This window comes from Lissotriton helveticus, chromosome 2_1, assembly GCF_964261635.1.
Source record: "Lissotriton helveticus chromosome 2_1, aLisHel1.1, whole genome shotgun sequence".
Classification (NCBI taxonomy): Eukaryota; Metazoa; Chordata; class Amphibia; order Caudata; family Salamandridae; genus Lissotriton; species Lissotriton helveticus.
The window spans coordinates 1,325,380,697-1,325,452,785 of NC_136059.1; positions in this window are offsets into that span (position 1 = coordinate 1,325,380,697).

Genomic DNA, 72,089 nt, shown 5'->3' on the forward strand with positions numbered 1-72,089 from the left:
GGGGCCTCCCTCCTGAGCAACTTGTCTGGTAGAGGTGAGGCTAAACTATCCAACTTTTGTGGCAATCTAGAGTGTGACCTGCCACCAGAAAACAGATGGAACAGGAACACTGGTGATATTGAATTTAATTCATTATTTAATACGTTTTTTCCAAATATATAGGTTTTTTTCACTTTTTTCACGAAACTGTGCAGCAGCATTGCAATAATACCTGGTCCTGAAGAAAGCCGCTGATACTCAAATGAGATCAACAGGCTGAAACATGTTGACCCATCACTAACAGTGGTTTAAATCCATACCACTGTGCTGTTACATTTTTAATCCTGCCAGCTAGCACACAGCAATAAAGTTTATTTGTGTTCTATCTAGGTAGTTTTACGATCACACCCGTCCTTCAATACAGCGCTGCACACCTCACTCAACCCCTACAGCACACATATGGGATCGTCATCCTAATCCTAATTATCTTGAAAACATCTCTGAGCTCCTTCTTTAAAATCCCAGAAGTAGTAGCTCCCAGTGTTGACTAGGTCTCCACTGGTAAGGAGGCCCCATATGATGAAGCATGTCACCCTCGGGTGAGTGAGGGGTCTTATCCTTAAGGGATGCCTTTCCCCTGTGCCATTACACATAATGGGAGTTGAATGTGTTAAATAAGCTTCTCCTTCATACCGCGTCACATTTATGCATATACTTATAAGTAGGTACCAATGCACAGTCTTAAATTCAAAATGAAAATTCTGTTCCCTTCATCTGAGAAGTGAACTCCATCTCCTCTGTAGATATCTTGCATGTAGTAACGCAAGTTATTGTTGTACATGGAGCCCATTCCATGGTCTCTCATGTAAGCTGAAACAGATTTGTTTACATGCTTCCTCGACTTCTCAATTTGTGGACAAAATTGGTTCGACCACCTCCATTTCTGTCTTTGGCATATATTTGAATATACCAAGGCAGTTTGAGGAAAAAGTGCCATTAATTGCTCAAAGGTGTCCTTTAAAAGCATTTCCAGACCTACCCCAGTCAAAGTGCCCAAGTCATTACCTCCACAGTGCAAAATTAACAGGTCAGGTTTAGGCAAATGCATAAAGGTTTTCACCAATGGTATCAATTGGTGACATTTTAATCCTCTGTTGCCAATCCACTTAATTTCCACATTTTGTAAATTGAGGTTAGTTAAATTTCTGTTATCAGCATACCTCTGAGCCCAGTAGATGTAACTATGTCCAACAATCCAGACAGAAAACATGGTGAGAGAAGGTTCTGCTGCAGTCAGATGAAGTGTGGCAATGAAATGGCAGTTGAAAAAATAAGAGTTTAAAATGAAAAAAACTGTGGAGTTTCTGTGTTAAGGAAGCAGTAGCAGTGATTGGTGGATTTTGATTGCTGAAAACAGAAAGTTAGGGTGCATGGATGAGTTCTTTGAAAGATATAATTTGAATGGTCAAGAAAAAATCATTTTCTGAAAGATTGCACTGGATATGCAGGTACACTGAGAGTTCAGAGTTCAATTGAAACATTGTTGTGTGAACTTGCAAACATCAGAGGTCTTTCAGGAGGTGGTTGCTATGCAAAAAAAGGCAGAAAGGGCAGAGGGGGGAAGGGTGTTGATTTGAAAAAAGTGAGGGAAGAGTTTTGATTGGGTGACATGAGAGATATGTGTGATGAATTACAGCTTTTCTGTGCTTTTTATGGCTGCAGACTCTGGAGTGCATACCTTTTGCTCTGCTAAAGACAAATTGGTGTGTTTCTGAGACTGTTGTGAAACTCATAAAGTATTTGCTAAGGTGAGAAAAGATTCATTTAATTTAGATAGAGAATAGTATGGTTTCGGGAGAAAGTTATGAAGAAAGTTGTGTATTTAAAATGTTGCTTTGTGTCAAGTGTTTTACAAATAGATTTTGTTTCTTTGTGTTACATAGCCATGTTAAAAGTGACGCAAAAATAGTGCAAGGGTCTTACAAAAATGCTTTCATGTGTCTTAGGGTATTTTAACTCACTTCCCCATGAATGTATGATTATAATTTGTTTACAAGATGTGTTTAAAAAGTTTTTTGAAATCAATTAGGTTTCTTGATATGTACTGCTAGAGTTTCATAGGTTGCTTGGGGCATATTTTCAAGGCTTTTGAGTTCCTTTGATGTAATTTTTCCCATTTTAATTTAAGACCTTTCCCCGTGGTGCAAGCTCCTTGTAAATATGCCCCCATTTGTGCTTGGCAAATTTAGATTTTAATTCTTTGACTAACATAGCCATGTTAAAAGTGACCCAAAAATGTTGCAAGGGCCTTAAAAAAAACGCTTTCATGTGTCTTAGGCCATTTTAAGTCATTTCCCCTTGAATGTAGGTATATAATTGATTTAGATGATGTGTTTAAAAACGATTTATGAAAACAATTAGGTTTCTTGATATGTACTGCTAGAGCTTCATAGGTTGCTTGGGGCATATTTATAAGGCCTTTGAGTGTCTCTGATGTTATTTTTCCCATTTTAATTTAAGACCTTTACCTGTGGTGCAAGGTCCTTGTAAATACGCCCCCATCTGTGCTTGGCAAATTTAGATCTTGATTATTTGACTTACATAGCCATGTTAAAAGTGATCTAAAAATGGAGCAAGGGTTTAAAAAAACTGCTTTCATGTGTCTTAGGGCATTTTAAGTCACTTCCCGATGAATGTAGGTATATAATTGATTTAGATGATGTGTTTTAAAACGTTTTTTGACATCAATTAGGTTTCTGGATATGTAGTGCTAGAGTTTCATAGGTTGCTTGGGGCATATTTATAAGGCATTTGAGTCTCTCTGATGTTATTTTTCCCATTTTAATTGAAGACCTTTCCCCGTGGTGCAAGGTCCTTGTAAATATGCCCCCATCTGTGCTTGGCAAATTTAGATTTTAATTCTTTGACTAACATAGCCATGTTAAAAGCGACCCAAAAATGGTGCAAGGGCCTTAAAAAAACGCTTTCATGTGTCTTAGGCCATTTTAAGTCATTTCCCCTTGAATGTAGGTATATAATTGATTTAGATGATGTGTTTAAAAACGATTTTTGAAATCAATTAGGTTTCTTGATATGTAGTGCTACAGTTTCATAGGTTGCTTGGGGTATATTTAAAAGGCATTTGAGTCCCTTTGATGTTATTTTTCCCATTTTAATTAAAGACATTTCCTCGTGGTGGAAGGTCCTTGTAAATACACCCCCATGTGTGCTTGGCAAATTTAGATTTAGATTATTTGACTTACATAGCCATGTTCCATACAGTTCTCACCTTCTGCGTAGTCTTTGATATGCTAGACTCCATCTGCACTATGAGATACCTAAGCAAAGGAAACACAGGTGATGTGATTGTGAAATGAGGAAAAGAAACTCCACATTTTTCAATTACATCACCTGTGTTTCCTAAGTTTATGAATGACATTGTGCAGATGAGGTTTAGGTCTGTCCACGGACACAGAAGAGGTCTGGCCTTTGTTCAAGAGTGAAGTGGATATGACTTACTTCATTGGTAGGCCTTCACATATATTATCTCCTCTGTACTCTTCAACAAGCGCAAATTTCATCTGCAACCCTGAGTAGGCCTCACCTTAAACAAACCTCTGGATAGGCCACACCTTATTGTCATCCTGAATCAATCATTTAAAATGTTAGGGAGAGATTTATGATAGGTGTATGCCTCTTTTGCGTCTCTGTGCGTCATTTTTGTGACGCAGCGGCGGTGCAAAAGATTTGCTATGTGGCGACATATTTACAACTTGATGCATCTAGGCAGATGTGTCATGCTGTAAAGTCCCGTGCCACATGAAACCGATGCAGCAGTGATGGAGAAGATGCACCATGTTGCAAGACAGGCCTCACTTCATCTCCAACAAGATAAGAAGCTGAATCTTCTGTAAATGTCAAAATTGTTGTATACACTGCTGAACTTCTGTGTACTCTTTGATATGCTAGACTCCATCTGCACTATGAGATACCTAAGCAAAGGAAACACAGGTGATGTGATTCTGAAATGAGGAAAAGAAACTCCAAATTTTTCAATGACATCACCTGTGTTTTCTAAGTTTACGAATGACATTGTGCAGATGAGGTTTAGGCCTGTCCACAGACACAGAAGAGGTCTGGCCTTTGTTCAAGAGTGAAGTGGACATGACTTACTTCATTGGTAGGCCTTCACATGTATTATCTCCTCTGTACTCTTCAACAAGCATAAATTTCATCTGCAACCCTGAGTAGGCCTCACCTCAAACAAACCTCTGGATAGGCGACACCTTATCGTCATCCTGAATCAATCATTTAAAATGTTAGGGACAGATTTATGATAGGTGTGTGCCTCTTTTGCGCCGCTGTGCGTCACTTTTGTGACGCAGCGGCGGTGCAAAAGATTTGCTATGTTGTGACATATTTACAACTTGATGCATCTAGGCAGATGTGTCATGCTGTAAAGTCCCGTGCCACATGAAACCGATGCAGCAGTGATGCAAAAGATGCACCATGTTGCAAGACAGGCCTCACTTCATCTCCAACAAGATAAGAAGCTGAATTTTCTGTAAATGTCAAAATTGTTGTATACACTGCTGAACTTCTGTGTACTCTTTGATATGCTAGACTCCATCTGCACTATGAGATACCTAAGCAAAGGAAACACAGGTGATGTGATTGTGAAATGAGGAAAAGAAACTCCACATTTTTCAATTACATCACCTGTGTTTCCTAAGTTTACGAATGACATTGTGCAGATGAGGTTTAGGTCTGTCCACGGACACAGAAGAGGTCTGGCCTTTGTTCAAGAGTGAAGTGGATATGACTCACTTCATTGGTAGGCCTGCACATGTATTATCTCCTCTGTATTCTTCAACAACCCTAAATTTCATCTGCAACCCTGAGTAGGCCTCACCTTAAACAAACCTCTGGATAGGCTACACCTTATCGTCATCCTGAATCAATCATTTAAAATGTTAGGGACAGATTTATGATAGGTGTGTGCCTCTTTTGTGCCGCTGTGCGTCATTTTTGTGACGCAGCGGCGGTGCAAAAGATTTGCTATGTGGCGACATATTTACAACTTGATGCATCTAGGCAGATGTGTCATGCTGTAAAGTCCCGTGCCACATGAAACCGATGCAGCAGTGATGGAAAAGATGCACCATGTTGCAAGACAGGCCTCACTTCATCTCCAACAAGATAAGAAGCTGAATCTTCTGTAAATGTCAAAATTGTTGTATACACTGCTGAACTTCTGTGTACTCTTTGATATGCTAGACTCCATCTGCACTATGAGATACCTAAGCAAAGGAAACATAGGTGATGTGATTGTGAAATGAGGAAAAGAAACTCCACATTTTTCAATTACATCACCTGTGTTTCCTAAGTTTACGAATGACATTGTGCAGATGAGGTTTAGGTCTGTCCACGGACACAGAAGAGGTCTGGCCTTTGTTCAAGAGTGAAGTGGATATGACTTACTTCATTGGTAGGTCTTCACATATATTATCTCCTCTGTACTCTTCAACAAGCGTACATTTCATCTGCAACCCTGAGTAGGCCTCACCTTAAACAAACCTCTGGATAGGCCACACCTTATTGTCATCCTGAATCAATCATTTAAAATGTTAGGGACAGATTTATGATAGGTGTGTGCCTCTTTTGCGTCTCTGTGCGTCATTTTTGTGACGCAGCGGCGGTGCAAAAGATTTGCTATGTGGCGACATATTTACAACTTGATGCATCTAGGCAGATGTGTCATGCTGTAAAGTCCCGTGCCACATGAAACCGATGCAGCAGTGATGAAAAAGATGCACCATGTTGCAAGACAGGCCTCACTTCATCTCCAACAAGATAAGAAGCTGAATCTTCTGTAAATGTCAAAATTGTTGTATACACTGCTGAACTTCTGTGTACTCTTTGATATGCTAGACTCCATCTGCACTATGAGATACCTAAGCAAAGGAAACACAGGTGATGTGATTGTGAAATGAGGAAAAGAAACTCCACATTTTTCAATTACATCACCTGTGTTTTCTAAGTTTACGAATGACATTGTGCAGATGAGGTTTAGGCCTGTCCACGGACACAGAAGAGGTCTGGCCTTTGTTCAAGAGTGAAGTGGACATGACTTACTTCATTGGTAGGCCTTCACATGTATTATCTCCTCTGTACTCTTCAACAAGCATAAATTTCATCTGCAACCCTGAGTAGGCCTCACCTCAAACAAACCTCTGGATAGGCGACACCTTATCGTCATCCTGAATCAATCATTTGAAATGTTAGAGACAGATTTATGATAGGTGTGTGCCTCTTTTGCGCCGCTGTGCGTCACTTTTGTGACGCAGCGGCGGTGCAAAAGATTTGCTATGTTGTGACATATTTACAACTTGATGCATCTAGGCAGATGTGTCATGCTGTAAAGTCCCGTGCCACATGAAACCGATGCAGCAGTGATGCAAAAGATGCACCATGTTGCAAGACAGGCCTCACTTCATCTCCAACAAGATAAGAAGCTGAATTTTCTGTAAATGTCAAAATTGTTGTATACACTGCTGAACTTCTGTGTACTCTTTGATATGCTAGACTCCATCTGCACTATGAGATACCTAAGCAAAGGAAACACAGGTGATGTGATTGTGAAATGAGGAAAAGAAACTCCACATTTTTCAATTACATCACCTGTGTTTCCTAAGTTTACGAATGACATTGTACAGATGAGGTTTAGGTCTGTCCACGGACACAGAAGAGGTCTGGCCTTTGTTCAAGAGTGAAGTGGATATGACTCACTTCATTGGTAAGCCTGCACATGTATTATCTCCTCTGTATTCTTCAACAACCCTAAATTTCATCTGCAACCCTGAGTAGGCCTCACCTCAAACAAACCTCTGGATAGGCTACACCTTATCGTCATCCTGAATCAATCATTTAAAATGTTAGGGACAGATTTATGATAGGTGTGTGCCTCTTTTGTGCCGCTGTGCGTCACTTTTGTGATGCAGCGGCGGTGCAAAACATTTGCTATGTTGTGACATATTTACAACTTGATGCATCTAGGCAGATGTGTTATGCTGTAAAGTCCTGTGCCACATGAAACCTGCGTCAGGTTTCATATAGGTGTTTTGTTGCAGGGTGGGCATTCATTTGCATGAAAGCCCTGTAAAACTAACACAGTGAAATTTAGAAGATTTCACTGAGTCAGCTTTATAGCATTGCTGAATCAAATCCTTATGCCTGTTTGAAATAGCCTAAGGAGTGATGCACCATGCAATGTGTGGCTTCCTCCTGTGCATTGCAGTAGACATGTCGTGCTTATGACGTGATTCCTGCAATGTGCTGCTTTTGCGGCACAGATGCGTGACGCATCTGTGCTGTTTTTACTCAATGGTGCTCCACATTGTAAATGCGGCACACCATGGGTGGCAGAGCAGCGGTGCACGTTAACTGGTGCATCCCTGGGGATGTGCCAGTTAACATAAATCTGCCCCTTTACATTTAAGTATGTGCAGGGGACACAGAGTCGGTGAGGCTTATCCAAAGTTAAGAAGAGATGAGTCCTGTTCACTGAAAACTTGGACATAGGCCTCACTTCCTCAGCATCGCTGGACATGGCTAAATAATAGCTGCAAAATGTTACTCTTGTTAAACAATTTTACTATTATAGTCTCTGAGATTTTTGTCTTACTCTGCAACATCTCATTGTTGTTCTCTTTTTTTAAAGATAACGACAACATCAAGCATGAGTGATAATGAGCAATCAGTTGATCTCGATCTTATCATTGAACTTGTCATTGAAACGTCAGTGGAAGTAGATCCCTTAGATGATTTAAATCCTGAGGATGATGAGGATGCCGATTTGTCAGAATTGTATGACATAGGGTGGGAAGCTGACCTGCTTGAGCCTATGGAACTATAAACATTTATTTTTAAAATTTAACGGAAATAAAAAGTAAAAATGTAAACCGTTTTATTTAAAATTAAACACAACTTCAAAAACAGGTTATGTGTAGTGTCTTTAATAAAATAGTATAATATGCTCATAAAATTAGATCAGATTCACATATAAAACAGCACAGGTAAAATGTAGAAGCATTCAATTTCTTTGCTACTATTTGTGAATACTAAATTTGCCTATGCACTAAAAATTATTCTAAGTGAAAATGACAAGTAGTGTGTTAAGTTTTTGACGACTGTTATTGATTTACTGTTTGGTAATAGTGGTTAATAACATTTTTTATTATATTTTACCACAGATTCAACTGCAGATCATTTCAAAAGTAGAGAATGCCGTCTAAGGATAGAATCAGAAATGCTACAAAACGTCAAAGACAGCAGGTTCATCAATTATTGCAGCAGTCCTCTACAATAAAAAATCGGCAAGTCACCAAGAAAGCACCGGGTAAGACAACGAAATCATTCATAAGAAACATTTGTAGAAAAAAAAGTATTACTACAGAAAATGTTTCAGTCCAGAAAAAGAGAAGCAATTTAAACGGAAAGGAAAGGCCAATCAAAAATGTTACTGCTAGAGCAAGAGATAACTCTGTGCATGATAGTAGAAGGAAACAACAGTTTAGGGACATTCGTAAACGAATGTTCCGCAACAGGATAATTGGCAATTTGTTAAAAAATATTAAGAAAGGTCAACAGAAAGTGGTTTTTTATAAGAGAAAAAAAAAAGTTGAGAAAGTTATTGATTAGGCATTTGAAATTAAACGAAAGTTATTTATTTTGATAATCAATATAATTAGGAAGCTAAACAAGGCAATTTATGATTTCAAAAGAAATAGTAGATGGAAGAGAATAGTTAATCGTAGTAATTTTTGTGAAGTTTTTTCCGGAGAATGGATGCATAGTTCAAGCTGTGAGGCATTTTTTAATGAGGAGAGTTATTTCCAGGATAATGATTTGGTGCATGCAGTTGACACCAGTGGTCGAGCTTATGAGGTGAAAGATGGTTGTCCAGTTGAAAAAGAAAAACTTGTGACAACAGAGACAGAAGAGGTGTTAGGTAATGAGGTTTTAGGAAGACGTCCTAAGGGTCCTGTGTACACCTGGAAGTGTAGTAGTATTTGCAGTGTACGACAGGATTCCATCAATTTGCTTTGTGATTTTGTACGGACATTTAATAAGAAAAGTTTGAAGCAGAAAATGATGTTGTTGCAAGAATTAGATCCTTGCAAAGTGAGAGAAGTGACAGGTTTGCATGGTCATTCACTGGCTTGTCTTTCCAGGAGAGTATGCCAGAGTGTTTTTCATCATTTCAGGATGCTAGCAGTGCATCATAATAAAGTGAGGAAATTAGTTAGAATGTTGTATTATGCTAAGAGTCCAGCAATTATGCTTAAACAATTATGCGCTGCTCTTTTGCATGGTTCTGAAATAGATGTGAAGAATATTTGTGAAGAAATTGAGTTTTGTTACTTTGGAAGTAAAGAGGAGAATGTTGAAATTGACCCAGAAGAAGAGGGTAATATGGAAGATAGTGTACAGGTTTCCAGTACAGATAATTTTCAGAAGGAAATTGCCACGTTTCAGGTGAAATCAAGTGAGAGGCCTAATTTCACTTGTGTGTGTTGTCGACGCACTTATTATAAGAATCAGACTAAGTTAGTGGATTTATATGCCAAAAGTGAAAGGGAAAATAAGAGTGAATGGAAGGATTTTGCAACATACTTGATGGTAGAAAATTGTTTTGATTTGGGATCAGATCAACGTGTGTGTACTTATTGTTGTAACAAATTAAATCAAAACCAGATGCCTGCTAGAGCGGTTCGTAATAATCTGTAATTGGTTGAGATTCCTTCTGAATTGAAGGATTTAAATACTTATGAATCTATTTTGATTCAAAGTATCCATCCCTTTCAGGCTATTGTAAGAATGGAGCCAAAGACAGGGAAATTGCCTCCATCAGATTTACAGAGAGGATTAAAGGGAAGAGTTGTTTATTTGCCTCTAGATTTGAAGAAAAACATTAATACAATTGGAGTAGAAAAAGTGGAAGAGGAACCTCTGGTTATCTTAGTTAATGGGGTTCCGACAAAGAGTAAGAAAATATGGCAAGATTTAGTGGATGTTAGGAAAGTCAAAAAGGCAACATTGTATTTGAAAATAAATAATAAGTACTATAAGAATGTATATGTTGCAGAAGAGGAAGTAAGTGAAGAAGAGGATAGCAATTTGTGTGCTGGTTAAATTGAGAAAGTAGAACCCTCTAAAAGTGAAGAAATATATGAACATTATAGTGTTCATCCTTTGTATTCCAAGGAAGTCATGGGGAATGCTATTGAGTTGTTTCAAATGAAACAAGCCAAAGGGAGTCCCATTAGTGTTTGGGAGGAAAGTTTGGAAGCTCGGTGTTTCCCACAGCTATTTCCAACAGGTCAAGGAGGAAGATATGATGAGCGACCTCATCAAATTCCTGCTTCTGAATACCGGACTTTACGATTGTATGCAGAAGATGCTAGGTTTCGACAATGCATTCCCTATTTGTTTCATCTCCTGTTTGAAAGCGATCTGTCTGGACTGTCATATGCAGTGAACCACATCTTGAAAAGTGGTATACAGATGCAAAACATCTCTGCAAGTGACTTTATGGATAAAGTCAATGTGCAAGACAGTATTTTGGATTGTCACCTGATTAATCTCATGGCGTGCCAGCGTGGTACTAATGAGTACTGGTACCGTCGTCATGGTGATTTAAAATGTATGCTGAGGAACTTAGGAACTCCCACATGGTTCCTCACTCTGAGCTGTGCCGAGTATGGCTGGGAAGACTTACTTGAATTTCGACGAGAGGCAAATGGAAACATTGAAAATATCGAATTCAAGACACCCGGAGAACTGTGCTCTTTGGATCCAGTGAATGTATGCAGGTACTTTAATCATAGATTTGAAGCTATGATGTCTTTCATCATGAATAAGAAGAATCCACCTCTTGGAGAGGTGTTGGATTTCTTCTGGAGAAAGGAGTACCAAGCAAGAGGTGCTCCTCATATACATATGCTGCTGTGGATCAAGGATGCACCTAAATTTGGAACAGATCCAGAAGACTTAGTGATGAGTTTCATACAACAGTATTCTACGTGTGCTGTTCCAAACGCAAAGGAGAAGAAAAGCCTAAGAGAACAAGTTCTACGTTTCCAAAGCCATCGTTGTGGAAAGTACTGTCGTCGTAAATTCAGAAACAAGGACAAGTTCTACACCAAATGTCGTTTCGGCTTTCCACGACCGGTGATTTCTAAAGGAAGAGTAAACAGTTTGATGTCTTCGCTGCGACATAATGTGATGAAGAAATCACCTAAAAACACATACAATTTGAAAAGGAACGAAGAGTCCAAGTACATCAACGACTACAACCCAGTGATTTTGTCCATGTGGAATGCTAACATGGATATACAGTTTGTGGCTGATAACTGTATGGCTGTGGCTCGGTATGTGACATCTTACATCACCAAAAAAGAAAAGACAGAATTGAAGGATATGTGGGAGGACATTTCCCATGAAAAGAGCCTCAGCAAGAAGTTGTACAGTTTCAGTCTGAAGATGTTGTTACATCGAGAAATCGGAGCTTACGAATGTTCTGACCGGTTGTCTTCAGCAAGTCTCTATGCCAAATCCAGGAGTATCGTTTGGGCGAGTCTTGGTCTTGCTGCAACGCGTAATCGAGTTCTGAAACCTGTGCGGGAAATTGAGTATTTGGCGGAAAAGGAGCCGAACAGTACCGATATTTTGAAGACCAACATGTTGGATACATATTATCCAAATCGAAGCAGTCACCTCGAGAATGTTTGTCTGTATGAGGTTCTACAAAATTACATATTCAAGAGGAACATCAAAGAAGATATTGATAAAGGAGTGTATGCTGTAATTGGAAGTGAGGGATGTCTGGTCAAGCAAAGAAAATGCCACTTGGTAAACCATCGAAAATTGAGTGGCGAATCTCCTGAAAAAAAGGAGTTTTTCTATTTAGTACTTTTGCAACTTTTTAAGCCTTGGCGTGCAGAAGAGGAACTGGTTGGAGATTTCCTCTGTTATGAAGACTCTTTCACTGCCGCCAAGGAGACCATAGAATGTCCTGTTTTTCCCAAATATCTAGAAATGTTGAACGCGGAAATCGAGCAGGAAGCAACGATTGCAGCTGAGATTGCCAGAGACAGTTCTCAGGACAGTCAGAGTTCTGTTTCATTGAGTCAGGATCCACTAGGAGGACCTGTTATCGAAAATGAAGCTGCCACTGCCATGAATGAAGTGGAAAGAGCCATGGCACATGCTCAGGAGGATGCGGTTAACTTAGCAGACTTGGAAAGACAACTCAACGTTGAGCAGAGGAAAATGTATGACGAGGTTACCAACCAAATTGATCATGGATTAAGTCATGAGAAGAAAGAGTGCTCATGTACGTCGTTGAAGCCTGTCCGACTGTACGTGAGTGGAGAAGCGGGAACTGGAAAAGGTTTCCTCATTAAAGCAATTTCATGTTATTTGCAGAAAAGGACTGAGTCATCGCTGTCTTGTGTTGTCACCGCTCCAACTGGACTGGCAGCACATAACATTAAAGGTATTACTTTGCATCGTCTACTGATGCTGCCAGTGGAGCATGATAACAAATTACAATACCACAAGTTATCTGGAGATGCTTGTTGTGAAGTTTCAAGAGTCTTGAGGAAAATGACTTCTTATCATTGACGAAGTAAGCATGGTTTCCAATGTCATGCTTGCCTTTGTGCATTTGAGAATGCAAGAAGTTCTTAAAACAGAGTATGATGTGTTATTTGGTGGCAAACACATCATTGTTTTCGGAGATCTTCTGCAGCTGACACCAGTGAAAGGACAACCTGTGTTCAAAATGCTCACGCATGAAGATACCAGGAAGTGCCTAGGGAGCATTGGCAACGTCAATATATGGTTAAACTTCAATTATGCTGAACTGCATGAAAATATGCGTCAGGCGAAGGATGAAGATTACAAGAATATTCTACAAGATGTTAGAATTTGAAAAGTGACCGAGCATGGGAAAGAAGCTTTACATGCACGATTACTGTCAAATTTATATCCAGAACAAGACGTTGTGCCTGAGAATATTTTTCAGAAAATTACTGAGAAGAAATCTGGAATATGTTTGATGCCAACTCTTGCAGAATGTGCCATCTTCAACAACAAAATGTTGCATTTAGAAAACCAAGAGATTGTGAAACTGGAAGCTATTGACAGAGTAGAGCATATGGGATCAACAATTATTTTGTCTGAGAATTTGAAAACAAAATTGGATTCATTAGAGAAGACTATATCTAAAACTGCAGGTTTTGAAAAGACTCTGAATGTGTGCTTAAATTGCCGTATAATTTTAAGAAGGAATTTACATGTTGAAAGAGGTCTGGTAAATGGATCAATGGGTAATGTTGTTGATTTTGTGAAATACAGAAATAGAGATGGAATTGAATTTTTAAAAATTAAATTTGATGTCATTGAGGAAGTACAGCTAATTGGTCGTTGTTCTGCTAGATTTTTGCTTGTAAAAGACTTATATGTTCGCCGTAAGCAGTATCCTGTTTGCTTGGCATATGCGGTGACAATCCATAAATCGCAAGGTTTAAGTGCATTGGTGAATATTGACAGTTCTGTGTTCAAGGAGGGTATGGCATATGTGGCATTGTCATGAGTTAGAACTTTATCGGGATTGTACTTGATTGAGTGTGATGTCACAAACATTTGTGCGGATCTAGATTGTGTTAAGGAATACAATAGGTTAAGAAGAGAGTATGCGCCACATTTGCCTCAATATCCTTTGTTTGAGAAACGTGTGGTAGGCCGGAAACGAAGAAATGTGACCAATACTAGGGAGGTTGTAGCAAAAAGTCGAAAAGTCGATGAACCTGAAATTATAAGCAGAAAGAAAAAGGATTCTGTTGAAGATGTTGTTGCTTTTCAATTTGAAAACAGTTCTGGTGTCAACTGCTATGCTAATGTAGTGGTTAATGTTTTGTTTTCTCTAGAAAATGTAAAAGAAGAGATTGTGGTCAATTCAGATCAAAGATTTTGCAGTTTGTTAAATTCTGTGTTAGAGAAATGTAGCACTGATAGAACAAAAATAGAAAGTGTGTCTGAAATTCGAAATCTGTTAGACAGATGTTCAGGTCAAACACAATTCTCTCAAAATATTCAGCAAGATTGTCAGGAGTTTTTAATGTATATGCTTGATGTATTGCATGCTGAAGGTGTAGATGTAGATCACCTGTTTGGGCTTTCTTATCAATGGCAGCATGACTGCGAGAACTGTAGGGTATCAAGTACTACTAGTGTAGACTCAGAAAGATTTATATATTTAACTTTGCCAGACAGTAAATCAGTGTCCTTTAATAAGCTAGTAAAAGCAGCTGATCACAACATGGAGTGTAGCCAATGTAAATCTGAAATGATGTGAACATTATTTATACGAACATATGGCCAGTATGTCATTTTAATGTTCCAACGATGTAGGCCTGATGGAACAAAATTGACAACTTTAATTAAAAATGTTGTGGCTTCGCAGTTGTCAATATCAGGAAGGACTTTTGTAACTGCAGCAATTATATATCATGACGGTCCTTCAATAACATCAGGACATTACACAGCTTATTTAAAGTCTAGAAATGGCTGGTCATTCTGCAACGATTCTGTTTTAACTTTCAAAAAAAATTGCCTTTTGACCTTAAAAATTTTTACCTGGTGTTTTTAAAACCAAAATTTTAGAGAAGGAATCTCGGGATTTGCTCTGAGGAATTTCATGAGGTTCTAATGGCTCCTACACGATTTGGCCTTGAGGATAAGTGTAGTACAGAGTCAAAAGTTATTTTTGAGTTTTAAATAGTTCCTGGAAAAAAAGAAGATTTTCTTACAGAAAGTGGTGGGCACAGATTAGTTGAAGGACAACAGAGTATTTCCCAAAGCAAACGGTGTTCTTACCATAACACTTGACGTCATGGAAAAATAACTGCACTTTGAATGAGTTCAGAAAAACTGTTTCTTTTTATAAGCTAATTCAAGCAGCCAATCAAAACATGGAGTAGAGGTAATGTAAGTCTGCAATGCTGTCTAGATTATTTGTCCAAACTTTTGATTATAATGTCATTTTAAAAATCCAACTATATAAACCTGATGAAAGTAAGTCTTCAACTTTAATTACAAATGTTGTGGCTACACAGTCGTTGATTTTAGGAAGAACATTTGTAACTGCAGCTATTATATGGCATGATGGTCATTTGACAAGATCCGCTTATTACACAGCTTATTGAAAATGTAAAAAAAATTGCTGTTTCGGAAAATATTCCCATTTGACTACGATACAATGTTGCCTTTTTACTTAAAAATATTCTTACTTTCTGTTTTTAGAAAAGAGAATTTAGGGTAGGTAACTGGCGTATAATGATTCTAGAGGTTGATATAATTTTATCTACTGTTTTATATTGCTTTGTGATTAAAAGTGATGTAGAGAATTAAATAATTGTAGTAGTCATAGAGGTAGTGTAAGTCTGCTTCATAGTAAGCAGTATCAGTGTCATAGGAAATGTAGAACATGAGTGAGCAAGAAGGGTAAGATATTACTAGTCCAGGATTGTGAAAGTGATCTTGAACGTTTTCTTTCTGAAAGTTGCGGAAATACAAAATGACGGGATTTGCTTACAAGAATTCCAAGAGTTATAAATGGCTCTTACATGATTTGGCCTTGCGGAAACGTGTGGTAGAGAGCGAGAAGTCATTTATTGTATGTAACATATTTTTCAAAACGATGGAGGTTTTCTTTCAGAAAGTGGCGGCTGAAAATAAAAACAGCACAACAGAGTGTAAGCTGTTCATAGGACATCCTTCGACGTCATGGAAAGTAAGTTACTTTTGAGGAGTTCTTATTTCTGATTGGTTATGTTATATGGGTTTTTTAAACACAATCATTTTGATTGTGTTTTTTTTTCCCCGCTGTTATATGATGAATACCTTCAAGTCACTGTTTTTAGTGAAATTTGATACATTCTGAGAACAGCAAAAATAAACCATTTAACATGTATAATTAATTCTGTACTTTTTGTATTTATGATGTACATTTAGAACTGTGTAGGAGTTATGGAGAAGCTGAGGCTTCTGTAAGTGTCAAAGTTGTTGCATACAGTGCTCACATTCTACGTAGTCTTTCATATGATAGACTACATTTCCACAATGAGATACCTAAGCAAAGGAAACACAGGTGATGTGATTTTGGAATGAGCAAAAAAAATTGCACGTTTTTCAATTACATTACCTGTGTTTCCTAACATTACACATCACATTGTGTAGATGAGGTTTAGGCCTGTTACAGGAGACAGAGGAGGTCTGACATTTGTTCAAGAGTGCAGTGGACATGACTCACTTCGTTGGTAGGCCTGCACATGTATTATCTCCTCTGTATTCTTCAACAACCCTAAATTTCATCTGCAACCCTGAGTAGGACTTACCTGAAACAAATCTGTGGATAGGTTACACCTTATCAGCATCTAGAAACAATCATTTAAAATGTTAAGGGCAGTTTTATGAAGGCTGTGTGCCTCTTTTGCGCCGCTGTTCCGTCACTTTTGTGTAAAAGATGCACCATGTTGCAAGATAGGCCTCAGTTCATTTCCAGCAAGATACCGTCAGTTTAAAATGTATATAATTAGGACTGTGTAGGGGGCATGGAGAAGCTGAGGCTTCAGTAAGTGTCAAAGTTGTTGCATGCAGTGCGTACTCTTTCATATGCTGGACTACATCTGCACAATGAGATACCTAACCAAAGGAAACACAAGTGATGTGATTGTGAAATGAGCAAAAGAAATTGCATGTTTTTCAAATACATTACCTGTGTTTCCTAACATTACGAATCACATTGTGCAGATGAAGTTTAGGCCTGTCCAGGGAAACAGAGGAGTTCTGAACTTTATTGGTAGGCCTGCACATGTATTATCTCCTCTGTACTCTTCAACAAGCCTAAATTTCATCTGCAACCCTGAGTAGGCCTCACCTGAAACCAACGTCTGGATAGGACACACCTTATTGCCATCCTGAAACAATCATTTAAAATGTTAGGAACAGTTTTATGATGATTGTGCACCTCTTTTGCGCTGCCATTGCATCACTTTTGTGAGACAACAGCAGTGCAAAAGATGCACCATGTTCCAAGATAGGCCTCACTTCATCTGCATTAAGATACTGTTAGTTTAAAATGTATATCTTTAGGACTGTGTAGGGGGCCTGGAGAAGCAGAGGCTTCTGTAAGTGTCAAAGTTGTTAAAAAACTGTTTGTCCTTCAATCTTTTCCCTTGTCTTTTCTAATTTTTAAATACATGTTTTAATATTTTTCTAATGTTTGTTCTCTCTTTCACAGATTGAAAGTATAAAAATAACAAGTGACTGAGTTAACGACAATTATAAGGTAAATGTTTTGTACTCTTTTCATTACATTTCTATCACATTTAACTACTATTAGTTCCACTGCTTCATTTCTTTAACCCTCACTTTCCTGCCTTTGCTACTTCCCTCATTCCTTTCTCTATTACTTACTTACTCTACTCCTTCCACTCCTTTTCTCAGTCCCTCTCTTCTCATAGTTCCTCACTCTTGTTCACTCACTCCGTCTCTATAACTCTCACTGTCTCTGACTGATCACTCTTTCACTACTTGTTCATTATGCTTTCTCTGTGTAGTTGAAGCACACTAAGGGGCATATTATAAACACAGCCAATAAAATTATTGCTGTTGTTATCGGCAGAAAACTGCTGCAAAAGCGGTTTTAGCGGCAGTTTTCTGCCGCAAAAGCGGCTTTAGCGACACATTTCTGCCGATAAAAGCTGCAAAACTTTTATTGCCTATGTTGATAATATGCCCCTATGTTATTTACATTTCTTTGCTGTTTCAATTATTCCTTTTCTGTTACTTCTTCTTTTCTGCTTTCTGGTTTTTCTCTCTGTTATTCCACATGTTTTAATCTTATTTTGAACATTCACTCATATTCTCTAAGAAACTCTTCTTTGTTATTCTTCTACTCTCCTTTTTTTCTTTCACTTCCTTATCTATTTTGTTTTTCACAATTATACCCTCTTTCATCTTTTCTTCGGTAAATAGATCTATTAAACAGTATCTCTGGTTTAGTCCCTATAGCTGTCTTTCTTTTAACATTACTCTCTGTTTACTTCCCTTATACTTACTCTTCTTTTTATTTTTTTTATTTTTTTGGTTCGCTCCCGGTTCGCGTACCGGGGAGCGAACCGGGAAGCGAACCAAAAGAAATAGAGGTTGCCAGAGTGCTAAACATTCTAGCAATTTTTTTATAAAGGGGAGGTAGTTCTGAAAATAACTTTTTTTTATGTTTTTGTTGTTTTATATTTTATTTTTATTTTTCTGAACATTTTTTGGGTTTTTTGTGTTTTTTGAACAATTTTATGTTTTTTTTGTTTTTTTTGGGGGGAAACAACAAAAAACAGGCATCAGAAAGGGCTCAACAGGAGCAAAAAAAAAATTATTTTTGGGGGCGTTTTGAGCACTTGTGGTTTTCATATGCTCTGTTTATCAAATTAATACTCATATTGGCACATGAGAGTAGGTTACCACAATAAATACACACTATCTTCATGTGCACAAAATTTTCTTGAATGTTTGGCACTGTTTCCCGTGCCTCTGGCCCCGACAGAGTTACCTGTGCCGATGTCCTGGCCACAGGAGTTGGTGGGTTGTCTTGGAGGTCACGCATCTCTGCCCTGCTGTAATTTAGTGGATGCCACCTCTCCATATGACGATGCATAGTATAGTTGCCGTAACTATACTTCTTATCTGTGCCTCTAGATAAATCTTCTTTGCATATGAGGCATGTCACATAGCGAGCATTCACTTTTTTTTGTCCTTGAGGAAAAGAAAAAAACTGCCAAATAAAACTATTTTTGCGGTGAGATATCCGGGGCTCCTCACGTAAAAACTGTCTTGACTGTACTTCCTCTTCCTCTTCTTGGTCCTCTTCCTCCTCGGTGTTGGGAAGGAACTGTGGAGGTGGTCCTCTCTTTCTTGGTGGTGGTGGTGGGGGTGCACCAGCTGCAGCTACTACTGAAGCCATTTTCTACTCAGCAAAATAAGTCTTCCTTTCACAAAGTTGAAAGTCAGAGTGAGAAAAAAGGTGGGGGCTTTCATCATTTTGGAAAAAAAAATAGTTCTAAACCAATGAAAAGTGTTATTTTTAGGTCACATGACCTAGCCTTACATCATTAGGAAACCAAAACTGAAATGAACCAATGAAAAGTTTTATTAACAAGTCACATGACCTGTTACGCTTATGTTACGCGCTGCGGGCCGCGCCCCGGATCGCTTCCGGGGAGCTGCGCTTCGCGCCTCGGTTCGCGCTCCGGAGAACTTCCGGGTGCGCTAACGCGGCGCGTCATAAGACGCATTACGCGGCAACGCGATACGTCGCGCTTACGCGACGCGCCCCGGATCGCTTCCGGGGAGCTGCACTTCGCGCCTCGGTACACGTACCGGAGCACTTCCGGGTGCGCTAACGCGGCGCGTCATAAGACGCATTACGCGGCAACGCGATACGTCGCGCTTACGCGACGCGCCCCGGATCGCTTCCGGGGAGCTGCGCTTCGCGCCTCGGTTCGCGTACTGGAGCACTTCCGGGTGCGCTAACGCGGCGCGTCATAAGACGCATTACGCGACAACGCGATACGTCGCGCTTCCGCAACGCGTCACGATGTTGATTTCTAACGCGGCAGTTGCGCAAACGGAACGTTTACCGGTTCGCGTACCGAGTCGCGGCACCAAATTGAGCTAACGGGAAACTACCCGGTTCGCGAACCGGGAGCGAACCAAAACATAATAATTTAAAAAAAAATTATTAATAAACATATAAAATATATTTTTTGATTTAAAGAAGAATACATTTTACAGCTATAGATATTAGCTTTTAAAAAACCAATGAAATTCACTGAAAAAACCATAGGTTATAGACCATATATAGTTAGGAATTAGCATTTACAAAACCTTGAAAATTCACTGAAAAAACCATGGGTTATAGACCATATATAGTTAGGAATTAGCATTTACAAAACCTTATTTTACTCACAGAAAACCATTGAAATTCCATATATAGTTAGTTGTACTAACTATATATCGCGCACCCGCAATCCACTGCTGATCATGTCACATATTACATCATTCATGACATGGTCAGTGACATCACTGATGACATCACTGATGACATCTCAAATGACATAACTGATGACATCACTGATGACATCTCAAATGACATCACTGATGACATCACTGATGACAACATCCAGTGACTGTGTGTTTCTGTAAAGTTTAAATATGTCTTACATATTGAAGAATGAGTGGATGTATAAGTGTCTTGATGAAGGATTTAGTAGGTGCATGACTGACTGTGTGAGTGAGTGATTAAATGTGTGTCACTGAGTGCATGGGTTAGTGACTAAACTGTCTTAATTTGTGCATCATTATGTCTGTTGTTCTGTAAACTGCTGCATGTGTTGATCAGTAGCTATATGAGTAACTATATGGGTTATTGATTGGTTGCCCAAGTATTTGTATGGGAGACTGAGTGTGTGTGTGGGTAGCTGGGAGGTGTATGACTCTGTGCATAGATGTGTGAGCAGTTGATTCACTAGATGTATGGGTTCAAAAGTGCATGTGGAAACAGCTGTATGGGCGGTTGACTGTGTGCATGAGTGCATTGGTGAGTGAATGAATATCTCAGTGCTACATGTCAAAGTAAGTACATATGTAAAACACAGTACATGTGAGAGTTGGCATATATAAATAACTGTGCATAAGAGCCAGTGAATGTGTGAGTGGCTGTATGGATCATTGTGAACTTGTATCAGGGATTGTAAAAGAGAGTAAATATGTGTTAGTATATGTTTGAATAAGTAAGGTGTCTATAACTGTATAGTTGAGGAAATGGAGGTGTGATTGATTCTTTGCATGACTGACTAGGTGTGTGAGTAACTCCATGGATGAGTGACAGTCTGTGAGTGTCTGTTTACACTGAGTGTATCTAAGGTTATATTAGAGTCTGAAGAGGTTCATCGTATTATCACATGAATGATGTCATCAGTGATGTGATCAGTAATGTCAAATGAGATGTCATCAGTGATGTCATCAGTGATGTCATTTGAGGTGTCATCAGTGATGTCATCAGTGATGTCATTTGAGATGTCATCAGTGATGTCATCAGTGATGTCACTGACCATGTCATGAATGATGTAATATGTGACATGATCAGCAGTGGATTGCGGGTGCGCGATATATAGTTAGTACAACTAACTATATATGGAATTTCAATGGTTTTGTGTGAGTAAAATAAGGTTTTGTAAATGCTAATTCCTAACTATATATGGTCTATAACCCATGTTTTTTTCAGTGAATTTTCAAGGTTTTGTAAATGCTAATTCCTAACTATATATGGTCTATAACCTATGGTTTTTTTCAGTGAATATATATATATACACACACATAGTTTCCATAGGAAATCGGCAACATTCAATTTGGAATAAATTTGGCGCCGGTTGACGAATCTTCGCGAAACTTAACAAAGAAGATGGGGCACTCCGCTCCGCTCCTTCCCTGAAAGTTTCAGGGTGATTCGTGAAGCGGGGGCAGGGAAAAAAGGGGGTCCCAAAACGTGTTTTCCCCATGCAATTTTCCATAGGGACATTCAGACACGGCTACAGCTCGAACTGCTGAACAGAATTACATCAAATTTGGCAAAAGGGTAGAGTTTGGTTCGCAGATCACGCTATAAATCCTAGATATATCTATAGACAAAGTACAGTTCGCGTACAGTACGCATACCCTCCCGAGCACAAGCTTTTTGGCTGACAACACTCCAAACCAGGAAGTGTTGACAGCCATCTTGTGCCTCAGTACAACCAAGGCACAAGAAAACAGAAAAAGTAACCCAAAAAACGCAAAAAGGGGGCAGGGTAGAACTATCCTGACCCCCTAGGCCTGCTTAGGGGGTCCCACAAGGACCCCCAAGGCCCCTAAATTATTATTATTTTTTTAAATCGCGGGATATGCGTAGGGTACCCTGCTTATACAAAGGAAAACCAAAGCGCGGCTCCCGCGCTTTTATGTAAATTAGCCCCCAGGGGGGCCAAATCCCGGAGGCTTGATGCAAATAAACTGTGGGGGGCCCAATCCCCCCCACACTGCTGCCAACTGTTGGGACCGCCATCCCCAGGGCAAAGTACGTATTATAGCGGGGGGCACACGGCCCCCTGCAGACCCAGGGACCGCCACCCCCTGGGACTTAATTGTATAATGATGGGGGGCCTCTAAGCCTCTAAGGCCCCCCGAGCCCCGGAGACCGCCATCCTCTGGAGCTTTTGTATGAAGTATGCGGGGGGGGGCTCACGTCCCCCCCGCAGCCCCGGGTACCGCCACCCCCCGGGGCTTCTTTTTAAAATATGTATTTTTTAATACCTGTGTGGCTCTAATATTTAAAATAGGGGGTCCATGACAGACCCTCCAGTCCCGGGGACCACCGTCCCTGGGGGCTTTTAACTGTTGGGAGGGGGGCCGTGTGGCCCCCCTCCTGGAGCCTTATGGTGGCCCTGGGGACCGCCACCACCCAGGGCCGGCTCCTGCAGTGTCCCGGGGTGCCTACCCTGGGACACCTCTCTGAAACCCAGCCCCCTGGCCCAGAGTGGAGGTTCCTTGTGGGCTAGTTGGCCCCCAGGGACCGCCAGTATTCAAGGGGATTTAGTTCCCCCTCTGGAAACTCACCAGGGGGCTGTGTTGCAGAGAGGCGTAATGAGGCCACTCCCCTTTTTACACCTCCCTGCAACGCAGCCCCCTGGCGCATACTGGAGGTTCCTGGTGGGCTAGTTGCCCCCCCCAGGGACCCCCAGTATGCAAGGGGACTTAATCCCCCAATTTATAACATGCTACGGGGCGCGTTTGCACAGTGGTGAAGGTATGGGGGGCTTGAGCTGATATGTGTGCAAACATGGCCTGTGGCACGTTTTAAGTTGGAGAATTGATTCCTCTTCAATCCAAAGGCCCCCTAGGGGCCAATTAGCCCAACAGGTACCTCTAGTAAGTGCCACGGAGCTGCGTTGCAGAGTGTTGTAAAACGGGGACGTGGCCTCTGAACACCTCTCAGCAACGCAGCTCTCTGGTGCATACTGGAGGTACCTGGTGGGCCCACAGGGGACCTCAGGATTGAAGAGGAAATAATTCCCGAACTTAAAACGCGCCACAGGGCGTGTTTGCACACATGTCACCTCAGGCCCCGCCCCCTTTATTCACTATTGAGCTAAATATTCCTCTAAAATCGGCCCAGCTACGAATTCCGATTTACTCACCTGTTATCACGAGAGACGTCAATGCTGCATCTTTGAGCCCAGTATGGACCCTGAAAGGTAAATCTAAGTGTACTTACCAGTAACTTGTATGTCCTTCCATAGGAATCTATTGTGTGGTTTTCACCAGAAAAGTTTCGAAGTGTTTTTTTTTTAAACGTACATATATTCCTCTAAAATCAGCCGAACTACGAATTCTGATTTACTCACCTGTTATCAGGAGAGACCTCAGTGCTGCATCTTTCAGCTCACTACTGATCCTTGAAAAGTAATTCTAATCATACTTACAGTAACTTGAATTTCCTTCCATAGGCTAACATTGACTGATATCACTTGGAAATTCTTCTAAGTGTGGAGTTTTGGAACTTTAAAAAAATTCCTCTAAAATCAGAAGAAGTATGAATTCCGATATACTCACCTGTTATCAGGAGATTCCTCAGTGCTGCATCTTTCAGCCCAGTACTGATCCTGAAAAGTAATTTTAACCGTACTTACCAGTAACTTGAATTTCCTTCCATAGGATATCATTGCCTGCTATATAAAATATATATAAATTAAAAAAATGTATATATATTAAAATTTCAATATTTAAAAAAAATTCAATTCATATTAACAATATGTAATGTAATTTAAAAAATAAAATATCTAAAACTAAAAACAATGTAGTAAATCAGTATAAAACAATATAACAATTAATAAATTTAAAAATTATCATTTACAAAATCATAGGTTTCAGCCACGTTATAGTTAGGAATTCGCATTTAAAAAACCTTAGAAATTCCCTGAAAAAAAACATAGGTTTCAGCCACGTTATAGTTAGGAATTAGCATCTAAAAAACCTTAGAAATTCACTGAAAAACCATAGGTTTCACACATGTTATAGTTAGCTGGACATTTCACTCATACAAAACCATTGAAATTCCCCCGTTATAGTTAGTTCAGCTAACTGCGCGCCCGCAATGCACTGCTGATGACGTCACATATTACATCACTCATGACATGGTCAGTGACATCACTCATGACATCACTGATGACATCTCAAATGACATCACTCATGACATCACTGAGGCCGTCACTGATGACATCATCCAGTGAATGTGTGTCTTTCTGAAAAAAAAATTTTTTTTATATAAGTATATCTAAAGGTCGATGGAAGAATAAATGGGTAAATATGTGTCTAAATGGATGTTACAAAACTCCAAAACGTGCTGGGTGCACGACTCCAAGCAAAAACAATGTAATATTTTTTAAATATAAATCTAGCTTATATGTTTGGATTTTGGGTGGCTCTAAAAAGAGCCCTTGTGTTTAGTGGGAGATTTTGGTACCTACAAGTAAGTACCTATGCAGAGTCTAAAGTTGTTGGGAAAGACTCTGTTACACTCATCTGTGAAATGTACACCATCTCTCTTATAGATGCCATGCATATTAAAATGAAGATTGTTGTTGTAAATGACCCTGCCCTGTAATCTCTGATATAAGCAGAAACAGCTTTATTGACATGTTTCCTAGCTTTCTCAATTTGTGGACAAAATTGTTTGGACCAGTTCCATTTCTGTCTTTGGCATATGTTAGAGTAGACAAAGGCAGTTTGGGGGAAAAGTAACATAAATTCTGCAAAGGTGTCCTTTATTAGCATTTCCAGACCTACCCCAGTCAAAGTGCCTAGGTTATTGCCACCACAGTGCACAATCTTGAGGTCAGGGTGTTGGAGATGCAAAAAGGATTTAACCAACGGCATCAATTGGTGCCACTTTAATCCTCTCTGTCCAATCCATGTAATGTCTACATTTGGCAAAGCTAAATCTTTGTCAATACCTCTGCTTTCAGCATACCTTTTGCACCAGAAAATATAGCTGTGTCCCACAATGCACACTCTAAGCATCTTGAAGGGAAGTCTGGATGTACTCAGAAGATGTCTGTAGGTGAAGTAGGCAATTTGTAAAATAAGATGTTTCTAAAATGGTGGACAAGATGCAGTTTTAAAAAAGAAGAGAAAGGGTTGGCTGATTCAGAACATTATACACTGAAAACTAGGGTGCATGTTTCTGTGTTTAAAAAGCATGTTTCTTAATGGTAAGTAAAAACTGTTTGAAAGGTACATTAGATAGGATAAGCTGATATTTTGAAACATCAAGCTAACTTGCTGTTAGAATTTGCAACATTGTGTGCTGAACTTGTGACCTGTGTGTTCAGTTGAGTGTTCCATGAACTGTTACTATGGTAACAGGCATTAAGCAGAATGGGGGTAGGGTTGAAAGTTAGGTCAATTGGAATGGGTTGAAATGTGTAACCAATAGAAATGTCTGTTAGCTTTTGAATTAATGTGGGAAGCAATGTGATTTGATATTTACATATATTTATTTACATATATATGTGTGCAGAACGAGAGGGAAAGTTTGACATTCTTTGGTTTTGCTAAGAGCAGTGCACTACAGACATTGTGTGCATCAGAAAATCTGGTGTGTCATTCAGATACTTCATAATCTACAAATCAATTTGAAAGGAGAGTTATTAATTTATGAGGTGTTGTATGTGGTGCCTTTGTTTTTAATCATAAAATGTTATTCTAAAAATTTGGAGTTAGTGATATATTTTCGAATGAAGAAATATTTCTTACAGTTTTTTGTAATGTGTTCAGATTTTCTTTAAAATATAGTTTGTATATTAGTATGTGTCTTTTGCAATAGGGATTGCTCCTTATGACTGATTGCTTTAATGTGCGCATATGTACATTGGTATTATAGTGCATAACTTTAGGTGTTGATTTGAAATTGGAAATGTATATGTTGAGTTAAGGTATTAGTGATGAGAGTAGTTTTTATAAGCGTCTACAGAGGTATAGTTTAAAAATATGACACAATTTTCACAGGGCATAGTCTTGCTTGTCTGGAATCACACTGTGAGTCTGTGTCCACTTCTACAACCATTCTGACAGAAGCATGTGCCTATTTACTCTCTCTGCTGACACATAACTGCTTAAAAAGTTATCCTGATGTCAACTATTTCAGTATCAGAACCCAGTCACTTTATGCAGTTGTAGAATGATTCAGGCATTCAGACAAACAGTGCTATAGTCAAATGTTTAAAATGTATGCAGTCGCCTAACCCCTTCCAGGCTACTGAGTCTCTCCTGCTAAACTCCAGGGAATAGTCTTGCCTGTATAGAATCACACTGTGTGTCTGTGTCCAGTTCTTAAATCATCCTGACAGAAGCATGTGCTTATTTAATTTCTCTTGACACATAAGTGATTATAAACGTATCTTGCTGTCAACTACTAGGAGTGTGAGAACCCAGTCACTCTGTATGTATTATGAGAATGAATTAGGCTTTCCAGTCCGTGCTTTTCAGGTTGTGCCGGTCAGCCAGCCACCCATTTTGCGCTAGGAGCTAAGAGTGAGGAGAACGCGAAGAGAACGCCGCTCCGTTACCTCTGCCCCCACAGCAGCTGACAGCCAGGAGAGGGAGAGAGCAGGGGAGAGGTGGGCCACGGGCGCGCTGCGGCTGGAGCAGGAGAGCTGCGTGTCGGGTTCTGGGAGTGATCAGCTGCAGTACCGCGAGTAGCAAGCGGTCCTGCAGAACATTTCTGCCCTCCTTGGTGCACGGCTGGGAGGGAGTCGGGAAGTGGGTGCCGCAAGTGAAGAGCGGTCCCACAGGCATCCCCCCCATTTGGTGCGCAGAAGCCACACTTCACACTACCCTTTTAGTACATGGTGCCACGGCGTTTGTGAGTCCCCTGCCAGTTCTATCATTGCAGCTAACGGGCTGCGGGGAGAGACAGAGTGTGGAGGGGTGTGGTGGAGTGCAGCCCAGAGAGAGCAGCTGCGAGCGCTGTGAGAGGAGGCAAGCAGCTGCCGCTGCCACAAGCAAGGTACAAAGTGAGGCCCAGTGAGCCTTTCTGCCCCCTTCGTAGTGTCAGGTGGCTATGCTCTGTAGCAGTTAGGTGGGAAAGTGTGTTCCCTAGCGATTCCTCAGGCAGAGACAGTGAGACAGTGAGAACCACCAAGAAGCTCCAGCAGAGACTGTGCATTGAGGACACTGAGGTCATTGGGAAACTCAGAGGTGAGCAGAGAGGTGAGCAGGAGGTGAGCAGAGACTCTAACTCAGGCAAACCAAGGCTCGGAGATTAACTCTATTAATTGCAGCCTACCTCACTTTTCCATTTAACTGCCACCCAAAAACCAATTTAAAATTTAAAAGACCTTAATTTAGTTTTTAGTTCTTTGTGCTGGATACCGGGTACTGTCAGGAACAATAAATTACCACAGAGTACCAAAGAGTACCATGAGATCAGGCCGGGTCTGAGGTGCAATGGTCCAAGTTACTTGAGGGCTCAAGGGATGAACCATCACCAAAAATCAGGCCTACAACACAGAAGGACGCTTCCCTAATTGAAATAAGTGTAAGACAGCGCAGACACAAATAATTCAGGGACACAAAAATGTGGGCAGCCTTCAACTTTGGAAACAACTTACAAACCAAATAAACAAAAAAACTGGCAATCTTTATTCCAACCAAAAATCTATACAAAATTCAGCTTCTTAAAAAACGCAAGGGACGCTCTCTTTTTAAAAGTGAAAGAAGTACAGGGTCTTCAACCACCACTTTTGCCAGAACAGTCAGCACAGTCAATACAACTGATACAACTAAGACAATTTTCTGGCGCACATAGAATTAAAGATGAAAGGGGAAGTCCTAACGCGACTAATACGCCCTTTACGACATCTATCAGTCCATCATAAGTAAATTCAACTACACAACGTACGCAACGTAAGCAAATTCAGACGGCATGTGATATTAATACTACCGGTAAGGAACAGATAATTGATACTGATTTAATCCAAGTACACAGATCCATGGATGCACTAGGAACTTTGGGAGAAGACATAGAGCATACAGAGTATATAGAGGAAAAACAATCAAACCTCAATGACACAGTTGGTGCCAGAGGACCGTTGCAAAATAATAACGGTATGCAAAACAATAACGGTATTTGTAATTGTGGCACAACTGATACACCAACGATCAGCGATGTGGGAAACCCTGAGGCAAAACTGAACCCAATTAATAACAAATCCGACCAGAAAATGGTAAAGGAGGTATGGAGAGGAACAGAAATCTCTCAGGTAGCTTCTACGCCACTTCCTCATCGGAATGAACAAGCAACAGTTCAAAACCAAATGGTAAAAGTAGTGGGGGTAAAAGAAAAGGAGGGGAAGCCAGCAACTGACTCAGTAGAAATGACAGAAATCTCTTCATACCTGGGAAAGGAAGAGTGGGAACATCTCATGGCCGCCTATTCCCAAGATAAATGTAGGAGTGAAGCCACTGGGAACACTTTGAGTGGGACACCTGAAAGTAACCAAAATCAACATTTGGGAAGAGAGTGCAATTGTGACCAAGATGTGAGGAAAAATTCAGGAAGTCAGAAAGGTCCACAAAAATATATAAACCAGAAAAGTGCTTGGTCTAGCTTGTTAAAAACAATGCAACTCTTGGTAGAGGCCCTTCATTACCAATCCAACAAATTGGAAACCCAACTGACGCTATTAGACACCTTGGCTGTCTTTGTGGTTGCCATTGATGGGAAGTTGGGTTCATTAAACACATTTCTACAAAATAAATACAATCACTCGCAAGGTGTGAACCTAACCTGTGGACGCGGGCCCATAATTGAAAAATTGGCCTCCCTTACAATTATGCTGAACAACCTATGTAACCAATGCAAAAAGTCCACGCAGGGCTCAGATAAAGAATCTCCTGAGAAACCCATGGTAAATGAAACATGTGATTTAACAAACACAAAAAACATAGCACCAACTACAGCTATAAAAAAGGGAGGCATTAGGACAAAGGAAGCCCAGGCTTACATGACTAGAGAACGAGACACCATAGAAACAAAATCACCAGACGGCCAGACGCCTGGAGCCTCACTGGAAGATAAAGTAGACAAATTAATGAACGCATAAACAAAGGCAAACAAAAAAACGGAAACGCCAAAATCAAAAAAAAAAACTTAAATCTTGAAGGATTCAAGCGTCTTTTTGGGATGTCATCGCAACCAGCACAATGTGAACTCGAGTTCGGAAATGACATGAGCATAGCAGGGACCCCTGATCGAAATGCAGAAAGCGCAAAAACAACAAAGCAGTCTGTCAACAAAGTGAAGGAAGTGACTGAGAAAGCTCATACCTCGGTGGACGCTAAGAATGAGGAAGTAGAAGCCGCGCACCAGGTAGGGGCCAACTTGACTTCCCAACTAACAGTAAAAAGAAAAGCACAATCTAAGCTTGAGCAGAACCAACCAAAAAAGAATGATACTACAATCTGTTCGATTACCAATAAAACAATAATTGGTGAAGGCACTTTGGTATCAAAGCCTGAGAACGAAACGGTTCAATGGATACTGCCTAAGATGCCAATAAAAACAACAAAAAGTGATCTTGCAGAGCCAATCAACAGAGAACAGGACTCCATTGAACAAGTGACATCATCCATACATAGAAAGAAGAATCAAAGAGATGATACATATGTACCCATAAAGGAATTGGGAAACACGCTAGGTGATTCTGGGCAAGCAGAGGATGGACAAATGCTAAACTTAAGAGGAGGAGATCAAACAATGTGTTGTAAAAAAAGAGTGGAAGAAGAATTGTCTACAAATCAGGAACCACTGACAGAAACAAAAGGTCATGAATTTATTCAAACGAGCAAATCCAACAAAAAGATCTGCAGCCCAGGTGTCTCAGGAAGCCTAACAAACACAATATGGCTGAACCCAGATTATATATCAAAAGGCAGGCATGACATATTGAACAGAGACAATATCTTACGGCTGCTATCTCACATTCCCTCTCTAGAAGATGTGAAAACAGCAGATCTGGTTTCAATCAAATTCATAGCCAAGGAGGGATCAAGCCGTGAAAAAACTAAAGCAACATAGTCAACATCATCAATTGCATACAAAATACTAGTAGAGGCTCAAACATTTAAAAACTGGGGGATAACAATAACTTCATAAATAAAACCAAGATATCCGAAATTGTTAATCCCTGCAGACATAGAAGGATCACAGGATTGTGTAATCAGGCACGGAGCATCGGTACTTAGAGGTGCGGTGGGATCAAGTGGAGCAAGAAACATGAAGGACGGAACATCATCTCCAACAGGATTAAGCGATCTAAGATGGATCGCTAGAACAATAAACACCCATGCAAATTGACACACAAACAAATTAAGATCGATTGAGGATAACCCCTTAAGAATATGTTCATGGAATGTTACTGGTCTGGCCTCTAAAATGACGGACCCAGAATTCATCAGCTATATAAGGGCCTTTGACATTTTGGTACTGCAAGAAACATGGCAAGCAGACCTACCGCACCTTCACAGATTTTTGCCTTTCTTTATATGTGCAACAAGGAGGGCGAAATACGGTCATCTTCAAGGTGGTTTAGTAACCTACGTTTTAGTCACTAGTGCCCATGTGATCAAAGAAATCGGACCAACTTCCCTCGGTTCAATGGCAGTAAACTTTAATTTCTCGCTATCAGAAACAGGCACGGGTGGAACTAACCTCATCTTGATCAATGCCTACGTCCACCCAAAAAGGAAATCAAAGGCAGCTAAAGAACTATGTAAGTTCATGGAGGAGTGCATATGGGAAACAGCATCAACAGATTTGATAATTACCAGGGATTTTTATCTCAATCTTATGGGAAACTCGTCGGATGACGAGAACCTAATTCAAAACTCAGCCTGGGACCTACCATTCCAAGGGAAGTCAAACACATTGAAACAGACAAAACTAGACAAACAGATATTACAGGACCTTGAACTTTTTAATATTTGAGCATTAAACGGAAGATTCACTGGAGATAAACCCCCGGCAACCACTTTTCATTCAACTAGAACTAATTCAACACTGGATTATACCTTCATTTCATTATCCTAATTTCAACGAATGAGCTAATTTCATACAGAGGAAAAAGCTGATAGGGATCATTAGGGGTGGGCGGAAGTCATGTAAGGGACTTACGCGGAGAGGCATAGAAATTGAACCGATCTCCGTGCCTATCCGCATATTTCCTTTACGCGACAGCAGCCCGCCTCCTGCCTCACGCCCGCCTCACACCCGCCTCACGCCTGCCTCCCGCCCGCAATATTAAATGACATTAAAAAGCCTAAAATAAGATTTAAATAAAACTTAAGTTATCGAGGGGTCATCCTTGTCCATCTAGCCTTCTGGCTGAGCATGTGCATGCCTGGCGAGGAATGCGCAGGCTCCCGCGCATGCGCAGTTCCAAGAAGAAGGCTAGAAGGACAAGGATGACCGCGCGATAAGGTACGTTTTATTTAATTCTTATTTTAGGCTAATGTCCTTAATATTGCGGGCGGGAGGCGGTCGGCCAACTTCCATTACGCCCCCGAGTGTGTGGAGATTTGCCTCGCTTCTCCGCCTACATTGCGAAAAGCGGAAGGGGCAAATCTTCACATATTCCGTGGGCGTAACAGAGATGCCCGCCCACCCCTAGTGATCATTGTCCCCAAGAAATTGTTCTCAACATCACAAAACCTAATTATGACTTATCCTCTGTGTCTAAAGAATCAGTACACACAATCAACTATAAAAGGATTAAATACTCAGTAGCAACCAATGGAAGCACGTTAGAAAAGGCCAGACAGCTTTTCCATACTAGAGTCGGCTCTAGCGAAATTGAGAAATGAGAGTATTTTACTGCAACTATGGCAGCCTACTCTACAAGACCCAAGCAACAGGTACAACTGGGCTGCAGCAGGATGAAAAACTTCACACAAGAACATAAAGAGAAGATCAAGTAGATAAAAAGATCAATCTATCAAACGATGAGACAACTACGGTATAATCCCATTGATATTGTAAAACAGGATCTGCTATGGAAATGGATAGTATTGTTGAAGAAAACAAACTGGGAAGGTAATAGATTTGTGGAGAAAAATATGTGGGCAAAACTATATGCGGATTGTAAATGGAATGATGATGCAAGTTTTTGGAAAACCATGAATCAGTTTTTAAGACCTATGCATGAAACAATTTTCTCTAATATCACAGAAGAAAATTGGGCAAGCCACCTCATAAGTTATTTTAATGAGGAAAAAGATTCTTATTTGGAGACAGAAATTGTTTATGTGCTAAAAAGTTTTGCCAACAGAAAACCACTGTCATCGCATAGGAAGATAGGTAATTGAGAAAGTCATGCACCAACCGCAAATAAATTGGAGTGTCCGGTTTACAAAAAAATATCAGGTGCCCAATCAAAAAGGAAAGAAAAGAGGGGGCATCCGGCCCGAACAGAATTCTGCCCATCCTTTATAAACAAGAGGAAAAAGAATGGGCTGCAGCACTTGAGCCATTATTCTTGTAAGTAAGGCACTTCAATATATTGCCCAGCTCTTGGAAGGGTTCAATCATCTCTCCCATATTTAAATCTGGGGAAAAGTCTCTTCTCCAAAATTAGCGACTTGTTGCCCTTATGACCAATGATGCAAAATATTTCGCAGGAACACTTTTGGAAGAACTGCAGGATTGGGCCACAGAGAAATCCCTAATTACGGTTAACCAGACCGGTTTTGCTAAATCGGTGGGAACAACCTCTAACATCTTAACAATGGGCATGCTAATAGATAAGGCTGAAACAACAAAAATGCCGATTCACTTTTGTTTTATAGATTATAAGGCTGCCTTTGATCATATAAACCGGAATATGTTATGGTCCAAATTAAAGAGATGGGGGATGCCAAGACCACTGCTAGACCTGCTGATCAACCTGAATACGGAGACGTGGAATCAGATAAAGTTGCGAGACGGTTCACTTCTGTCAAGGAGTATAGAAACCAATAAGGGTCTTAAACAGGGCTGTGTCCTAGCTCCCACACTATTTAACTTGTTCTTAGGGGATTTAATCCCTATCCTAAATAGCTGTAACTCCCATGTAGCAAAATTAGGAAGGCTATTATTACCTTGTCTCCTCTATGCAGACGATATAGTCCTAATCAGCCACACAAAAGTTAGGCTACAACATCTTGTGAATGCAACACAGGGATATTTGGAGGCAAATGACCTGACAATAAATCTAGCAAAAACACAGACAATGACAATCAGTAAAAAACGGAACAAGTCATATACCTGGTTCTGGAATAGCACTTGTATTGAGAATACATCAGTATACAAATATCTAGGTGTAAAAATGTATAACAGTGGCCAGCTTACTGTACAGAAAAACGGCATTAGAAGTAAAGGTGGTGCCTCAGCAATCGCTCTGAAAACACTAAATAGTAAACTTACTGGCCCATCTCTCCTAACTCTGACACAAGAAATATGAGCAAAACTGTTGCCTACAATAACTTAACTGAGAGGCAGAGATGCCAAGATTCTCGACAATACAGTCACAGCTGCGTATAGGATTATTTTTAGCCTGCTCAACAAACTACACCGGCCCAAATCAGGCTTGAGTTTGGCATCCAGAAATAGCTCATGGAAAGACGGGGGCATATATAGCAGTTTGGGACAAAAAGTGAGAAACCAAAGAAGGAACCTTAAATGACCATTTATGGAAGGAACTAGAACAACATCCAGCCTCACCAACTGCGTAGTATCTTAGAAGGAGCATGTCGAATCTTGGGTTACAACAGTTTAGGGACACCCCGACAAGCCATACCACGCTGAAAAGATTGATCAGGATAACAATTAAGGGGCATATTTACAATAAGTGGCGCATCCCTGCATATCAGCAGGGATGCGCCACTTATTGTGCGCCATGCCTCCCCCACAATGGATGCGCCGCATTTACAATGCGGCGCACCATGAGGCAAAAACGGCACAGATGCGTCACGCATCTGTGCTGTAAAAGTGGAGCATTGCTGGAGTTGCGTCGCAAGTACGACGCAGCTTCAGCAAGGCTCTAGGGTGCCCTATCCTTCAAATGCTGCGTCAATCCTTACGCCTGCTTCAAGCAGGCACAGGGTTTTGACGCAGCATTGGCATAAAAGTGACTGAGTGAGATCTTGTAGATTTCACTCAGCCACTTTTAGGAGGCGTTCCTGCGCAGGAACGCCCCCCCCCCTGCGCAGGAACGCCTCCTTATGGCGCAGGGCTTTACAATGTGACGCATCTCCCAGATGCGTCAAGTTGTTAATATCCCGCACCATGGTGCATCTTTTGCGCCGCCGCTGTGTCACAAAAGTGACGCAACGGCGGTGCAAAAGAGGTGCAAGGGGCTTGTAAATCTGCCCCTAAGCGTCTCTCATGGATTGAAGATAAGGCATCACTAGCAAAAGATCACACTACTGGATGATCCTGAACTCCCATACCACACAGGCACCGTAGAGATACCTCGACTTGGGATACTCAAAAATAACCAAAATAAAAAATTTTAAGTATAGGCTGGGTCTGTTATCCTGTATCCGGCACCTCCCACACTGGTTAAAGGAAAAGGCGGGGTCTCTCTGTCGTTTCTGTGGTTTGGCGCCGGAGGATATGCCGCATTTGCTGTGCTCCTGTGACAAACTGATGGAAGAACGAAAGCACCTGCTAAATTTCCATTTTAACCAACGAGGAATTAGTTCACGAAGACAGGCTGTTCTTGCCTGCCTCGCACCCCAGGATCCTCAGTTGAACTGTAGATTTGTGAGGTTCATGATGGCAGTGGAAAAGAAAATGCTAAAAGCTGACTCTTAATTGTCTTTTAGACATTAATTGTATCTCGTGAACCTCACTTGATCTGCAGGCTTGTGAAGTTCGGGAAGGCAGATGTTTAAGAAAATATTAAGACGTGCTCTTGATTGTCTTTTAGATAATTTTCGTATTTCATGATCCCAGGTAGAACAGCAGTCTAATAAAATTGATGAAGGCAGAGGAAAAGAATTTGCCAAAATATGTTCTTAACTGTTTTTTAGATAATTTTGCTAAAAAATCTTTATTTATTTATTGTTATTTAAAATATGAGATCCTATGACTTTACTTAGGAAGGAAAAACTCGTGAGTGGTGATATATTGTTTCTTTTTCTTTGTACATAGAAGTAACTTAAAATTTTCTGATATATTGTTTTATTTTAAAGTGTGTATTGCAATGGTTTTAATTAACTATGCAAATAAAAACGATTCCCTTTCAGACAAGCAGTGTTACAGTCAAATGTGCACATTGTATGCGGTCTCTTAATCTTTTGCAGACTACTGAATCAGTCTTGGAAAAGTCCAGGGAATAGTCATGGTTCTCTGGAAACACACTGTCAGTCTGTGTGTACTCCTACAATCTAATGTCTCTGCTAAACCCAAGCACTTATAAACTTATCCGGCTGTTAACTAGTAGCAGCCTGGGAACCCAATCCTTGTCTATGATCTTGAAAAATGAGTAAGGTATTCACACAAGCAATGGTACACTTTGCTGTGAACTACTAGTACTCTAGGTACTCATTTACTGTGTATGCATTTGTAAAAAACGTATTCATTGTAATAATTATTTAATTAGTACCTGTGTACTTCAGTAAAATCATTGTGATTATAAAAGGAAGTGTTTAAATGGTGTTTATGTACAATGTGTTTGTTTAATAATAGGAAAGTATATTTTATAGATCTATTAAAATATTTTTTTTTCTTTTTTTTTTTTTAAAGAACCTTTATTGTTGTAACACAAAAATACAAACATAGGCCTACAACCAATCCGGCCGGCCGCTATTCAAATCAGGAAAAGAGTAATATAGTATAAAGTACACAGCGGTCCGGAGTTCGAAGGCTGATTAGCATCCAGGATATGACATACATTTAAAGTACCATACAATAATAAGGATCTGAGACGGTTCATTTTGCAATAACAAAAATAAATTGAAAGTCAATGTCGCACAGTCATACACTCCCCCAGCGCAGCTACCTAAAAGCAAAATGTTACGCCAGCGGTGTACATATAGTGAGAATGATGGGGGAGGGGTATAAGGGTAAGGATAGATGCGAGAAATACATAGCAATCATGGCAAACTAGCCCCACCCCTCAGGCGAAAGACACTATGGGAGACATGGAAGACGACGACATCGAAAAAGAAAGGGCAAAGGGCCATAGAGACAAAGAAAGAACAAAATAACAAACCCATCCCCCAACCCCCAACCCTGCACCCCTGCAGAAGGCTACGGCCTACCCCCCCCAGCAGCGTGCCTGTCGCCCATATAAGAGACCCGAAATACAGAGAAGAAAAAGAGAGAAAAAGAAAGAGAAAAAATGCAGGAGAAGGGCCCTTGATCTAGTCTTCCGGCCCCTCCCACCCCCGCACGCAAAAATCGTCTAAATAGCAACGGTAAAAGAAGTACAAATAACAGCATCCACGTATAACGCAATCAATTACAGTCCCGCGAAGCGTCCCTTAAATCACCATTAACCATCCATGAGTCCCTCCATGTCCCAAGCAAATTCACCCCTGGCCTCTTCTGTCAATAGTACCAACGTCGAACCATTCCTCAGACAGGACACAAAGTTATTAAAATAATTTTATATATATTTATTTTTTACAGATATTGTTTATCATCATTAAAATAAAGGGGTTGCTTTAGACGGAGCTTACCTTTTAGACGCCTGACGCCTGGATCTCCTGACTTGCCGCTTTTCCTTGCTGGGAATCCTGTTCACTGCCACTCTGCCCAGTTGCCGTTCCCCTCTGCCGCTGGCACCGCAGGTCACCAGGCGCAGCCGCAGAGCGGGGGGAACTGAGCACAGAAGACCACATCATCCAGGAGTCCTTATCTTGGCCACGCCCCCAAACGCGCCCGGAGGCGTTTGAAAAAGGCGTCCTATCTCCCGCCTCGCGGGACGCGCCGGGCTGAGCCCGGGCAGAGGGCGGACCGTCCTAGGCCGTCACAGGCCGAAGGAGGCCGGGCTGGGCCCACTCCCCTCGAGGTTCATCTAAGCGGAGTAAAGGTACCGTCTTCATATTTGTAGTCGTCGTTTGTCGTTAATCCTCCTCACTGTGCTGGTGCGCTGTCCATAGCCCTGCTCATTACTCCCCTATATATTCCGCAAGTGGACGTTAATCACTAGCTATGTCTAGACCAACACTGAGCAAAAGATCTGTGACAAAACGTAATGGTACTTTGGACGATTTTATTTCAAGAGCGGAGGCAATTGTAGAACGTGAGATCGATCTTGTACAGAGAAGATTTTCCTTGGACCCTTCTAAATTGCCGACCTATGTAACTCATATGGACACGTCAACATTGGAACATCCATTATCACAAACGGTCCAAATTATGCAAAATTCAAATAACAAGAGCCCTTCTGTCGATTCCTTTTCGACCATAAATCAGGTTACAGACAACTTAGCGTCAAGCCCGGGCATTTCGAGCAGATTGCGGACTGCTAAGGCCCAAGGGGTTAGGGGTCAAATGCGACAACCCGACCAGGGAGAAGAAGATCAGCCAGAAAAAAAAACCTGTTATCAAAGGGGGGGTCACACGTAAGGAAACAGTAACTTTAGGGCCCATATCTAGGTCCATGGGTACACAAACCGAAGGCATCTACGTTAATGAATTTGCAAGGGACATAGGAGTATTAGACGGCCTTGAACAGTCAATGACAGTCTTCTTAAAAGCAGCCTTATCTTCAATTCATATACAAATAGAAGAGTCATTGAACAGCAAACTTCGGGAGTTGAATGCTGAAAACGTTTTACTTAATACCGCTGTTATCCACTTGGGGAAGAGTATAGATGAAGGGAAAACATTAGTAGCAAAAGGTCAAGAGCTGATTGCTACACTAAAAGCTCCAATAATAAAGATTGGGGGGCACATTGATGTACTAGCACCGGTGGGTAACACAAAGGATACAGGTGGGACTAATTTAGATAGACCATGCCCTAATGCTACCAAGGAGTCGGTTGGTCTGTCTCCATCTAAGAGGAGGATTCCACCAACTCCAGTTATAGGTAAGGATATACATGGTGCCCAGCACAAATTAGGTGGTGATATACAATACAGCCCCAAAGGGACAGATCTGGTCCCCAATACGGACGTATTGGACCTCCCTCCCGCCTCATGCCCCTATGTCATAGTGTTGACAGGTGTGCCGGTACTACAAAGAAGCCAACTAGAATCGTGGGGTAGTTTAAAAAATAAAACTTTCGAATGGCTAGTCAAACATAAAAATTTCAATCAGAGGGGAGCCTACGATATCATAATGGTACAAAGGGTAGGTTGGGTGGGAGTCTCACCGAAAGACATCTCTGGGGACTGTATAGTCATCAACTTTAGACACCCTCATCTGGTCCGATCCCTGTTAAGATCCCATGAAGAAACTTCCACAACCCAAACAAACATTCATGCTCTTCCATTGGGTTATTTCTACAAAACTCATCACATCAAAACTGTAGCCTTTTCCAATAACATAGGTTCGATTGCTCTGTCCAATAGGTTCCAAGAGCTATCCCAGTTGGAAGCAGTGGATTGACTGCATCCATTATACACCCAGGGAAATCAGGCAAGGGTGGCATCTAAAACAGATGTAGGCAACAAATTCACCATATGTGTAAATAACGGAAGAAGTGATTGGGATAACATCTATGTCAAAGATGTAGCCATTCTAACTGAAATGAGCCCAGGTATTATTAACAACCCATAGTATCTACTGACCCAATTGACACTTATTTAAACATCATGTCATGGAATATAGCTGGTTTGAGGAAGAACACAATACACCCGGGGTGGAACAAATACATTGAGAAATTTGACAAATGTTTATTGCAGGAGACGTGGGCTATTTAGAATGTACACCGTGTGGGCTACAAAAGTTTTTTTATTGCAGCCACCCCTTCACCCAGAGGCAGGCCATCCGGAGGTTTAGTTATCTGGACTAAAATTACCATCTATGGAACAGTGCAGCAGCTAGAGACGCACTCTCTCAACATTCTTGGCATTAAAATAGTGACTAATGATGGCAGGGCCCTGCATGTATACAACGTCTATAGCCGACCTTGCCCGGCATCAAAAGAATCGTTAGTATTTGCCCAATTGGAACAGGTTATCAGTAGGAACAGTATAGGTACAGGTGCAATATTAGGAGGTGATTTTAATTGTGAATATGAGCCAATAAAGGGACTGAAACATATTTACGAGGAGGAAGACATGGTAAACGAGATACCCGAAATATCCGCTTTAAAATCGGTCCCATGCACATCTCTTGCACTCCAAATAATGATTCTAATGATGATCATTGGGTTAAGATCACGTAGTGGCCGTCTCCCTTCTGATAAAATGATGGCTCCTACCTTTTACAGGAATAATTCCCATAGCAAGCTAGATTATATAGTTTTGTCCCTCGACCTTTGGAAATATGCAATTGACTGCAAGGTAGAGCTAAGATGGGAAAGTGACCACCGGCCAATCGAACTACTATTAAAAGGTACGATAATACCTAGTATTGCAGATTCTACTAGTTCCCACCCTGCAAGAACTGATAATGTAATTGTTTCCAATAATCGTCGGGGAGTTAAATGGGCACAGATTTTGGACAATAGAACTAATTTAGCAAACATTTACAACTTATTAGCTTCAACTTTTCCCCCCTTATACATACCGAAGCTCCAATAGATGGGGATTTGTTCCTGGAATTACATAAGGGATTTTTCAGTGCAATAGTACCCATGCTAACAAAGACAGTTAAAGTATATTCAGCAACTGGAAGTAGGAGGCCCATGCGGAAACCATGGTATAATAAAGCTTGCCGGAGGGCTAAATCTGAACTAATAAACGTAATCAAAACTAAGGATAATAGCTCAAAGGTAAGGGAAGCGCGACAAAGTTACAAGAAAGCTCTAGTGAATGCCAAATCGGCCTGGGATGATAATCTGGTTAGACATGCTAACGGCAGCAAGGAACAAAGGGGTATATTATCAAGGGGTTTTATCTCCGCTTTTTTGGCTTTAAAAGCCAAGAAAGCGGAGATAAAATTATCTCCCTATTACCAAGCTGTCGCTAACACCAGTTAGCGACAGCTAATAGGAGATAGCGACCATCATGGGCCCCACTTTGCATGTCAGTGATATTTATCACTAATGATATGCAAAGTGGGCGTGCCAAGATGTTAGCGACTGGAAACAGTCGCTAACATCGCTATCTCCTATTACCAACTTTTGGAGATATTTGCGCTAAGGGCGAATATCTCCAAAAGCTAACACCTGCCCTGAGCAGTTCTTAGCCATGTTATCCAATGGGAGGTGGATAACATGGCTAAGAGCATTTGCTCGATAATGCATGAATATCGCTGACTTTTCAGCGATATTCATGCATTGCGGGCGTTTTTTATCGCATTTGCGATAAACCTTGCTAATAGCAAGGTTTATCTGCGATAAAAATCGCCGATGTGCGGCGATAATTTTTGTCTCTAAACAAGTTAGAGAAAAAAATAATCGCTAGTTGTTGATAATATACCCCAAAGATTCTTTGTTATTTTGGAAATTAGTGGCTAACAAAAATCACAAAGAAAAGGGTACCGGAGAAGTATATCTGGATGAAAAGACATGGAGTGACCACTTCACTTCCCTATACGCAGCCCCGGATTCTGAGGTCGAGTGGGACTGCCACTCAGTGTCTAACCAGGAAGAGAGTATCCTGGAGTTTAACCTAGAGGAAACAATTTTAGCAATAAATATGGTGAAAAAAAGTAAAGCCCCCGGTCTAGACTCCATTCCAGGAGACTTGTATAAACATGACCCGAGTACCTGGGGGCCGTATCTTAACCACTTGTTTAATTTTATATCTGCGGGAGCTGAAATACCTGTTTCATGGAGGGGGGCAGTAATTATCTGTATCTACAAAAAGGGGGATAGGAGAGACCCAGCTAATTACCGCCCTATCAGTTTGATAGATATACTGCAAAACATGTATGCCAGGCACCTTTTAAATAGAATCAATCTATGGATCGAAGAAGGGAATGTACTTTCCAAATTCCAAGCGGGATTCAGAACCGAAATCAGCACAATAGATCAAGTGTTCAGGTTTTGCTGTTTAACCTGGAAACACATTAGTCTAAAGGGTACAGAGCGGGAATATCGTCGTAAAAATATCGACTAACATTAATATCGTCACAGAAATATCGACAAGAAGAAATATCGATGACAAAAATATAGTTTGACAAGAATATCGACAGACAGGTAAGTAATATCGTTAACATTAATATAGTTGTAATAAATATCGTTTACAAAAACATCGTTTACAAAAATATCGTTTTTTAAATAATAATAAGTAATTAAGTGTTTTTAATGAGTATTGGTTGTCAAAGTAGTATTTTTTGTAGTATTTTATTAGTTAATACCGTATTTTATGTTGAATTTAGTGTTAATAGTTCCGTAGCGGGTTGTGGGTTTATAGGGGAGTAGGGTGGGAAGTAATTTAAATATAATAAAATAATTGATTAATGTGTTAATTGAATATAAATAGTGTAATAAATAATAGTTAATTAATTTCAATTAGTTAATTGATTAATAATTATGTAAATTAATTATGTTAATTGTTTAATTAATTTTAGGTGTGTGTAGTTGAATTTTTAAGTGAAAAAGTAGTGAATTAATTACATTTTAATTGAATAAATATTTAATTAATGATTAATTAAATAAAAATAAAGATTTGTTAATTTTTAAACATTGTAAATATAATAAAATAATTGATTAATGAATGTGTTAATTGAATATAAATAGTGTAATAAATAATAGTTAATTAATTTCAATTTGTTAATTGATTAATAATTATGTAAATTAGTTATGTTAATTGTTTAATTAATTTTAGGTGTGTGTAGTTGAATTTTTAAGTGAAAAAGTAGTGAATTAATTACATTTTAATTGAATAATTATTTAATTAATGATTAATTAAATAAAAATAAAGATTTGTTAATTTTTAAACATTGTAAATACATTTAGTAATCTTAACCCCTACACTATCCAACGCTTTCCCTACTGTTGCACCCTCTGGAGTGGGAATAGTAATTTTGACCCCTACGCTATCCAACGCTTTCCCTACTGTTGCACCCTCTGGAGTGGGAATAGTAATTTAAACCCCTACGCTATCCAACGCTTTCCCTACTGTTGCACCCTCTGGAGGGTATACAACCTTTACAACGCAACTTTTACCACGACCTACCATTACCACGCATTTTTTACAACGCAGGATCCATTACAACGCATACCATTACCACGCATGTATTTACAACGCAGGTACTTTTACAACGCATACCATTACAACGTAAGTATTGGTAAGTATATTATTTTATTAAAAATATTATTTGGTTTTTTTTGTAAAGGGGTATTTTTTGGGTTCAGGGTCAGTTTTGGGTTTTTGGGTAAAGGGGTATTTTTAGGGTTCAGGGTCAGTTTTCAGTTTTTGGGTAAAGGGGTATTTTTAGGGTTTAGGGTCAGTTTTCAGTTTTTGGGTAAAGGGGTATTTTTAGGGTTCAGGGTCAGTTTTCAGTTTTTGGGTAAAGGGGTATTTTTAGGGTTTAGGGTCAGTTTTCAGTTTTTGGGTAAAGGGGTATTTTTAGGGTTCAGGGTCAGTTTTCAGTTTTTGGGTAAAGGGGTATTTTTAGGGTTCAGGGTCAGTTTTCAGTTTTTGGGTAAAGGGGTATTTTTAGGGTTTAGGGTCAGTTTTCAGTTTTTGGGTAAAGGGGTATTTTTAGGGTTCAGGGTCAGTTTTCAGTTTTTGGGTAAAGGGGTATTTTTAGGGTTCAGGGTCAGTTTTCAGTTTTTGGGTAAAGGGGTATTTTTAGGGTTCAGGGTCAGTTTTTAGTTTTTGGGTAAAGGGGTATTTTTAGGGTTCAGGGTCAGTTTTGGGTTTTTGGGTAAAAGGGGTATTTTTTGGGTTCAGGGTCAGTTTTGGGTTTTTGGGAAAAGGGTACAGTGTAAAAATTAAATATAATTAAATTTAAATTACATTAAATTAAATTGATTAAATTAAATTAAATTAATTAAATTAAATTAAATTAAATTAAATTAAATTAAATTAAATTAATTAAATTAAATTACATTAAATTACATTATATTAATTTTAATTAAATTAAATATTAAAAAATATTATATACTTACCAATACTTACGTTGTAATTGTATGCGTTGTAAAGGTATATGCGTTGTAAATACATGCGTGGTAATGGTATGCGTTGTCATGGATCCTGCGTTGTAAAAAATGCGTGGTAATGGTAGGCGTGGTAAAAGTATGCGTTGTAACGTCATACATCCCCTCTGGAGTGGAAATAGTAATTTAAACCCCTACGCTACCCAACGCTTTCCCTACTGTTGCACCCTCTGGAGTGGGAATAGTAATTTAAACCCCTACGCTATCCAACGCTTTCCCTACTGTTGCACCCTCTGGAGTGGGAATAGTAATTTTTACCCCTTCACTATCAAATGTTTTAATTAATAATATATTTTATATTTTAATTATATGTATGTATTATTGTTGTTATGTAAAGTAATGTGTTAAATATATGTATATGTACACATTTATTAAGTTTATAATGAAAAAGTGTATTTAATTTGTTTTCAATAGTCAAAAAATAAAAGTAATGTAATTTATTTTGTTAATAGTACTTATATTTATTTAATATTGAATGTAATTTTAATTAATTTAAACATTCGATATTTTTTACAACGATATTTATTACAACGATATTTTTGAGTCGATATTTATGTACTTACCTGTTTAGGTATAGGGTGTCGATATTTTTGTAAACGATATTTTTCCAACGATATTTTTGTCAACGATATTTTTGTAATCGATATTTCAACACCCTACCAGTCTAAAGAAGGGCCATTTGTATGTGGCATTTATTGACTTAAGAGCTGCTTTTGACCTCATCCCCAGGCATCTGCTGTGGAAAGCACTTGAGAAACAGGGACTACCCGCTAATATCATAAGATTACATCGTGATAACTTCGCTAGGGTAAGGTGGGGCCCTGGGGGTGAATTAACGAGTCCCATCCCCATAAAAAGAGGAGAGCGCCAGGGCTGCGTCCTGGCGCCTACCCTCTTTTCCTTGTTTGTTAATGATGTTCCCATTTATTTAAGTAAATGCAGAAATGATTTACCTAAACTGGGGGGAGAGGTGGTGTCGTCCCTATTGTTTGCAGACGACACCATTCTAATATCTCAAACTGCAAATGGTTTACAGCGTCTTCTCAACTCCTTTGCCTCTTATTGTAGTGACAAACGATTAGAGATAAATGCTAGTAAGACTAAATATATGGCCATAAACCCCCACAGCTCTTTCAGAGGAAATCTGGTCCTAGGCAACCAAAAACTGGAATATGTTCAAAACTTCAACTATTTGGGAGTCTCACGCGATTCTAAAATGCAGTGGAAAACCCAAATTGAAAAAAGCAAGCTACTTCTAATTCAGAACAGTCACCCCATACTAAAAAGGCACGGGGATAGCCAGAATAAAGCAGTGCATCCTGCACTTGAGGTGTACTGAGCTAAAGCTCAAGCGGCGGCCTTATATGGGGCTGAACTGTGGGGCCCTGAATGTAAAAAATCATTTGAGGTGAAAGAAAACATATTCTACAGATCTCTCCTAAAGATACCTGTGTGTACCCCTACAATCCCGATGATGTTAGACCTCAAGATGAGGCGCACCGATCATCACGCAATACGTAGACCACTAATGTTCTGGGTACGGTTATGAACCACACCGGCACTCCTTCATTATAGAGCAGAGTTAGAGGAGTTAAAAGATCTGGATATCTCTAACTGCATCACATGGTTCACACACGTAAGAGTATGGTTTGAGAGGGTAGGACTGTCACATTTTTGGAATAGCCCTAATGCATTAACCCCTAACTCGAGAAGGACATTAAAAGTCTTTTGGGTCTATATGAACGAACACAGAACTAATGATATATCAAATGGATCCCTAACCAGAGAATGTCTGCTGTTCAAAGTAGACCCTCACTATGAATCCTTCCTGAATGAAGTGAACCCTCCACTAGCTAAAACCCTATACTTTAAATTTAGGTATAGAATACTCTTGTTAAAAAGTTGTGTTGCAAGGTGGAACAAAAACAGTGATGATAAATGCACCATGTGTAATGGAGGTGGGAGGGAGGACATTACGCATGTTCTGTTCTTCTGCCCTGCCTACAAGGCTCAAAGGATAAAGTGGATGAAACCTCTTTGTATAAATCTAGGAGTGCGGAGGTGCAGAGATGCAGAAAGAATCCTATTAACAGATATGCGTCAGATTCTTGTATTTGGCATTAGTAGGTATCTGCTTGCAGTGTATTTCATAAGGAAAAAAGCGGGGAAAAAAATATGAACTGTAACAAGATTACTGATCACAGCTGGTACTGATTATGTCTATAGGAAATGTTTACATAGTGCTTTTTTAAAACTTTAAAATAAAATATATATATTTTTTAATTCTTTTTATTGAAAACAAAACACATATAAATAGTGACCGAAATGCAGAGACCACAAGCGCAAAGTTCCAACATTGACTTCTAGGCGTTATACAATACTTGCCAGATAGTAGAAAAACAAGGCCTAAGAACTCTCCAGGTCCACAGTAATAGGCTCCAGTGCAGGGGGTTCACAGATATCTCCACGATATGCATTCCATGCGCTCCATATCTTGACCCATTTTCGGGGTCGCCCCCTAGAGACATACACAGACTTCTCACGAAACATACACCAATCAAGATCTTCCATCCATTTCCCAACCCTGGGTGCCCGAGCCGCCCCCCAAAGCTGCGCAATGTTGCGTTTGGCAATTGCACACGCTAGGGTCACCCACACCCTACCATGAATTGGCAGGTCCGTGGGTTCCCACACATTTAGCAAACATCGCCTTGCCTCGGGATCAACTCGCAGCTCCCACACTTCACTCATCTTTGCATGTATACGGTTCCAGAACTCCCGGACCTCCCCGCACTCCCAAAGAATATGTATGAATGACCCCGGCAGCCCACATCCCCTGCGGCACTCAGGCGAGTCAGTCAGTCCCATCCTCTGCAGGCCAAGGCCTGTTACATAAGAGCGATGCAGGATCCGAAGCTGTACCAATCGGAGCCTCATTGGAACTGCCACCTCCTTAGGGGATGCCACCGCCTCCCTCCAATCCTCTTCATCAAGGACTAGACCATCGGCGACCCACTGCTCGCGAAGGCGCACCAGCGGGTCGTCCGTATGGTTGATCAATTTACGGTATGTGAGGGATATCGCTTTGGTAGGTAAGAGGCCATCAAGCAGGCGATCCTCCAGCGGGGAGGCCACTGGCAGCGCCGCCCCGCCGGACACCACTGCGCTCAACGCATGGCTAATCTGAGTGTAACGAAACCGCTCGGTGTCACACAACTGGTACTTGGCCTGTAGCTCCTCAAAGGTCAATATCCTATCCTTGCTCCATATATCCCGAATCTGCGAAATTCCTATCAGGTCCCACCGATCAAACCCCTTCGACTTCCAGAGCATCCCAAGCTTCTCAGAGCTCCACAGCGGCGTGGACAAGGTCAGACGTCCAGCCCATTGAAGGGCACCATTGGCCTCATGCCACACTCTCGTGGAGCACAAGGTGGGCCCGATCAGCGGGAAGCGGCCGCGTCGTGCGTACAAAACACGGGTGAACTCACCCCCCGGCAACTGACCGCGGTCCATTGCGTAACCCGGGTCCACGGGGGATCCATAAATCGCATGATTAATGGGAGCCAGTTGTGACTCCCAGTAATATTTGCGAACATGCGGCAAGCCGATTCCACCATCATACCAGGGCAACATCAATTTAGAAAGAGCTATGCGCGGTCTTCCCTCCCACAGAAGGCCGCGCTGAAGAGACTAAATCTCGCAGAAATACGAGGGGGGCACAGGATCAAAAGAGTTCTGAAGAGCATATAAGAAGCGCGGAAGGGCCATCATTTTAAAAAGAGTAGCGCGACCCAGCATGGAGAGAGGCAACGCCTTCCACCGAGCCGTGTCCGCCCGGAGCCTGGCTAGGGGGGGCAATAAATTTAGGCGATGGCGCACTGTGGGGTCTAAAGAGATATGAATCCCTAAGTAGCAAAAGCTAGTCGATTCCACCCTCACGGGACAATTCGCGGGCACCCTAGGCGGATCCCCGCTCAGTACAAACAAAACCGACTTCGCCCAGTTAATTAAGAAGCCAGAATATCTGCTGAAGATGGCAAGGATGTCCATAAACACTATCAATGAAGCCTGGGGGAAAGTCAGATACAACAGAATATCATCCGCGTAAAGCGAAATCTTATCTTCCCACTCCGGGGTCCAGCACAACCCCTTTATGGAGCGGTCCCAGCGCACCCAGGATGGAAGGGGCTCAAGGGCCAGAGCGAATAACAACGGCGAAAGGGAGCATCCCTGACGGGTGCCACGCCCAAGAGAAAAATCGCCAGATCTGTGATTGTTCACGATGACTCGTGACAAGGGAGCAGAGTAAAGGAGGCGGACCAAGCCGATGAAGCCGGGGCCAAATCCCAATTTAGCCAACACCGCGAAGAGATAGGGCCATTCCACACGGTCAAAAGCCATAGTGGCGTCCAGGGATAGTAATATTGCAGGCTCATGGATATGAGATGCGCTGGCCAGAACACCGTGAAGGCGCCTAAGATTGAGAGCAGTATTCCTTCTGGGCATAAAGCCGGATTGATCGGGATGGACCAGGGTGGAGATAACCTTCACGAGGCGCGTAGCGAGTAATTTTGCTAACACCTTGGGTTCCACATTTAATAGCGAAATCGGTCGATACGAAGAGCATTCCAACCGAGGCTTACCCTCCTTGTGGATGACGACTATATTGGCAATCCGCTGATCGTATGGCAACTGACCACGCTCCAAGCTCTCTGCAAACATTTCCTTCAAGTACGGAGCTAATCTATCGGCGTGGGGTTTAAACAATTCGATTGGGAGACCGGAATGTACACCCCTAATAGCCATCGCCACCTCGTCATTAGTGAGAGTAGAGTCCAGGTACTTCCTATCATCATCCAACAACACTGGCAAAAGAATATCGCGCAACATATCCTAGTTATCGGCCTCAGAAAGCGCACCCGAGGAGGTGTAAATCTCAGCATAATAACGGGCAATCAACTGGGGGTCCGACGTGTCCCCAGAGCCAGCAACGTGCAGCTCCGGGACCAGTCTAGAGCCCCAGTCACCCTTCTCTAGCCAAGCAATCAGTTTCCCGGCCTTGTCGCCGTGTTCGTAAATCCTATCCTGAGTGACGTCGAGCTGCGCCCTAGCCGTATCTCAAGTTAAAGTTTTGTATTCATCCCGGAGCAGCCCAAGGCGGTGATCCGCCCACGGGTCGCCCCCGGAGGAGACAGCAGTCTCCAAGGTTAAAAGCTCCGCCTCCACCCTATCTAGCTCAGCCCTCCTCTTCCTTTTCTGTTCAGCAGCAAGGGAGAGAACCTCCCCCCTGACAACTGTCTTGTACGCCTCACATAAGGAGCATCTGGAAGCAACCGAGCCCTCGTTCTCGCTGAAATAACTGTTAGTTACACGCTCCAGTTCCCTCTTCACTACCGGGTCTCGCAAGCGCCAAGCGGGGATGGGAGCAATCCTACCCACATCTCTCCGTCCTACACACAAATGCAGATATACTGGCGAGTGGTTGGAGACGCCTCGCACCAAGTGTGTTACTTCGCCGACAGCGGCCGCGTGGGCCGCCGGCAGCAATACATAGTCAATACGAGAGAGGGAACGGTGCGCCGCGGATGCGTGTGTGTATTCCACCGCTCCCGGGTGTCGCAATCGCCAGGCATCAATCAATCCAGAAACCGAGAGAAAGTCAGGCAACCACCTGCGGGAGGGCAAGAACGCACGGGAGGGGAGCCTATCCAATTCACCGTCCATAACCGCGTTGAAATCCCCACCGATCACCATAAGGCCCATAGGCAAAGCAAGGAACACTCGGCCCAAGTCACAAAACGTGTCGGTCTGCAGTGACGGGGGGACATAGACAGAGAGAAACAAGACCGTTCTTCCCTCCCAAACTCCAGAAACACCAACATAGCGCCCACGATTGTCAGACCAAGTAGACTGGATCGTAAGTGGGAATGAGTTTTTAACCAGGATGCCCACCCCCCTGGAGCCCGAGGTAAAACCTGCATGTGCTACCAGCTTATAGCCACCCCTGTGCAGAGCCATACAGCGTTTTCCCAGCAAGTGGGTCTCCTGTAACAGGACAACATCTGGCAATCGCCGTCTGATAAATTGATTCACGGCAGTGCGCTTTATCCTATCACCCAGGCCATTAACATTCCAACTAAGGACCGAGAATCCCAGGCCCCGTCTAGATGAAGCCATTAGTCATTGAAAAGCAAGAGTGTTTCAAAGGGTCCCACTGCATGCATCGGTCACAAACCACAAACAAAACTACATCCCAACCCCCCCAACCCCCGAATGAAACTCCCCCACCCTGCACCCCTGCATGTAACGTGTACACATCCCCAACTCGCAGTGTACCTGTCGCCCCCACTAACTAGGATCTAAAAGTAGAAAACAGAGGAGGACCTTACGACAGGTCGCCAGCCCCCACCAACCCAGACCGACCAAGTCCCCCCCTCCCAAATGAAAGATATTGAATAGAAATGATAAATTGCAGAGGGTTGAAGATAAAGAGTAACAAACCCCCCGTCAATCCCTCTACGCCAATAATGGTAAATGTACGCTGCCTAGGTCAAACAGTTCATCATTCTTCGTCTTCCGTCTGGGCATGTCCCTCGGGACCAGGGTCCCCGAGTCGATCCAGCCAGTCCGCCGCTACCTCCGGAGAGTCGAAGAACCAAGTCTTGCCACTATGTTCTATTCGGAGGCGGGCCGGGTACATCATCGAGTACTTCATGTCCCGATCTCGAAGTCTCCTTTTTATTGTCGCAAATCCCTGCCGCTGTCTCTGCACCATCCGGGTAAAGTCAGGAAAGAACAGCAAGGAAGCATTTTCGTAGGCCAGCGGGCCTGAGGATCTCGCAGACTGTAAAATGGCGTCCCTGTATTGGAAGTTCAGAACACGGGCGATGATGGGACGTGGAAGCGCCCCAGTTTTCGGGCGACCACTGGGCACCCTATGAGCCCTCTCCAAAGTAAAAAACTTGCTCAGGCCCTTGGGTTAAAGGTGTTGCAGGACGAGATCCTCGACAAAAAGGTCCGGGGTAGCCCCCTCCGATCGCTCCGGAACCCCAAGGATGCAAACGTTATTCCGGCGTGCCCGACCTTCATACTCATCGAGCTTCCAATCAAATTGGTCGTGGGCCACCTTTAGATCAGACACCACCTTCTGTAGTTCCGACACATCCTCGATGAGGCTCCCCGTCTTTATTTCCAGGTCCTTGACCTTCTCGGAAGTTTTGGTGAGGTCGGCCCTGACAAGACCCACCTCGATAGTGACCGTGTCCAACTTCGTGTCTATTGTCCCCAAGGAGGAATGAACCCCCCTGATGGCCGCCATCAGTTCCTTCATAGTCGGATCATCACCGACCGGATCCCCCTCGGGGCCCCCAGTCGGGGAGCGTTTCGCATCTGACGGGGATCCCCTCGAGACTGCGTACTTATCGATGCGATTCAATTGGACTTGGCGGTTCGATCTCTGGGCCTTCGGGAGGTTCTTGTCGAGGTCTCGCGCTGCCATCTCGATCGCAAAAGCAGGAGAAACCCACCACTCCTCAGTCGAGCAGGGAAGGGTCTTACAGCGATTGTCTGTAGGGTATTGCAGAGAGGGCAAGGACGCTCCGATCGTCACCCGGGCACAGCGAATGAAGATCCGGCCGGCCACTTCCGGTCTCAGTGGCCGATGTTGTCGCACTTCACACCGGACGGTGGCACACCCGGGGTCCCGGTCCTCGATGCCGCAGGCCCCAATTCTTCTATCGACGATATTCGGACGCCAGAGCAATCGATCGAGCCCAAATTTCACCTAGTGACTCAGGTGACGGTCCCCCACAAGATAGTGGGGACGGGGTACAGAATAGTATGCCGGATAGGCGGTCAGGATGTGGCGGCCGGCTGAGCCGATGCTCAAGAGGCCATCTTGGCCGCTGGCGCGGCTCCTCCCCCAATTTTTTAAATTTTAACAAAAAACTCATTTTTTATATTCTATATTGTGATTAATTCGATTAACTAAGACATATGTAATACCTGTATCTAGTGTAGTACTTATGTATATAATGGTTTTACAAACATTTTTATGACTGTATTTTACTGTACTTCCTATGAACGTTTATGATACCTTTTATCGAAATAAAGTTAATTGAATTGAATTAAAATAAAGTTATCATGACAAAAAAAACACATAAGTTAAAACAACAGAAAAAGGACTATTATTTGAAGAAAATTCAACAACAAGTATTGGATGATCAACAACATGTGAGGAAAAAGAATAAGTCTATCGGTAAGAGAAAAATTTCAAAGCCTAGAAATAGTGTGCAGATTGTGGAAAGTACATAGAATGCCTCAACCAGAAAAAAGAATATGAAGAAAAAAAAGTAAAACATTGAAAATTACATTCAAAAGACACAATGTATGGTAAAAGGAGGCAGAGTCAGTATAAAGAAATAAGAAAGAAGATGTTTTACTATAAAGTTGTCTTTAATTTGTTAAAGGATGTGAAAAAATACAAATGAAGAGCTGCATTTTATAAAAAGAAAAAACAAATTGAAATTATTGTTGAGAAGGCTTTCGAATTAAAAAGGAAATTATTCATTTTAGTTTTAAACAGAATTTAATCACTAGATAAACCAATCAATTTTATGAAGGCCAAAAGTAAGAAGAAAAGAGTAATTAACAGAACTAATTTTTGTGATTTTTTTTAGGGTAAATAGAAACACAGTTTAAGTTCAGAGCCTTTTTTTAATGAAGAGCGTTATTTTCAGACCAAAACTTTATTGCTTGCAGTTGATACCAGTGGTTGAGCTTATGAGGTTAGAAATGGTTGTCCTATTGAGAAAGAGAAGATGGTTTCTAGAGATGTAGAAGAACTAATAGCTGATGAAGTTCTAGGGAGACGTCCTAAAGCCCCAGTGTATACTTGGGATTGCAGTAGTATTTGTAGTATACGACAGGAATCTATTGATATTTTACGCAATTTCTTACGAGAGTATAGTAAAAGAAAAGTGTTAAACGAAAGATGAAGATGTTGCAAGGACTAGATCCTTGCAGAGTGAGAAAACATGCTGGTTTGCAAGGTCATTCTCTGGCTTGTCTTTCTAGGAAAGTATATCAAAGTGTTTTTCATCATTTCAGAATGTTAGCAGTACATCATTCTCAAATGCGGAAGTTAGTCAGAAGATTGTATTACTCAAAAAGTCCATCACTAATGTTAAATGAGTTGAACAGTGTTCTTTTGCGTGGGTCAGTATTAGATGTCAAAAACATTTGTGATGAAATTGAGTTTCGTTACTCTGGTCCTAAACAAGAGAGTGCAGAAACTGACACAGTAATAGAAGAAGATTTTGAAGCGAATGTGGAACATATTACTACAAAAAATATTTAAAAACAAATTACAGAGTTTAAGGTGATTTCAGGAAAGGCCAAATTATTCTTGTATTTGTTGCCGATGGACTCACTATAAAATTCAGACTAGGACTGTTGATCTTTATTGAAAAAAGTGAAAGAGCAAATAATGATAAGTGGAAGGAATTTGCAACTTATTTGTTGGTAGAAAATAGCTTTGCTTTGGGTTCTGATCAGCCTATTTGTAATTATTGTTATAACAAATTAGACGAGAATAAAATGCTCGCTAGAGCTGTCCATAATAATCTAGAGTTGGTAACTATTCCTCCAGAACTGATAGATTTAAATACATATATACATACATTTCAAGCTATTGTTCGTATGGGGCCTAAAACAGGTAAATTGCCTCCTACAGATTTACCGAGAGGATTAAAAGGAAGAGTTGTATATTTACTTCTACATTTAAAGAAAAATATTGAAACTATTGGTGTAGAGAATGTAGAAAGTGAACCACTAGTTATTCAAGTTAATGGTGTTCCTACTACGAGTAAGAAAATCTGGCAAGAATTAGTGGATGTTATGAAAGTGCAAAAGGCAACATTATACCTTATAAAAAACAATGATTACTACAAAAATATGTATGTGGAAGAAGAAGAAATACTTTTAGGAGATGATAGTGAAATGTCAAGTGGTCAAATTGAAAAAGTGGACATGTCCAAAAGTGAAGAAATCTATGAACATTATAGTGTACATCCACTTCATTCGAAAGAAGTGATGGGGAATACTATTGAATTATTCTAAATGTAGGAAACCTCGCTCTCAGCCCACCTTCTAAACCCTCCAACACTGCGTTGCAGCCCACAACCTCAGACGCTGGATCGAGGACTGCGCCAACACCCTCGCACCACTGAAGAAACCCCCCCACAGAGACACCAGCAAGATGGCCAGCTGGTTCACCCCAGAACTCCTAGATTCTGAGCAAGCCTGCCGGAAACCAGAGAAGAAATGGCAGTGAACAAACTCTGGACAGCACGCAGCACACAAGGACGCCGTCCACAACCACCACCACCTCATCAGGACTGCCAAGAAGACCTCCTTCAAAGACCACCTCAACAACAACACACACGAGTGCAAGGAGCTCTTCAACATCGTGAAGGAACTCTCCAAACCCAGCTCCAACACCAACGACATCCCGCCGTCGCAAGCCCTGTGCGACTCCCTCACCACCTTCTTCCACTGCAAGATAGTAGACATCCACGACAGCTTCAACACCCATACAGCTCCAATAGACAGCAACACAACAGACCCTCCGCACACCATCGACCACGTCCCCTTGCTAACCTGGACCAGCGTGAGCATCGATGACACCATCAAGACCATGAGCACAATCCACTCCGGCTCTCCGTCAGACCCATTCCCGCATCACGTCTTCAACAAAGCAAGCAGCTCCATCGCACCCCACCTACAAAATGTCATCAATTTCTCCCTTGAGACCGCGACCTTCCGAGAGAGCTGGAAACACGCCAAGATCTTCCGACCCATCTCTCTGCCCCCCTTCCCAGCCAAGGTCATCGAGAAAATCGTTAACAGACAGCTAACCCAATACCTCGAAGAGAACAGAATCCTGGACCCTTCCCAGTCAGGGTTTCGCAGCAACTAAAGCACCGAGACTGCCCTCATCGCCGCCACCAACGACATCAGGACCCTGCTAGACAACGGAGAGACTGCAGCACTCATCCTCCTAGACCTTTCCGCTGCCTTCGACACCGTCTGCCACCGCAAACTATACGCACGCCTGCACGCCGCAGGGATCCGAGACAAGGCTCTGGAATGGACCACCTCCTTCCTCTCCAGCAGAACCCAGAGCGTCCGCCTCCTCCGTGCCATTCTGAAGCCTCTGAGATCATCTGAGGCGTACCCCAAGGATCCTCTCTCAGACCGACACTGTTCAACATTTACATGGTCCCGCTCGCACACGTCACCTGACAGCACGACCTCAACATAATCTCCTACTTCGATGGCACTCAACTGATCCTCTCCCTCACCAAGGACCCTATCACTGCCAAAGCCAACCTCCATGAAGGAATGAAGGCCATCGCCGACTGGATGAAGATCAGCTGTCTGAAGCTGAATTCAGACAAGACGGAGGTCCTCATCCTCGGCTCCAACCCGTCAGCCTGGGATGACTCCTGGTGGCCAGCGGCACTGGGGGCGGCCCCGACCCCCACCAACCACGTACGCAACCTGGGAATCATCCTCGACTCAACGCTCTCATTGACGAAGAAAGTCAACACCGTCTCCTCCTCCTGCTTCAACACCCTCTGCATGCCTCCGCAAGATCTACAGATGGATCCTGACAAATAGAAGAAAGACAGACAACCAGGCCCTCATCAGCAGCAGACTCGACTACGGAAACGCCCTCTACGTGGGAGCCCCAACCAAGCTCATCAATCGACTACAACGCATCGAAAACGCCTTGGCACGACTGATCCTCAATGTACCATGACACAGCCACATCCCCCCCACCTGAGAAACCTGCACTGACTCCCGTCAACAAGAGGATATCCTTCAAGCTCCTCATCCACGCACACAAGGCACTGCACAAGACCGGCCCAGCCTACCTCAACAGACGGCTCTCCTTCTACACCCCAAACCGCCAGCTACGCTCCGCCGACCTCTCACTCGCCACCATCCCGCGCATCCGAAGAACAACCACAGGCAAGATATCCTTCTCCCACCTCGCCACCAAGACATGGAACACCCTCCCACTGAGCCTACAACAGACCCAAGACCTGCTGACCTTCAGGAGGATACTAAAGACCTAGCTGTTCGATCAGAAGCGGCCCCAACCTCCCCCCCCCAGCGCTCTGAGACCCTCGCGGGTATGTAGTGTGCCTAACAAATGACTGATTGATTGTTGTTCGATATTCTGATGAGGGAATCTGCACTGATCATTCGTCATATCGTCCAACTTTTCCAGGTGGGAACAGCTGCCGAAAACAACGAGCTTCCAAACTTTTTTCCCATACACTCATGGAAATCCCCTTTGCTTCGTTTTTTTTTTTTTTCGGTAGTTGGTCTTCGTGATTTTGCTCCAGCGGTGGAGGGGGATCTGTTGGGTGCGGTGGTGGGTTTCTGGAAGGTTAACTGGGTGCAGCGGTGGTCGGTCCAGAGGAGTTCGGTGGTGTGGCTGACAGAGATGTGCGGGCTTGAGGAGAAGACGGGGTCAAGCGGGTGGCCGGCAGAGTGGGTAGGCGTTGTGACGAGTTGCTTCAGTGCGATGTTGGTGAGGTTGTCGATCAGGGTGGTGGAGTTACTGTCGTTGTTGCTCTCAAGTTGAAAGTTCAGGTCTCTGAGGAGGATGTAGTTGGTGGAGGTCAGGGCGTTCTTGCTGATGAAGTCGGCGATGGAGTTACTGGGGACGGGGTCGGGAGGTTGGTAGACGAGGGTGCCTCTGAGGGTGGATCTGGAAATGCGTGTGTTCAGAGGTGCTGAGCGCGTTGTCGGTGCTAGTCGAGACCCTGATGCTATTCTTGTGGATGATGGTGATTCCTTCTCTGAATCCGTTGGTGAGGTCTCTGCGGGTGATCTTGTAGCCGTCTGGGATGGCTATGGCGATGTCCGGTGCGGAGGAGTTGTTCAACCAGGTCTCTGTCAGGAAGGCGACGTCTGGGGAGGTTGTGTTGAGCAGGTCCCAGAGCTCAACGGCGTGTTTGCGTGCGGAGCGGGTGTTCAGTAGTATGCATCGGAGGTGGCTGAGGTCTTTCTTGGAGGGTGGTTCATCGGCTCTGTGGCTGGTGTAGCTGCAGTTCCGGCAGGTGAAAGGACCGTGTGTGCGTTTCGGGGCAGCCTTGAAACAGTTGTGGGTCCATCTGGGGTTGAGAGCGTGGAGTGGCGGCGGTTGTCAGGGCGGGTGCGGGGCCCAGGGGTTCTGGCGCTGGGCGCGACCGCGCAGCGGCCAGCATGTATGTGGAGGTGGGAGTGAGGAGCAGTTGGGAGGCGAGAGGCGGGGGCAGGGGGTGGGCAGTCAGGGGGGTGGAACTGCAGGGTACGCAGAGGCGTGGGAAGTGAGGGACGACGAAGGAAACAGAAGGTAAAAGGGCACAACAATTGAGGGGGAAACGAGGGGCACAGAGGGCAGAAGGGTCACAAAAGGGCAAAAAGATCACAAGAATACAGGGGGAAATGAGTGTCACAGAAGGCAAAAAGGTCACAAGAAGGGCAAAAAGGTCACCAAAAATGGGAGGAAACGAGTGGCACAGAAGGCAGAAAGGTCCCAAGAAAGGGCAGAAAGGTCACAAAAAACAGGGGGAAACGAGTGGCACAGAGGCAGAAAGGTCCCAGGAAAGGGCAGAATGGTCACAAAAAAATGGGGGGAAACTAGTGACACAGAGGGCACAAAGGTCACAAGAAAGGACAGAAAGGTCACAGAAATGCAGGGGCAGCTAAGCAACAGAAGGCAAAAAATGGGCCGAGAGACACGGGGCCGCAAGGAGACCAGAAGGAAAAACCAGGCAGAGAGACACGGGGCAGCGAGGGGAACAGAGGGAGAGAACGGGCACAGACCACGTACAGGCAGCGGGGGAGACAGACAACAGCAGTCACAGACACAACAATGAAAATGCAGTCACTACAACGGGAGCGATGAAAGAAAATACAGGCAATACAATGGAGGATGAGCAAACCTACGGCCTACCACTGGCCACCAGGGATGAGGCGCAGGTGGTAGCCTGCAGGTGGAGGAGGGCCTCGACCTTCCTCAGCAGCGGCAGCTGGGGCAGGGACACACAGGGGGTGCTGTGCGGAGGGGGCACGACCTACCTGGAAGGGTCAAGGTTCAAAAGATTGTATGCAGAAGAGCCTAGATTTCAACAGTGTATCCCATATATATTTCATCTTTTGTTTGAGAGTGACTTGTCTGGCCTTTCATATGCAGTCAATCATACATTGAAAACAAGAGTACATTTTCAAAATGTTTCTGCAAAGGAATTTATGGATAAAGTACATCAGAGAGACGATCATTTAGAATCTTAGATGATTAATTTGATGGCATGTCAGCATGGTACTAATGAATATTGGTACTGTCGTCATGGAGAACTTAAATGTAGGCTAAGGAACTTAGGAACTCCTACATGGTTTGTTGCCTTAAGCTGTGCTGAATACGCTTGGGATGATTTACTTGAATTTCTTCAAGAAGCAAATTCAAATATAAAAAATATTGAATACATGACACCTGGAGAATTGTGCTCTTTGATTTCTGTTAATGTATGCAGATATTTCAATCATAGGTTTGAAGCTATGATGTCTTTTATCCACAATAAAAAGAATCCTCCTCTTGGAGAGGTTGTGGATTTCTTTTGGCGAAAGAAGTATCAAGCTAGAGGTGCTCCTCATATACATATGCTGTTATGGATCAAAGATGCACCCAAATTTGGAACTGATTCGGATGACACTGTTTTGTCTTTTATTGAAGAATATGTCACATGTGCTATACCAGAAAGAACAGAAGTAAACCCCTTAAGGCAACAAGTCTTACGATTCCAAAGGCATCGATGTAGCAAATACTGTCGACGAAAATACAAGTCTAAGGAAAGGTTTTAAAGCAAATGTCTTTTTGGATTCCCACCTACAGTAATATCCAAATGAACTCATTGAACACATGTTCAAAATTTCTAACATACAAACAGGCCAGACTTGGGGCGCAAGTTGCGCCCATGCTGGTCCCCTTCACTTGGTGATAGAGATCCTTTTTGTAGAGGAAAAAATGATTCTTAAGGACCATGCTTACACAGCACATAACAAACTCCAGATTACCTCCGCCAAGGTCCTCTGCTTGTAACATTGTTTCAACAGTTTTGATGGTGTCATCTTGTGGTATGTTGGTGTAGATTGCTTCAATGTCAAGGGTGACCAAACATTGGGTCACCCCATTGAAGCATTCACCCTCAAACATATTAATAGCATGTGCAGAGTCTCTCAGGTAAGATATTTGTTTTGCCACAATGGGTTTGAGAAAAAAAGTCAGCTTATTTGCTGAGAGGTTCTAAGATAGATCCTATGCTACTAATGATTGGGCGCATTGGGGGATGTTCTATACTTTTATGGATCTTTGGCAATCCATAGATTGCCGGTGTAATGGGATCCAAATTTCATAGAAATTTCTCTTCATCCTCACTAATCCAATCTTCTACAATAGCCCTATCTAACAAATCACTCACGTCTTTCTTCAATTGGATGTTCTTCGAATGAGATACCTGTTGGTAATGTTCTCATATGTTAAGTAGACTCATCATTTTAGTATCAAAGTCATTATGATCGAAAATTAAAACCCCTTGCGCCCCAAGTCTGGCCTGTTTGTATGTTAGCAATTTTGAATGAACACATGTGTTCAATGAACTCACTCCCTTTTATAAAAACTTTAGTCACTGGCACCGCTTTATCGATGATATCATCTTCATCTTATCTGGAGCGGTGCCAGTGAACAACTGGAAGAGTTCATTACATGGCAGTTCTCTAAGATATTTTAAGTTTCTTTCACACTACGTAAAGCCATGTTCATCTAAAATGTGTCTAGAGGTGTTTTTCAACATGGGTAAACTTCACATTTTTCTTAGTTTATCTTATACTGGTAAAACAAGGAGAGCTGGTCTATTAGCCAGATTAGATTAGGGATGGATGCATCTTTATCCTTAAAGCTTATCCCCGGAAGCTCAGTGGACTACTTATTTGAGAGACCTATATAGGGGACCCACTGGCTCAGATAGGCCCCATAGACCTCTCAATCAAAAACTCCCCATTGCTTAGTTTTCAATAAAGGAAGTAAAAGCTGCCATAGAAAGAGTAAAGTTCTCCTGTGTTGCTGGTCCTGATAACAACCCAGCAGTGATAATTAAAATGAATAGTGTTTGGTGGGCCAATGTCTTCTCTTCCCTGTTTAGCTGGATTGCGATGTCTGGCCTTTATTCCCTCTCCTGGAAAGAGTCAATAGTGAAAGCATTTTAAAAAAAGGGAGCAGTACAGATCCCATACATAATTGGTTAATCAGCCTTCTCGATATTTCACTAAAGATTTTTTCAAAGATTATCCTATCTAAGGTTGAAGACTGGGCCAGCGAAACAAAGAGAATTTGAATAGTACAGGGGGCTTTTGGGAGGGTCATTCCACAATTTATTATTCCTTTGCATTATGGGCCATTATGGGCCATTATTCGGAAGGCTCAGGAGGAAAATCAAAGGCTGAGCTGCTGTTTTGTAGACTTCAGGAAAGCTTTCGATACTGTGGATAGGGATATCATATGGAGGAAACTTGCTGTCTGGGGACTCCTGTTAAACATCCTTAGTGTACTCCTCTTTCCACCCTGGTAATTGGGCCCAGGTTAAGTTATATAAGCCAGGTCGCTTATCTCAAAGAATCCCCATTGACAATGGCCTTCGACAGGAGTGCGTTTTAGCACCCGTTTTTTAGTCTTTTTTTAGCAGACCTCCTCTCCTTTCTTTCCGAATGTGACTCTTTGTCCCCCAAAACTGGGATGCAGCACATTGCCTGTCTGCTTTATGCAGATGATATGATGTTATTGGATTATGCCCCTATTGGTTTGCAGAGAAAATTAAATACTCTGCAAACATCTAGTAGGCAGAACCAACTTCACAATAATTTGGAAAAGACCAAGATTTTGTTTTTGGGGAAAAGATTAAATACACTTAACTGGTATTTAGATTTACAGGAGGTGGAGCAAGTCGACCAATATAAATATTTGGGATTAACCTTCAGGAGAAACTTGAACTGGGGTATGCATTGGGATGCCATCAAGCAGAAGGCCTTACTGCAGGACAACTGTCTATCAAGTTTTAATAGTAGAATTGGGGGACTTTCTCATCTTCCATTACTAAGGGCCTGTGAGGGGAAGATACCTCCACTGGTCTATACAGAGGAGAGGTTTTTTAGCTTGACTTGACATATGAATGGGACAGATTAAAAGGGGTAGTGCTTAGAAGGCTTCTATCCCTCCCTCAGGGCACTATGGTTCAGGCCATAGGGAGAGAGAGCAATCTGGTCTCTTGGAGACTGATGGCCTTTACTCAGGCCTTAAAATATTTCAATCTTTCCTGGAGGATGAAGTGTCCAAATTTGGGCAAAGGCTGTAAGAAATAGATTAACTACTCTTAGGAAATTCCATTTAGATAGTGGTACAAATTATCTTGGTCCCCTTTCCCAGGCAAGCACACATTGAAAGAATCTGTTGCTTTGGTGTCCAAATTGAATGACGTATCTTATCTGCGCAAGAAACCATCCATCAGTTTCTCAATCCCTACACTGGGCCAAGACACTGTTTTTCTTTATTTATCACAGCTACTAGACTCAGGGTTGTGAAATGAAATATTGAGTTTCAGTGTGGGTTGCAATTCAATTTATTCATCTCGCCTATACTGGACCAGAGTCCAGGATAACAGTGGTGTCTGCCCCTGAAAGTTATATGTTCCCTACTGCATATATTGATGGACTGTGCCTTTTATCTTGTAAATCAAATTACATTTTTAAGACCTCTGTTTTTTAAATATGGAGTTGTCCATAGGAGGAAAGCTGTGGAGCTGTTGACCAAAATGCATTACTTAGTTGTGATTGTTGGAATTGCTCGGTTTTTACGGTCTGTTAAACAGAGTTTTAATGATGAACTGTAGTGGGTTGGGGGTGTTGGGTAGTAAGGATTGGACATTTTTTATGATCATACTTGCCATTTGTGTTTTAGAATGTTTTATAGACAATTGTCTAAATAAAATAGAAACTTACTTACTTAAATGTTGATAAAATATCAACAGCAAAAAGCACTTTTTCTGCTTCATATTCTAGTCTTTTGATGGTGTCAGAATTTCAGATTGAAGCTGCCAAAGTTTCTGAGAAATAGTAGGGATGAGAGTCCATACCCCTGTCTTGCCCCACTGTGCATCTGAGAGGAATTAGAGATAAATCCCCAGCAATCTATCCTAGCCATTGGATTGTATTATGCTATTTCTTCTCCGGCCTGCTATCTGGTCCAATAGTCACTCTCTTGATTGCCCTAAACAGAAAATCCCATTCAACGTGGTCAAATGATTTTACCATGTCTAGTTATGTACCCACTGATTCATTCGGTTGTCTGTAACCGGACACAATATAGTTGATAAAAGTCATAGGTGGTTCCTGTTTGACCTACAAGATACAAAGCTTGCCTGTGACTCGTTTATAGATGACTAGTATTTTTAAGTCAGTTTTATTCAGGGATATTGTCCTATGACTGGAACTTATCAATATATCTTTACCTGTTTTTGGTAACAGAGTTATTATTGGACTTTTGATTTCTTGTCTCAGGTGAGCCTTCTCTTCAGTTTCTTTGTAAACATCGATGATGAAATTTGAGATTTGTAATTCTCTTAAATTCCCCTGGTAGTTAATTTTCTCATTATACATTTGTGTTTTACAGTACTACTAACCTCCATCTGTACAATGAATTATAAGCGGACTATAAATCCATTCACATCAAGAAATGATTAAGAATTTACCTAATGAGTATGACTGCAAATGGCCCAGCAGATTGACTCAGTGAATTTACCTTACATCTTACATAATTGGCAGTTCAGTTGCATGAATACTGGCAAGACCAACTTAACCATCAATCTTCCTGAGATCATTAAATTAAGGACCATTTGACTTGTCAATATACAAATTATTTACAACATGATACAGCAGAAGTGTGACATGAGGCGCTAAAAAATATTATTATCACTGCAATCCACAGGAAAGAATGTCTCAGAGAAGTAGATTTTAAAGTTCAATAACTTTATTTTGGCCACCTAGGCCATCAAAGTACAGGTAGCAATAAAACAAATGTTGTACATTTGTAATTAAAAAATGTGGATTTCTCAAATTCTTATATTGGAACAATGGTAATCCGCTGGACATACAAGAATTACAAATCTCGTAAAAAGCTTTGTGATTCAATCTCCAACCCATTAAAAGAAGTTAAAAGCAGCTAACTAAAGGAGAGCTGCGCTCTAAAATTATTACAAATCTAAAAATATGGGACTAAATCAATAAACCCAAAACATGGATACAATTAATGAACCTGTCTAATTTCAGTGCATTTCTACTTCCCCAAAGTTCTACTTTAAGATAGCTCGTCAGATGTGCCACATGCAATTTAAAAATCAGGATACAGCAAAGACTATTGGTGGATGGGTGTCTTACTTTAAAACTCTGTAGGCCTCTGCACAGCGCACAAAGCCCAGGTTCTTACAAAGTTGGATTAACCAACGTTTGCGCAGCAACCGAAAGGCTGGGCGGAGGAACAGGACGTGTATTTCAGACTCCACCTTTTAACTGCATGCAGGACAATCCCCCTTTTGATCTTCAACCCATTTGCCGGTAATACCTAGTAATGGGATGGTCCCTAATCTAAATTGCACATACAATTTCCTGGCCAATGAGGGTTGAATAAAATCCAGAAAATGTTCCTTGCTAAATGCATTTTTAATTAACAAAACTCCGCTGTCAAAGGACCACAAGTGGCACTTTCTTCTAGGGACATTAAATTAAATTGTCTATAGCATTTAACTAATTCTAACCTGGAAATCATAGCACATGATAGTTCGGGAGTTCTCCAGAGGCCCGGCTTGCCTAACTTAAAGCCGAAAGCCAACTTCAGATCAACAAATATAAGGTAGAGGCTGTCACCCTCTTTAGTCATAGTTTTCCAGAAAAATAATTGTAATCTAAATATCTGGTCCACGGTTGACATGTTCGATATGTCTTGCTTTTCTGAAGAAGACTGTAGGTCTTCAATATTTTGTCTATTGTAATAAAGCAGCATTTATTGTTATTTAGTCCAAGGAATATATTATAAAATTGTAATACAATTTGTGAGTCTTTCGGATTTGTTTCATGTTTGTTTATATGGGGGTTTAAGATGGCATAATATTTGCGGCCTGGTATGGACTTAGTATTTGCTCTTCTGCCAACCAGCCTTGGAGACAGTCCAAAAGCACCCGGCCGAGAAGTAGATTTTAAAGTATTTTCTGCACATATCGTAATCAGATTAAAAAGTGCTACCAGCGCGTTATTCGCCATTCTAAGCCGCATAACTTAATCGGTTACAATTGCACACTTGTTATTTCGCAAACACTCATTTTAATATTAATTAGCGAGTGCATAATTTGCATCTGGATTTTACAGCCCAGTCATTCAAGGGTCCTTACTAGGAATATACCGCACTTACAATGATAAATTGTGAATCAAAGCTGCCTACATTGCTGTACCTGATCGCAATGCGGCCAAAAGTCGTGGCCCATATTTATACATTTTTCTCGCAGTGCCATGCACCAAGCCACCTTTGTGCGCTGCGCTGCATGAAAGATAACGGGCAGGAATGTAAAATATTTAACATTATACAGGTGCATTCCTGTCCTTTCCTAGCGCTGGTGCACTTTTAGCTGCATCACACCAACACAGGCATCCTTACATCATGATGCAAGGGTGCCTGTGTTGTAGGCAAGATTGCTTTTGTGCAGTAAGGAACATTTTCAGACACAAAAACAACCCAGACAGTTTTTTCTTCTTTCTATGTGTGCTGCAGCACACATAGAAAGAGGAAAAAAACGAGGAGAACTAAAGATATTTTTCTTTGTTACACCCCCCCCCCCCCCCCCCCCCGGGGAGGCATAGCATTTTGAGGCATTCCCAGGTCTACTACTAATGGCAAATCTGGGAATGTGCCAAAATCCATGAGTGGATGCGTGGGAACACCCACACTCTGCCCATAGAACACCTCCCTTGCGCAGAGTAATGCCAGGCAGCGATTTGGGCTGCCTTGCATAAGTGTAGATTTATAATGCCATCAGGGCCATACGAGGCGGCCTTGCTTGGCTTGATAAATTTCATTTAGATTTTACATCATCCTTGTGCCCCTTGCGTGGTGCAAGGGTGATGCAAAACCTTGATAAATCTGGCCACAAATATTATGCCATCTTAAACCCCCATATAAACAAACATGAAACAAATCCGAAAGACTCACAAATGATATTACAATTTAATAATATATTCCTTGGACTAAATAACAATAAATGCTGCTTTATTACAATATACAAACTATCGAAGACCTACAGTCTTCTTCAGAAAAGCAAGACATATCTATGCATATTAATGTGTAATACTGACGAGTTTAAACTGCTGTAAGTCAGAGATATTGGAAGCATACTACCATCAGGTTTTATTTGCCCTCTAAACTGGCCTTTTACAACCGCACCTAACTACGTATCCCCGTAATGTGTTTCTGTGCAGACTGGACAATGGCATCTAGCATATGCAGTTGCTATTATGTCATAGCAAATGTACAAATAAAAATATTGTATTGCCTTTTGCAGACACATTAAATTCAGCAGGATGAAAAGTGAAACCGTTGTGGCTCTTACAGTTTACCCAAGAGGGGAATCTGCTCATGGGAATGATGCATGAATGTCTCTCTTACTTAATATGATAGGGTTTATTTCTTGAAGGTGAGGTAGTGGGCCATTATCTTGATGCCAACAGGAAGTAAAATGAAACACTTTTCTCACATACAGATGTTCTTGATCGGTAAACTTGGGAATGTGTCAAAATGCTATGCCTTCCCAGGGAAGGCATAACGAGGAAAAATATGTTTTTTTCTCCTCACTTTTTCCTCTTTCTAAGTGTGCTGCCAGAGGATTGTTTTGTGCCGGAAGGTGTCCCTTCCTGCACCAAAACAGTCCTGTCTGCAATGCAGGCGCTTTGGCACCCTGGTGCAAGGATGCCTAGGTTGGTGCCAGGCAAGCAGGTTGTGTCCCAGCACAGGCAGAGAGGAGGAATGGGCCAACTCTTGATAGTTATGACACATTCCTGTCCTCTTTTTTTTATGCAGCGCAGTGCAGTAAGATGTCTTGCTATGTTGTGTCACGTGAAATAGTGCTAAATATGGCCCTTGATATTTAGGGTGTGGTGCACATATGTTGTGGGGAATTGAGGTCTAAATTTACTAAAAGTTTTGATCAAGCATTTGCTCCTGAAATTGGCGAAAGGTTTGTGCACCAAAAAGTGTTTTGGTGCTAGTGTAGCAATAAATGGCTTCTCCATAGGAACTGTGAACCCCCTGTTAATGGAAGCCCATTGGGCATTATGGGGTGGTAACTGCACCAACATCCTTGAGAGTCATTGCACACTAATAAATAATAGTCATGAAACAAGCACGCCCTTGCATTATGTGGATTTCCAGTGCCAAATTAAAACAGGGAAAACAATGGTCAAACATTGGGGTGGCTGACATCTTGTTGTTTTACAATATGTAATACATACAGCCAGGGCAAAAAGTATACATATACTATACAATTTGCCACTAGGAATTTTTGCCATTTGCATGGTGATTTCATCATCACACAACATAATGCAGCTGATTTTTATTCTGTGTTACACAAGCATAGCTGCACCTAATCTTTGTGAACAATCTGTAGAAAATACACATTTAAAGCACATTGAACCATTGACATTGGTCTCTGTATAATGAGACTTAACCAAGTATATATTGTGTTCTGGAGGTATCCCTCATGAATTTCTAGCATAATTAATAGCAAACATCAAGCATGACCTATTGTTGTCGCGGATGTGGGATCTCGGTATTCAGGGCCCCGCCTATGCCTGGCTGACATCCTTCCTTGAGTCACGGGTCCAGAGAGTGCAATTGGCTAACCTGGTATCGGAGGCAGCAGGCATTACATGCGGAGTCCCTCAGGGCTCGGCATTATCACCTTTACTGTTCAATGCTTACCTGCAACCCCTCCTCTCAACATTAAACCAGATGGACTGCAGTATATACAACTATGCCGACGATACGCAGATTATTATTCAAATCGACAATTGTCCAATGGCATACCAGAGAATGCAGAATATCTTAAAATTCACCGTGAACTGGATGACGACCAACTCATTAAAAATAAATCCCGGTAAGACCGAGGTGTTGGCGATCACAACGGAATACAGCCCCTGGAACGATCTCCTCTGGCCTACCGAATTAGGGCCATCCCCAATACCAGCTGAAGCAGTGAAAAGCTTGGGCCTGATCATTGATGCCAGTCTCACTATGTCTGCCCAGGTCTCAGCCGTAGTGGGCACATGTGTGGGGCTAATGAGACAACTGCGCAAATTATCCCCTATCCTGACGGTAGACACGCTCAGAAGAGCAGTATCAGCACTGATCCTGGCACGTCTGGATTACGGAAACGTCTTGTATGACAATATCCCTCAAAAATTGTTGAGCAGACTTCAGATAGTCATGAACGACGCCGCCAGACTGATCTTCAACAAACCTAGAAGGACTCAGGCTACCCCCCTCCTCCATAAACTCCATTGGCTGCCAGTGAAACAGCGGGCCAAATTCAAGGGCCTATGCATTACGCATAAAGCCCTGTATGGACAAGCTCCAAAATATATCAAGAAACGTTTAGTTCCATACGCCCCAAGCAGGAATTTACGATCAGCAGATGCTGCTCTGCTGATTTGTCCACGTTTTAAACTATCCTCCTTTGGAGGGCGCACTTTCTCCCATACAATTCCCAGTGCATGGAACAAACTGCCAGAGAGCCTGCGCAAAGAAACAAATCTTTTATCTTTCAGAAAAAAAGCTAAAAACTGTGCTGTTTCAGGAGGCTTGGGGTAATGTCTAACTTCTCCCCTTGTAGCATGGTGCTCACTCTCTGCTAGCGCTTAGAGACCCCTGGGTGATAAGGCGCTATACAAATCCAATATACAATACAATACAATACATTATATTATCTACTGGCAGTCGCCAATAGGTAGTTATAGTTAGGACCTTTTTTCCATAGGAAAATAGTTTTTTGTCTTGCCTGTATCTTTGGTGCCGTTTGAGGAATCTTCAAAAAATGTTAACAAAAAAGTGTACTGTGATTCTTGTTGTGCATACAAATTCAAAATAATCCAGCCAGTAGTCAAATTAAATCAGCCAACGCGTTTTCTCCAGTGAGGACATCATCAGGGCTCATAATCACATGTGAAAAATATTTTCTTTTTTTTCATGTATATTATCTAAACAATTTGTAACACTGGCTGGATTATTTTGAATTTGTACGTCGGATCTTCTTTGTTTGGAGGAAGAGCATACAGCATGGATATTGATCATTAAAGAAATATAGATAAATTACACGCTCCTTGTTTAGAGGTTGAATATACTGTTTACCAGTATGGATGACATGTGACTCCTACACCTTACATTCCTCTGTCTGATGTAACATTTACTGTACACTGATTTACACACGTGTGATTGATTGTCTCTGTGTAATGTGTGTGTGATGTAAATGCTCTGACACCCTATACTGGTATGAGCGGCGCTATAAACCTAATTAAATGTATCTCAGACAGTATGGAAATGTAGACTTGAGGGACACTGCTGAAGGGTAATAGTAAGGGAATCACTGGAAGAGGTGGTCATTGGGGGCGCCAACAAACATTGTTACACAGGTCGCCATCAGTGCTAAGGCTGTCCCTGTGTGGGGCATATTGTGTGCCTCTGAGAAAGTATTCATTTTAATTGCAGCTCATGACTGGTGCTGCGATTAACATGAATACTCACACAATCTGCTCTCGATATTTGTTGCTGCACCCACACGCCCAGTCGGGTTCCTGGCGCACAGAGCCTTGGCTGCAGCACACTGCTGCACACAGAGGAAAAAAATTAGAGGGAACATTGGTCTTGAACCCATGGGAGATATATAGGCATAGTAGAGGAACTCCACATGTGATTAATATGTCCCTAAACAAGTTTTATTTCATGCATGGTATTCACAAATTTGTCATGATTGTCAGCAGGGCCCTATGTAATGCCATGGCAAATTTGTGAATATCAACAAAAAACATAAAAAAATAAACCAATCACAGAACCACTCTGACCATAATGCACCCACTCACAGGCATACTCATAGAGTAATACACTGAGTCAGAAACCCGTTCACGGACTGGTGCACCCACTCACTGATCCACTAAGATACGTATCCACCCACTCACAGACCCACTCAGGGATTCTTCCACGCAGTCACAGACCTACTCTTAGAGTCATGCACCCACTCACACACCCTCTCAGAGTTGAGTAGACAGCCACATACCTACACAGACACTGATGTACCCAGTGACAGGCCCACTCAGAAAGTCATGCACCCACTCACAGACCCACTCAGACTCACATGTACTCCTTTCCAGACCCACTCAGACACTCTGAGACTCATGTGCCCACTCACAAACCCACTCATGCACTCACACAGCTATTTATAGACCCACTCAGGCAAAAAAGCACCCACTCACAGATCCACTCAGGACTCATGCACCTACTGACTGACCCTATCAGAGACTCATGCACCTGGTGAGAAGCTACTCAGATACTCATAGGCCTAATCACAGACCCACTCACAGATTCACTCACAGACGTATGTACCCTTTCAAAGCCCCACAGAGAGACTCTTGCATGCACTCAAAGATCCACTGAAATTCTCATCCACCCACTCACAAATGAACACAGAGACATATCCGCCTACTCACAGACACACTCAGAGAGTAATACACCCAGTCAGAAACCCAGTCAGAGACTCAAGCATCCATTCACAGATCCACTAAGACACTTATCCGCCCACTCACAGACCCACTCAGGAATTCTTCCACCCAGTCACAGACCTACTCTGAGAGTCATGCACCCACTCGCACACCCTCACAGAGTCATGCAGACACTCACATATCCACACAGACACTGATGTGTCCAGTGACAGACCCACTTAGAAACTCATACACCCACTCACAGACCCACTCGACTCACATTCACTCATTTCCAGACCCACTCAGACACTCTGAGACTCGCATACCCACTCATAAACCCACTCAGGCACTCACACATCTACTCACAGACCCACTCAGGCAATCACGCACCCACTCACAGACCCACTCAGGACTCACACACCCACTGAGAAACCCACTCAGATACTCACATGCCCACTCACAGACCCACTCAGACACTCACACACCCACTCAGATACTCACCCACTCACACTCCCACTCAGACACTCTTGCAGCCACTCACAGATTCACTCAGAGACTTATGCACCCATTCACAGACCCACAGAGACTCATGCATGCACTCAGAGATCCGCAGAAATACTTATCCACCCACTCACAGACATACTCAGAGACATATGAAAGACTCATTCACCCACTCAAACACTCCTGTACACTACTCATAGTGCCTCACAGAGACTCATGCAACCACTCACAGACCCACTCAGGAACTCATGTACCTACTCACAGACCCACTCAGAGAGTCATGCACCTACTTACAGACCAATTTAGACAATCACACAACCACTCACCGACCCCACTCAGGCACTCAGACACCCAGTCATAGCCCCACTCATAGAGTCATGCGCCCACTCACAGTCCCACTCAGAGACTTACGCACCCACTCACAGACCCATTCAGAGACTCACACACCAACTCAGAGATCTACTCAGAAATGAATGAACCCAGTAACAGGCCCACTCATAGACTCATGCACTGCCATACAGATCCACTCAGAAATTCACATACCTACTGACTAACGCACACAGACACTCACTCACCCACTCCGAAAATCACACAACCACTCACAGACCCACTCAGACAGATAGAGACACACTCACTCTCCCACTCAGAGACTCACACACCCACTAAAAGATCCTCACAGGCACTCCTACACTCACTTACAGAGAAATCTACACACCAATACAGTCACTCACACACCTACTCATAGACCCATACAACCACTCACACTCAAAAACCCACTCACACACCCACTCATAGTCCCATGCAGCAACTCACACAAAGACTCACCTACCTATACAGCCACTCCCACACCCACTCTCAAAAGTTAGAGGTTACAGTTAGGATGTAAAATTTAAGAAACGTTGAAATTCACTGAAAAAAACAAAGGTTACAGGGACATTATAATTAGGTTATATAATTAAAAAAAACCTTAGAAATTCACAGAAAAAAACTACGGTTAAAGGGACATTATAGGTAGGCTCAGATTTCACTCATACAAAACAAGTTAGGTTCAGCATTTATACCTACATGAGCTAACTTTTACTTCTGCCCCACAAGGCACTGCTTATGACCGCACATATTACTTCACTTATGACATGGTTCAGTGACATCACTGATGACATCTCAAATGACATCACTGATGACATCATCCACAGAACCACTCACACCCCATACAACCTCTCATACATCCTCTCATGCACCCACATGCCCACTCACCCACCCATACAAAACTGACACACACACTCACTCATACAGCTACTCATACAATGACTCACTCACTGATACAGCCACACACAGACCCATACAATCACCCACAAACCCACAACACAACTCACACACCCACTCACAGACCCATACAACTACTTACATACCCATTCACACACCAAGACAACCATTCATACAACCACTCACTCACCCCTTAAGCCATTCACCCAGCAACTCACTCAGCCATACAGCTGCTAACAGAGATACTCATTCACCTGTACAGACACTCACATAAATACTAACTGTGCAAAACAGCCACTCATAAACCCACTCACCCATACACAAGTCAAACAGTCACTCACTTACCTATACATCACTTACACACCCAGTCACTCAGCCATGGAGCCATTCACACAGCCACTCAGTCACCTATACAGCCACTCACACACATTCTCATCCACTCATAGAATCACTCACAGAGCCCCGATAGTCATCTATACAGCAACTTACAGACACACTCAGTCACCCATACAGCCACTTACACAGTCACTCATGCACCTATACGGCTACCCATGCATCCACTTACACACCCAATCAAACACCCATACAGCCACTCAGACACCCAGTCCCTCACTGATACAGTCACAGTGCCACTGAAACAACATTTATTAGCAACAGTATCACTTGTTACTAGTACTTGAAGAATAAAAATGTTAACTTATGCAGTAGCTTAGTATATGTCTTTAACTCTCAGAAACTTTTATGAAACACACTCACTGTATGATGTAATCAGTAATGTCTTTTGAGATGTCATCAGGGATGTCACTGATCATGTTATGAGTGATGCAATATGTGAGGTCATAAACAGAGCATTGTGGGGGCGTAAGTTATAGTTAGCTCAAGTAACTATAACTGCTGATTTTCACTGGTTTTGTATGAGTGGAATCTAAGTTTAAGTATAACAACCCTGTAACCTTTGTTTT